Source organism: Neovison vison, chromosome 2 (genome assembly GCF_020171115.1).
Source record: "Neovison vison isolate M4711 chromosome 2, ASM_NN_V1, whole genome shotgun sequence".
NCBI lineage: Eukaryota > Metazoa > Chordata > Mammalia > Carnivora > Mustelidae > Neogale > Neogale vison.
This window is the reverse complement of record NC_058092.1, coordinates 95,280,690-95,352,778: the sequence shown is the minus strand read 5'-3', so window position 1 is coordinate 95,352,778 and position 72,089 is coordinate 95,280,690. Positions and strand designations below refer to the sequence as shown.

Below are 72,089 nucleotides of genomic sequence, written 5' to 3'. Positions count from 1 at the left end.
CTTTCCATCTTCGTTGTCTCTTCCCTGGGTCCTTTGTGGTAAAAATAATTAACACTCATGAGTAGGAGACAAGTAAAACTAGCTCTCCTCATTCAGACGGGTCCAGTCCTCTGCACATGCCTGCAGTACCCTTTTTGGGGAAATGGCTTTTCTAGTATCCTCTTCACAGAAGCCAAAAAGCCTTCAGGCTGGACATTCTCAGGCCTCACTATGCAAAGTACAGTCCATGGGTCCCTCACCTAGGAAAGGGAGTGGAGAAAATCCTGACGTGATTGTCATCAACTACCCAGTTTAGTCAACAAAGTTTTATTGCAACACAAACACACCCATTGGTTACTACTGACTGGGCTGGTCTTGCCCTAGCTACCACTGTTGAGGCTACCTGGTCCACAGAGCTGAAAATATTTGCTGTTTGGCCTTTGACAGTCCCATAGTCTTTAATGGACTCTTCCCACAGACCCTTCCTCTTTACACTTTCTAGGCCTTCCCGTTCAGAGCCTTGGCTGGGGCCTGGGGCCTGGGGCCTGGCTGTGGGAATGCCACCGTTTCTGTGGAGCCAGCCATACTGGACATTGAGATCCCAATGGGAACAGGTGGTAAAAGCAGCCACAGTGAGGGCTGTAGGGGAGACGGGGATAGGGAGACAGTGGGGTGCCTCTCTTCTCAGCTCTAAGCATCTCATGTTCCCAATTTGTAGACCAGGAAGGGAAAAAAACTAAGTTAAAGAGCTGGCTTTATATTTATTCTTTTTTTTTTTTTTTAAGATTTATTTATTTATTTGAAAGAGAGAGAGAGAGGGAGCCTGAGCAGGGGGAAGGGCAGAGGGAGAGAGAGAGAATCTCAAGCAGACTCCCAGCCCAGTGGCCCAGCACAGAGCCCATCTTGATACCAGGATCCTGCCATCATGACTGAAGCCAAAATCAAGAGTTGGACCCTTAATGGACTGAGACACCCAGGTACCTGTGCATGCACTCTTTTTTTTTTCTTTATAAACATACAATGTATTATTAGGCCCAGGGGTACAGGTCTGTGAATCGCCAGGTTTACACACTTCACAGCGCTCACTATAACACATACCTTCCCCAATGTCCATAACCCCTCCACCCTCTCCCTATTCTTTTTTTTTAAAGTGGTTTTATTGTTTTATTTATTTATTTATTTTATTTTTATGATTACATTCAATTAGCCGGCATTGTTGTCTGTTGATGTCATGTTCAATGATTCATTAGTTGCATATAACACCCAGTGCTCATCACCAAACGTGCCCTCCTTAATACCCATCACCCAGTTAGCCTATCCCCCCACCTTCCCTCCCTTCCTTAACCCCTTTGGTTCCCAGAGCCCAGGGTCTCTCATGGTTGTCTCCTCCTCTGATTTCTTCCCGTTCAGTTTTCCCTCCCTTCCCCTGTGGTCCTCTGTGCTATTCCTTATGTTCTGCATATGAGTGAAACCATATGATAATTGTGTTTCTCTGCCTGACTGACTTCACTCAGCATAATCCCCTCCAGTTCCAACCATGTTGATGCAAATGGTGGGTATTCATTCTTCCCAATGGCTGAGGAATATTCCGTTGTATACAGGGAACCGTAAATGCTTTCTTTATTTGATTCTGGGACTGTTAATTACCCTCTCCAAGGATTTGATCTGAACAGTGGGAAGAATAACATCTACCCTGTGGGATGGTTCTGAGTTAAATACGGAGGCATGGAAAACATACCTCGGTACCTGGCTCACAGTAAATCCTCATCCAAAAGAAGAGAGACTTCTTTTGTCCTGGGGATTCCATGTCCACTTTTCCCCAGTGCTTCCCTTGGCATCTAGTCTCCCTCGAAGAACAGGATGGCTGAATGTATTTATCCCAGAACCCTTATCCTCTCTTCCCAGTTTGACCCTTAGGTCATTCAAAAAGTGGGAAGCAAGGAATGTTTGCAGAGCAGCAAGTGGTTGATAGATAGTAGTGATAGTATAGAATATATTATTATAGATTATATATATACTATTATATATTATATACTATTATAGTAGAGTAATAGTAAGGGCAATCATTCACTGAGGGCTATTATGAATCCTCATGGCCTCCCCAACAGTTAAAACACTGAGGAGGCTGGAACTCTGCCAAGTAAGGAACTTGCCCCCAAATCCCACAGCTGAACTTTGATTTGAATCCAGCCTGACTCCCAAGCCCACTCATTTTCTTATGTTTTGATGCATCCTAAGATGGGGATATAAGCTAGAGAGGGGCTTGAAGAAGATGGGGTAAGCACGGCAGAAAGGGAAAATGGTTGGACCCTAGCCTATGAATCTAGCCTTGATCTCAGAACTGACTGACCCTTGCCCCGTGGGGTGGCGGTTTCCCATAGGAGCGTCCCTCAGATCTCCTGCTGTACCAATCCCAGCCTCTCCCTGGCAGTCCTGTAGCCTGAGCCAGGTTTCTCTCAAAGTCCCTGATTCTCCCTGGGCCTCTGAGGGACTGGCCAGACCAGTTCCCATCCTGGAAAATCCAGGGACTGATGCCAAGGACCCAGTCCTGTCCCTCCCCATCCAAACACCCACACCTTGCAGTGTTGCTCCCAACGGGGAACTACAAGGCAGAAAAGGGAGCAAGAGCAGGATGTAAAGGGTAGATCTCACATTTCTGAACAACCTCTCCGGCCCCCAGGGGAGCTTCTGAGCCTCAGCTCAGCTAACTGGCATGTATCTGCCTTGGGAGGAAAATGGGAGGAAAGGGGCCAAACTCTTGCTGGGAGTCATAACTCTCCATTTAAAAGCTCTCAAACACATTTTATATAAAGATCCACAGAAGAACTATTTTGAAGCTTAGTCTCGATCTCCTTTCAAAGGCTGTTTTGGGCACAGAAGTTGAAGCTACCCTGAAAGGCCAGTGATGTCATGAAGGGTCTCCTCTAGGGGGTGTCACAGCAGCTGAATAAAATATTTGGGAAGAATGGTTTGAGGTGAGCATGGAGATTGCGGTAAAATTAACCATCTCTCCCTGCCCCCCATCCCCCCATTCCTTCAACCTATGCAAAATGCTGGGGAGATGAAGGCACAACTTCTCCCTCCCTATATTTGTGGGTCAGGCTGGAAAGAGGAGAAAGAGGCAGGAGGTGTCCAGAGAATGATCAAAGAAAGAATTGGAAGAAACTTATGAAGTACTGTCTTGTCAGTGATTCAGGCTCTGGAGTTTGAGAGACAGGAGTTCCAATCCTGGCTGTGCCACCTAGGAACTGTGTGCTGTAAGCTTCCTGTTCTGCCTTCTCAGAAATGGATGAGCTGTCTTCTGAAGTACCTTGAGGGTTAGCTGAGATAAGACACTTAGAAGAGCACGTGCTGGCAGTGAGGATTTGGTGTGATGACCAGAGATGGTAAGTCTACTCTAGACCTGATACCATATACAGTATATAGACAGAGCACTGAAGGAGAAGGCCCTGCATGAGGGTCCTAGCTGGTTTGCTAGGAAGACATAAAGAGTTGGTCTTGAGGTGTTAGCCCCTGGGGGGTGGGGGGTGGTGCTCAGAACTGTCGCACTGACAAAACTCAGAGAGGTCTGAGACTTTGCTTGATCTCCCCGTCCCCAGCAAAACTTACTTTGGGGGCACCTGGGTGGCTCAGTGGATTAAGCCACTGCCTTCGGCTCAGGTCATGATCCCAGGGTCCTGGGATCGAGTCCCTCATCAGGCTCTCTGCTTAGTGGGGAGCCTGCTTCCTCCTCTCTCTCTCTCTGCCTGCCTCTCTGCCTACTTGTAATCTCTCTCTGTCAAATAAATAAATTCTTAAAAAAAAAAAAAACTTACTTTGATGACCGCTGATTACATGTAAGTCCAAATTGAAGCTAATGGGTTAGGCCCCAAGGGCCACTTATGCATAAACTCCTTGGTATTTGTTTTATTTGGGGGGTGGAAATAAAAGGTTGGTCAATTATTAAAGAAACATAAGGTAGGGAAATATAAGTTAGGAGGAAGAAGTGAAGAAAGTATTTGGAAGCAAAGAGCATTCCCTCACTGATAGGTACCCAGTAGGCAGTAGTGTTGATAGGACCAGAGCCCAAAAGAAGGTAGACCCAGATGTGCCAAATCAGGAGCCTCATTAAAGGTTCCTAAAGTGGAGGCCTCATTAAAGGTAATAAAGATGAGGAATAGTGATATGGCCCTGCAAGAGGATTGGCAAAATCGGACAAGACTCCCTCCCCATGTCTACACATCAGTTTCTCCTTCTTGACCTGGTAAATGCCCCCATTTCATTGTGTTTCTTATCCAATGTTCTAACCAGTGGCTTTGAAGTTACTTTGTAAATATGGTTCAGATCTCATTAGGCAGCAAATCCTTCTCTCTGCCCACTGAGCGAGCATTGGGTTGACATTTCTCTGTGCTGTCAGAACGCTTGTCCACCCTCCTCACCCCTGAGCTCAGAGCAGCAGCATCTGCCTGCAGCGAACACAGACCTGGCCTCCACAGACTCGGGCCTGCAGGGCTGCCCTATGTGGGACAGAGAGAAAGGAACCTGCTAGGTTCCTTTTAGGGTTTCCTACCCCATTAATGAACACCACTGGCAGGCTAGAGACTGGCAGGTAGTTTAAAAGAAGAATAACAACAGGAAAAACTATCCCTACCTTGGGTTTAAATAGCATTTTCTCTTCTGCGCATTTCTTATCTAGGTTGTCTTCATTTCTCATCTGCTTACTAGGACTGCCATAACAAAGCCCCACAAACTGGGTGGCTTGATAGCAGAAATGTATTCTCTCACAGTTCCGGAGGCTAGAAATCTGAAATGGAGCTGTCAGCAGGGCCGGGCTCCCTGTGAGAGTGTGGGTAGCACCTTCCCTTGCTTCTTCCTGGTTTCTGATGGCGTCCAGCCATCCGTGGATTTCCCCGGCTTGTAGCTTCACTGCCTCCGCCTCTCGCACAGTCATCACATGGCCTCCGTCCTTGGGTCCATCTCTCTGTGTTTTTTCTTATAAAATCACCAGTTGTTGGACTTAAGGCTCACCCCAATCTTTAGGACCTCATCTTAACTAGTCGTACCTCCAAAAGCCCTATTTCCAAATAAGGTCAGATTCTGAAGTTCTAGATGGACATATTTTGGGGGGGACGCTCCAATGTTGGATTAGAGTACTGCTCCCAGACAACTTGCCTTTCACTATCCTCTTTTAGGCAGTTATTCCGCGGTGATCATTAGAGTGTACTAACCACTCACCTCCCTGCCCCACACCTTTGCCTCCAGCTGCTCAGCGGTGGAAACTTCCTCCCCATTCTTGCAGGTCCTATTCAAACACACTACAGATTTCATCTTTTAAGTTAGGTTCCCCTCAAAGCAGACTCTGAAATGAAGATTTGACCACGAGTAGTTTATTTGGAAAACCAGCCCAGGAAGTTCCTGTATGAGAATGGGGAACAGGAAGGATAGGAAGTCAACATTGCAGTTAATTGGGAAACTGTGGGCAACTAGGACTCACTTCCTCTGGGAACTTCTGGAAGACTGTGTAGCGCAACCTCGGAATTGTTCCACCAGAGGGGTGAAGAGGTTGAGATATCTATGTTGTGACTTCCATCTTTCGGTAACTGAAGACTACTCCGGGGACCACTGGCTCACCACATTTTCACCCCAGCTTGTGCCCAGGCTGAGTATGCTCCCAAGATTGGAGAATGCCCAAAGGCAGAGAGAGAGTCCCAAGTGCTCCCTGACGGGAGCCAGTGGCTTGTTCCAGAAGCAGGCCTATTGGGGGAATGTGGACAGGGTCACTGACAGTATCTGCTCCAACTTGGGGAAACACCTTTTTCTTCCTAGAGCTTTCTAGGTTCCTACTTCATAATAGGTGCTTAACAAATGTTTGTTGGATTGAACTGGCCCAGGTCATTTGAGTAAAGGGATAAAGAATCAAGACCATTCACTCAGTTACTAAGCAACAATTTATTAAGCATTTACCACATTCCATGTACTGTGCTAGACCTTGAGGATGCCAGCCTTGTGTGATTCTGAGCTTGGGACAGAATTATTACCCTTCACAATCAGCCAGTCCTGGCCTTCATCCATTACAATCAACCAACAACGCTGAGGTCTTCCAGAAGAACTGACCTTGGCTGCATCAGCAAACACAAGCTCTGTGTGTCTCTGATGGTAAACATTCCTTGTAGCACCTGGGGATAAAGCTATCCTCCTATGCTCCCTCATTAAACTCTTGTTCTTTCCAGTTCTCAGACTCAGAGAGCAGAAAAGTCCCATCTGGACTGGGTCATCTGGACCAGCTGTGCCAAACAAGTCTCAAACATTTGCTGGCCTCTGTCCCAGATTTCTACCAGTTTAGGAAGTGAACTTGGTGAATCTTATCCTCACTCCTGGGTAGACACAAAGGAAAAAGTTGTTACTTTGGATATTACGATCTTATCCTTCTGTCTTCCCTCTACCCCAAATCATCCCAGACCAATGGGATTTCATGCTCTTTTTAATGAACTACATCCCATTCCAAAAACTCTCCCCCTTACCGCCCTCCCTTCCTCGAGAACAAATTATTCTTTTAGAGTCTCTACTACGGTTTCTTTCTGCTGTCATTTTAGAGTGCGCCAGGCCCACAAACAATTCCAGAAACACCGGTTCTCCCCACAGCAGAGCAGACGAATGAGCAACATTCCCCAAGGGCAGGCTTGTCAGAGACCAGAACCGACTCGGACAGCGGATCCTGCCTCATGTCAAACCTTGCTCTGTCTCTGCATACTGAGGCGCTCTCTGGCTCCCTGCCTTCCTGGGTACCTTGATGCGTGCTTTTAATATTCATCTCCTTCTCCCTCTCTTGATGTGAATTAAAAGAGCAACTTGCCAGGCAAACAAGAGGAAAATAACAGATTGCTGCTGCTCATTAAAGCTCCAGCTCAATAGAGTCTGATAAGAGCTGTGAGATTGGCTCTTCTTCCAGCCGAGGGTGGGGTGTGCAGGGGGTGGGGGTGGGGCACAGTAATTCCAGTCCCTCTGATCTGCTCTGAGCTCAGGGGATTCTGTGGATGGAAATGCGAGCTGCTTCCTGAAGCCTTCCTGTCTGGTGGAACCCCAGAGTCTAGGCTTGTCTCTTTCATTTTCCTGACATAGAATCTTAGGGAATCCACTTTACCTTTCTGGGTCTCCTGTTGTTTCTTCGCTTAGAAATGGAGAAGAAGAAAAATGTTTTAAAGACGAATAGCCTCCTAGAAGTGGTAAGGCTAAATAAATGAATAAATCTGAAAGCATTTGGGGGAGAATTCTCTTCTGTGTTCTGTCTCTTTTCCATCAGCATTCAAACCTACTTAAACAACTTTCGTCTTAAAGAAATAAAGCCCTCCTCTAACCAGAGGCCCCACATTTTTTTCCTCCCCTTTAAAGTCAAATGTCATGAAATGGTGGGTAGGAGAAGAATCCATGAAACAAGATGGGATAGGGAGGGAGACAAACCATAAGTGACTCTTAACCTCACGAAACAAACTGTGGGTTGCTGGGGGGAGGGGGGTTGGGAGAAGGGGGGTAGGGTTATGGACATTGGGGAGGGTATGTGCTTTTGGGTAAATTGGAAGGGGAGGTGAACCATGAGAGACTATGGACTCTGAAAAACAATCTGAGGGGTTTGAAGTGGCGGGGGGGTGGGAGGTTGGGGTACCAGGTGGTGGGTATTATAGAGGGCACAGCTTGCATGGAGCACTGGGTGTGGTGAAAAAATAATGAATACTGTTTTTCTGAAAATAAATAAATTGGGGAAAAAAATGTCATGAAATGTTGTCTGAATCTAGCTTGGTTTCCTCACCTCCCTCCCCCACCCCAGGGCACCCTACAATCGGGCTTCCTCGCACACTCTGCAGAGACCCTTCTTGCTAGGACCACCACCAACCCTGTTTGGGGATAACCTCTGCATGTAGTCCGTCTACACTCCAGCTCACCTCGGTCTCCAGAGCTTGAGACCCATGGACCCAGCCGCACACTGGATGCCTCCTGCGTCCCTCAAACTCAGCATCATTTTCTCCCACTCCACGTTTTCCTTTCCTGTTCTGACTCTGGAGAACTGCAGTACTGTAACCTCTGTTCCCCAGCCAGAGGCCCCGGCATGGTTCTGGATTTCCCCCTCCCTGACTCCTTATCAGTGCCCCAGGACCCGCCGTTTTGCCTCCACTCTGTCACTTTCAGTTTTTCCTTTCTTCCATTATCTTTCTTTTGACTCTATTTGATATTTAACGTCGTTCTAAGAACATTGTTTTTAATAATTTTTTAAAAAGATTTTACTTATTTATTTGACAGAGAGAGACACAGTGAGAGGGGGAACACAAGCAGGGGGAGTGGGAGAGGGAGAACCAGGCTCCCCACCAAGCAGGGAGCCCGATGTGGGGCTCAATCCCAGGACCCTGGGATCATGACCTGAGCCGAAGGCAGACACGTAAAGACTGAGCCACCCAGACGCCCCTCTAAGAACATTTTAAAACGTTAACTCTTAGTATGGATTTTCCATTCTTTTTTATATTGTATAATGTCAGTTTTATTTATTTATTTTTAAAAGATTTTGTTTATTTATTTGTCAGAGAGAGACACACACACACACAGCAAGAGAAGGAACACAAGCAGTGGGTAGTGGGAGAGGGAAAAGCTTGATGCCAGGCTCAAGCCCATGACCCTGGGATCATGACCTGAGCCAAAGGCAGATGCTTAACAACTGAGCCACCCAGGCACCCCTATAATGTCAGTTTTGGTTTTTTTTTTTTTTTTAAGATTTTATTTATTTGACAGACAGAGAGCACAAGTAGACAGAGAGGCAGGCAGAGAGAGAGGAGAAAGCAGGCTCCCTGCGGAGCAGAGAGCCCGACGCGGGGCTTGATCCCAGAACCCTAGGATCATGACCTGAGCCGAAGGCAGAGGCTTTAACCCACTGAGCCACCCAGGCGCCCCTATAATGTCAGTTTTAAATGAAACTGTAAGCGCACTTACTTCATATGTAGAATACCTGAAACGACACCATTTGTATCTCCTGGCTCTTCATGCATCTGTATTTCATTTCTACCAGAACAGTAGGAATATTGCACAAAACATTAGGAATACTGCACAAAAGGAAATTAACAGTTGCATTTCACTTCTTGATAACGTGCAGTTTCTATCCGTGCTCTGCCTTCAGCTCACCATGGAGCAAGAAGGGAAAAGGAACTTTGGGTTGTCCCATCCTTTTGTTTCCTTCTGTGTCGTCATTTTCAGTGGTTGGTTAACACAGGGAAACAATGGGAGTAAGAAAGCATATGATAGGCTTCCTTGGTGATTTGTGTTTCTTAGAACACCACTGCTGTCTTTTCACACTGGAAGCAAGTTCTGGTTCAGTTAGTCAATCACATAGGCTACACGCTCGTCTTCTACTCTCTTTGAGTGCCCTGGAACTCCCCCATATTGTGGTTCCATGGGAATTCTGTGCTCATGGGACATCAGAAATGCTAAATGTGAATGGATAGGCTAGGAGCCGAGGCAGACGTTCCCACTGCATACATCTTGGCTCACAAACATACTCCAATGTCCATTAGCTTTTCAAGATGGTGCAAGAGTATTACACCAGGCACAGGCTGTCTGATGGCACAGCTCCGCAGGACAGGGGCAGGCTGTGTGCCCACGAAGCTGGCCCTGCTCTCAGTGGCCACGCTGGGACAGATACACAAAGCCAGCTCAGGACACCTACCTGGGTCCCAGACTGTTCCCTCCTTGCTCCTGGGCATTCCCTCTTCCTCGAGCATATTCTGGTTCTCAGCCTCTGGCTCTTTATCTTCAGTTTTTAGTCTATGTTTCTAGCCTTTGTTTCAGGGCTCATTCTAATACTGAAAGATCCCCCCAGGGCTCCAAGCACCCCGGAATGGACCCCTTCTCAGGAGGAGACCCCCGGACCCAAAAACCGAGCCGAGTCCACTGGTCAGATGCAAACAGCACGAGGTTTATTGAGTAGACACAGGTACCTGCGGGCGGTCAAGTCTTAGGAGGACTCGCGCACCAGCCCTTTGTTCAGGGCCTTTTTATGGGGTTTGGGGAAGCGAAAGCATACGTACAGAAGCAGAAGCATGGTTACAAAGTTTTCATTGGCTGGTTTGAATGTAAAGGCATACTTGGTGTTTGTAGATTGGCTAGTTCAAATGTAAAGGCATACTTGGCGCGCGGGAATACCCCTGATTGGTTCGCTCAGCATCCTTCATTTACATAGTGGGAAGTTACTTTCATTGGTCGTTAACAAAAGGGAAACAGACAGTATTGGCTAGATTTCAATCCTTCATTAGCATGTAGACTGACCATCGGCATTGGCCAGACCACAATCCCTTATTAGCATGTAGACTGACCATCGGCATTGGTCAGACTACAATCCCTTATTTGCATGTAGACTGACCTTTCAACATTCCTTGTAGTATCTTATCACTTTTTACAACATGGGAGGATTGTTTAAGGGAGTGGAAGAAGGGGGTGTTGGCTAAGCAAAGAGAAGGGGGAAGGAGGGGGAAAGGGAGGGAGAAAACCCTTTTCAATACCCCTTTCTAGGAAGCCAGCTCCCTGATTGACTCCTGGGCCCTGATTTGAGCATTTCCTTCAACGTCAGATGATGCTTCCTTCCACATCTGCCCACAGGACTGGTCCGCTGTGCCAGCCTCCCCCTCCCCTCAGCACCACCACCTCCCGGTTGGGGCAAGGAGTTGAGATATCAGTGTGCAGTACTCAGAACACACCCACACACCCTCTTTGATGACCTTTCCATCCCTGTCCCTTTACTAAAACAGCACGCTTAAAGACCGTGTTGCAAATTCAGCAATTGTTAACGTCCCATTTCCTTGATGGCTTTGGGGCAACTGCTCATCTTGGCTACTCTTTTTCCTCCTCAAATCCCTCTTTGGCTTCCATTGCACTGAACTATTCTTGCTGTCCCTTTTCCGGAAGCACATTTTTGTAGTTTTATCTTCTCTCTTTTGCTCCCAGCTATAGGTTTCCCTCAAGACTCGGGCCTTAGCCATCAGTTCTTGCCCACTTTCTTAATGCCCACCTTCTCTTAGCCTCTGGCTGGGAGCCCCCAGGCCTGCATCTTCCAGTCTGACTCCCTCCCAAAGCCCACCCTCAAGCCCCTTTCCCTCTGTGGCTCTCAGTTCCCCGATCTGTGAGCTGAGAGTTTTGGAATGAATGGTCTTGTGCTATACCCCCAACTTAAACAGTGTTTTCTCTTACCAACCGACTCCCTCCCCCACCCCCCACAAATTACCTTAATTCCACTGAAAACTCCTCAAACGAGGAACACCAACATGCATGTTGGTTCATTTGTGTGATTCTCACTAACTAAGAAAATGAAGGGAGGGTTTTTTTTTTTTTTTACATTAGGATCTAGGACCACCACCTTTTATTTTGGGTCCATGGTGAGTTTTTTGCTCCTTTAGCAATTTAGAATAAAGAACACCAAATAGTGGGAGGGAATCTCAAGTCAACAATACATCCCACGGGGCGCCTGGGCCCCGCCTTTGGCTCAGGTCATGATCTCGGGGTCCTGGGATTGAGCCCCGCGTTGGGCTCTCTGCTTAGCGGGGAGCCTGCTTCCCCCTCCACCCCCCGCCTGCCTCTCTGCCTACTTGTGATTTCTCTCTCTGTCAAATAACTAAATAAAATCTTGGAAAAAAAAATACATCCCAGTATGTGGCTCAATCTATTTTAACACATTTAGTCAATAAGACTATGTCTATACGGTTGACCCTTGAACAACATGAGTTTGAACTGCATGGGTCAACTTCCATATGGATTTTTTCAGTATATACAGCACAGTACTATAAATGTATTTTCTTTTCCTTACGATTTTCTTTTTTTTTTTTTAAAGATTTTATTTATTTATTTGTCAGAGAGAGAGAGAGAGAGAGAGAGAGAAGAGCACACACAGGGGGAGCGGCCAGCAGAGGGCGAAGCAGGCTCCCCACTGAGTAAGGAGCCCGATGCAGGACTCCATCTGAGGACCCTGGGATCATGACCTGAGCCAAACGCAGTTGTCCAACTGACTGAGCCACCCAGACATCCCTTCCTTATGATTTTCTCAAGAACATTTTCTTTTCTCTAGCTTACTTTATTGTAAAAATACAGTATAGAATACATGTCACACACAAAATATGTGTTAATTGGATGTTTGCGTTTGAGGCTGATGTTTGGGTAAGTTTCCACTTGCTGACTGCTTGCCAACCAGCCCAGGTAGCCGAGATAGCAGAGGCGTGCGATTGGATTGCAAGGTAGGGGACGTGATTCTGGGGGGAGAGCATCAGTTTGTCATGCCCCTCGTACTCTGTCTGTTTTCAGGTCCCTCCTCTGCCTGGGAGTTCCCCAAATGAGCAGCATCTCTTTCTCTTCCTTCCTTTCATCCCTCACCAACACCCAGGCAGCCCATTAATAGACCACTCATTGATGGAGAAGACAAGCCTGTGCTATTTAACCCGGTACCTAATTAATAGGATCCCTGAGGTAACATGAAATCCCCTGTTCTTGACCCACATGCCTCTCTCCCAAAAGGCTGCATGGCAGTGTGGAAAGACTGCAGGCTGCTGCTCAGGGCAGTGGTTCTAAACCAAACCCTCACTGGATGGCTCCCCTCAAATCTGTTTCTGCTTAGTGATGTGCCAAGGCACAGTTTAGGAGAGAAGGTCCAGTGAGGAAGGAGTCCATGCCCCAAAGTTCTACAGAGGGAACTTGAAAAGGGAGTCAGTATTCTAGGCCGTAGGAGAGTTCAAAGACCAAACACAGAGGAGGTAACCTCAGCCAGAAGTTAGCATATAAGAAGCTCCTTTCAAGGCCTGAGCAAGGGGAGGCCATGATGTCACCTTCTCGCAGGGGCAGGACCACCCTCTGGGAGCAGGAACTAAGGCAGGGGCTGCCTGCAGAGGCTGGAGTCACAGAAGCGATACACAGTCTCCTTGAGATGCTGCTCAGAACAGCAGCCAGGGTGAAGCACTTGGCCTTCCAGAATCTCTTGGGCTCCAATCTCCTACCAGTGCCTCTTGTTCATTCCGAAGTCAGAGGTCGAGGGAGCCTGGGAAATGGCATTTTCAGGGGTTGGCCCCTGTGATACAGAGCAGAGGAAGGGCATTGAAAGACAAGTTTCAACAACTAGTATGAGGGGTTGTTTGACCACCCCACTATCTCCGCCAACCCCCACACACCCCAATGAACAGTCTAATATTTTTTTTTAAAATGCTTTCTGTGCAGTTTGATCAATCTACTAGTGTGTTCTCCCAGTTAAAGTGTTACCCTTAGTGTTATGCCCGAGTTTTTGCGTCCAAGAGATCACCAAGGAGCCAAGCACCAATGCAATCACACGAGGGTTTATTTGACAAGCTTAAGCCTGGGCCCAAGTATACCCGAGACAGCGGAGTAGGGACTTGGACCCCGAACCAGATTACAGTCAGAGTTCTTAAAGGCAGAGTAGGGGTGGACTCAGCGGTGGGTGAGGACAAAGGGGGTTATGGATGATGTAAGTCTCTAAGGAATTCTGGAAGGGAGGTCTCCAGGACCTTGAGGGGCTAGCTGTTGTCTGAGGAGAAGGTTACTCATTACCAATAATAAAAATCTTCCTGTGAGACCCTTTAGATGTATATCAGTGGGTCATATACTTGGGAAAGATTCTCGACACTATCTTGGAGGTTTAGAGATAAAGTTTCCTAAAGGAATTGTTAAAGTAGACTTACAGGATTCTGGTCAGACCTGTTGGGGTAGGGGGTTGGTCAGGCTAGGATTGTACTTAGCAAAATCTCAGGGTGAGGGCAGTTAATTCCCCAGGGGAGAGCCACTCTGTTTCAAGAGCTTGTCAATAGGTGAGGAATTTTAATGATTTCGTTCTCCCTCTGTTTCCCACATCAGTTAAACTTGAGGTGGGATGGCCTTAATTTTTTCAGCCTCCACATTTCCCCCTGAAGAATTCTGACCCTTAAATCTTTAAGGTTGTTGAAGGTGGAAGGTCTCATCTTCTGTAACTTCTTCCTGCTGAGTAGGGGCGTAGAGTTGTCCCTACCTACTCGGGTCAACATTGATCAGTTGGGGAATGTGTAGGGGAGTTACGAAAGACGGAGGCAGCTGAATCCAGGGGGTCAAAATCAATCATTAAAGGAGAGAGGGACTGTTTAAAGTGCTAACCTGAGTAGGTCAGAACCCAATAAATATTTGTGATAATCTGGAACATCAAGATGGCTGCACTTATGTCAGGGCTAGACTTGGGGTGGGTACAGCCCTGTTTTTCTTGGCCCCCACACTTAGCTTCTCCACAGAAATTCTGGAGCGGTCACCTTCCCTGCTACCTCCTGGCTTCGAGAGACAGCCTCAGGACTGTGATCTCGCCTCTGCCCCAGACCCCTTCTGGCTCAGCCACCACAGCCTGGCTCCGACAAAGAACTCCATCCCTTCAGAACTTGGCTGCCGGGTGCCTGGGTGGCTCAGTTGTTAAGTGTCTGCCTTTGGCTCAGGTCATGATCCCTGGATTCCGGGATCAGTCCCGCATGGGGCTCCCTGCTCAATGGGGAGTCTGCTTCTCTGTTCCTCCCCTGCCTTGTGTGCTTTCTCTGGCTCACTCTCTCTGTCTCTCTAAGTAAATAAATAAAATGTTAAGAGGAAAAAACAAACAAACAAACAACTCAGTTGCCATGTGGACCTGGGCTTGGCCAGTCAATTGCTTTTCATTTGACCCTTGTAGGTCACAGGACTGGGAGGTTTTCAATTATGAGCAGGCTGAGGAGGGCGAGGTTTGGGCAGCCACCAGGAAGTGACAAGCATAGCCCCAGTCTTTCCAGGCTGGGGCACGTCCCAGGTGCAGTGATGAATGTGCTCAGCCTCCTTTGCTTGGCACCAACCTGTCAGTCTTTGATAAAGAGCTCACCAAACATTGTGCTAATATGAACAAGGATAAACGGGATAGGATTTCAGCTCCCTTTGCAACACGCTTCCTGGGAGTCATCTGAACAGGCAAGGTGAGAAGACAGGCCCTGAAGGACAGCAGTGCCCTATGTGTCCTTCCTGCTCTATCCAAGGACGTTTCCAGCTCATCCACTCTGTTTCCTGAAAGTAATCATCTCTGGTCACCACAGCAAAAGGCACTCCTCAGGGAAGCAATGACAGGGAGCAGGCTGGTGAACTGACTCGTCTCAAGCCCAGAGCAGACACCAGGGGGTGCCATGAATGGACACAGGCTGCGGTGGCCTTGAAAGCCATTTGGGGGAAGTTGGGTGTGTGTGTTTCTGAGACCAGAGCAGCCACCAGGTGCTTTGAAGGGCGGAAAGGGGGGAGGGGAGTGGGGAGGCACATGATAAATGTAGTTACTTCCTGAAGAGAAATCCAGCGGCCCCATGCTCCTGGTCGGACTGTAGGGGCTGGAGATGGAGACTGCAGAGGAAGACATTTTGGAAATCCAGCCCCGTGGTGAGGGAGCATGGCTAGGGTAGGGACAGCAGGTGTGGGAAGAAAACACTGGGCGACAGATGTCTAGGAACCATTGTAGTTTCAAAGATACCAGAGAAGTTTCAAGGTCCATAACTTTATTGACTCACAGGAGAGAATCTGTTTCATTCTTTACATCGGGTGCCGGACCTCCTGGGTGTAGATTGGCAGTGATATCCAAGTAGACGTTCACACCAAGGGTTGAAACTTCAGTTAAGAGGACAGAAATAAAGAAGAAGATTTACCTGTCTTAGAGGGGATGACTGACACTCTGAGCTTCTTAATGAAGGCATAATAGGAAAAAAAATTAGCTTGGTCTGGTCCTCAGCAAGAACAGGAGATTGATTGTTCTTTGGTTCCTAAGCTGATAAATTCATTTATAAAAAGCCTCTTGAGATAATTTATTTTTAACCCTCTAATCTCTCCCATTTTGCTCCCATAGCAAATGATACAGACATGAGCTGTACCATTACTTAGGATTAACATGCTTGCTTAAGGGGGAGGGCTTGGCAGACTAAGATGCTCTTTTGGGGCTTCCCAGGATTGAAAAGGGACTTCTTGATGCAGTCTGCCTATGTGGCCAGGTAAATGAAGGCAGGGCAGAGTCAGCTTCCTGAGAAGACTCAAAGGAGAACGGATGCCCATGACTGTGACTTGATCTCGTTTCATTCCTTCTTGGATCTGCCGTCCAGATCCAATCGGTCACCAGGCAACACCCTGTTTTCTCCCCTTCCCCGGCTGAAAACTCTCCCTCTGAGTAATCAGAAATTTCAAGAACAAGAAGGCAAGGATTTTAATCTTACGGGAAAAGAAGAAACCAAACAGATTAAACCCCAAATCCCTCTAGAGGGAACAGCGTGTTAAGGAGCTCAAACAGCACTTGAGACTCAAGGAAACCCTTGTGCTCAATTCTTAGAAAGGATCCGTTCAAAAGAATTGGTTTGATATTTCTCTTCTGGGTGGTTTGTGGACTCATCGCCGAGTGGGTTAAGTGCATAGGAATGGGCAGTCTTGCTAGGATTTTGTGCGAGAAAGGAGGCCAGCCGTAAGCTCTCTGGAGGCACCCCTGCACGGCTTGGCTTCTTTCAGAGTTCTGAAACACTTTGATCCTTTCCCTTTTTCTAATGGACAAACTCTTACTTGTCATTCAGGATCCATCCCTCCCTGGACCAGAACGCTCCAGTTCAAATCAAGCTCCTCTAGCTTATGAGTCTGACTCCCCAGCCAGACTCCGAGCCCTTAGAAGAAACTAACTACATCCCATCCTTCTTTGAATCCCTTGGAGCCGGCACAGTGCCTGGCACCTAGAGGGTTCTCAATAAACACCAAGGGACTGAGTAACTAGGAAGCTAAGAACCTCAACTCTGGTATCAAGCTGCCTGGATTTGAATCCTGATCCTACTATGTATTGACTGTGTGATCGTGTGCCAGTTTCATAATCTCTCTGTGCCTCAATTTCTTCATCCGTAAGCTGGGATAGTAATAGCACTTTCTCCCAGGGTGGATGAGAAGGTGAAATGAGTTCATGGATGTATAATGTCAAGAGTGCTGACTGGCTCGGACACGGTGCTCAGTAAAAGTTAGCTATTCTTACTTTTAGCACTTGCACTGGTATCTCAGATGGATTAATAGCTGTCTTTTCTCAAAGAGATGCACATTAAACATAATAGATTTGTTAATAATTTCTCCACAGCGCCGTGGTTTGTGGGGAATTTGCCATTCAATGAATTAATGATCATACAAACAAATTATAATTCTGGATTTCCTCCAGTAATTTGGCCCAGACAGAAGATGAACTCTGGAGAGCCAAATTGGCTCATTTATCTGTGCGCTAGGAAGGCCCAGCAGTAAAGGGAATCGTTCACCAAGAAGCTCCGTCAGCAAGCGAATTTGTTTTCAAGCATCAGTGATGGGGCTGTTTTTCAACCTCAGCTTCAGGTGATGTGATATTTTGTCTCGGGATGATGAAGAGAAGAAGGTAGAAGGTAGTGTGGGAAGTGGCAGAGAGGGAAGATCATGGGAGGTACAGGAAGCGAGCCCCGGGTAGAACTGAGAGGTGAGCCGCCAGGTGGAGTTCATGGTCAGGTTCCCATGGCCGGCAGCCTTCAGTTGTGGGAGTTTGGAGCGAAGGTTGCAAGGCAAGCTCAGTTATCCCAGAACCGGATAACCCGACTCGTGCTCCATGCCAGGCTGCCAGCTGTGCACATTCACACGAGTATCTCGAGGTCAGGGACCAAGACTCTAAGTTCTCTGTCGTCTTCTATTGAAATAATGCTAACAGCTCATTTATGGAATATTTAGGACATGCCAAACTTACGATAAGCCCTGAGAATCAATTGCCTCATTTTCTTGTCACCGAAAACTAGGAGGCAGATTCCAAGCCCTGGTTTACAAAGGAGGCAACTGAATCAGACTTGCCCTTGGAACACAGCTAATTAGACTTTCAAATCAGAGAATGTGACCCTCGGACGTGTGTGTTTATACACCACACTTGCTGCTTTGTACAGAGTATACTATGTGAGCATCAGCCGCTTAAAAATTGCTTTGTTGGGTGAATAAATGAATGAATGAATGAGGTTGCTGTAAGACAGAATCAAGGATTCATCCCTAGAATCTCTTCTCACTGGGCTCTGGACCCCATGAATCAAGACCTAGAGTAACATGTCTCTGCCTTTTCTGGACCTTCTTTTAGATGATTAAAACTGTACTTTTACTTAGTGTGTCCTTGAACGGTGGACGCACCCTGCATCCACCCCTGGCTGGGTTCACTAGCACGAGGGTAGTGACCCCAGAAATCCAGGTAACGCCTACAGCCTGTCACGGGAAGTTAAAAAGGACATGAGTTTAGACTTGCAAATCCATGTAGCAGGGCGCAGTCCTTCACATCACAAGCTCCTGAATCTTCCCTCTCGTTTCTCCTTTGCCACAATTTTTGAGAGAGCCACAGAACCCTTCACATTTCTCCTTCACTTGCTGGGAACAAGAACAATGACTTTCAAGTCATTTCAAGTTCATCTTCAAAGATATAATAGCCGACATAGTCTGAGAGGGCCAAGTAGAAAGTAGGTCATTAGGACCCAGAAGCCCTGGCTAGAATTGGCTAGTCTGACAGATAACCTGACAACTGCAAAAGCCATAGGATTCTTGATGAAAAATGAAGACTCATCCCAGCTCCCCTGCCTCCAGCATCGTTAGCAGCTGTGCCAGGGATGTCCTGCTCCCCTCCCCCAGCCGCCAGCGAACAAGCATTCAGTCTACCCACCATGTTGGGGAGGGGCAGGCAAGACCTGTCTCCCACAAGGGAAATTCACTGGCTGGAGAATCACAGCCTTGTATCAGCCTCGTCTTCCAGGGCTCTACAGATTGGTTCCTGATTACATTCTAGCAGTTGGACACAATCTCTCTCCTCAGCACTGAAAATGATTTGGGGGGAAATAAACAATAGGATTTGCCATGTTAATATTCTCTGCAGCCTGCAGGGTGTGGAATGCATACTAAGCACTGACAAAAGCTCATCCACCCAGAATCAGGAGGTGAACTTGGACTCTAAAGGGTAAGAAGGAGCTGGTCATGAAAAGAGAAGCCCCTCAGCTAATAGCCACCTACCTAACCTCCTTCCTGAAGCTAGCGGGAGAGAAGGAACTGGTCCTCCCAGCTGGGAGCCCTAAGCTCCAGACTGGGGTATGAGTCAACAGCTCAGGGCCACAGAGGAAGTGTTTCCAGGTGACTGAAAAGCTTAGTAGCATTAAGACTGGCTATTTATTAGATACCTACTATGAATCAGGCACTGTGTTAAATCCTTCACAAATATTATTTAATTTTAAATTTTTATGAATGACAAAAGAAACCCACGCTCATTATTTTTAAAGTAATAAAGATGAGCAAAATGAAAAAATAAATACCCTGTAATCCTATCTCCCAAAGATAATCACGGTTGACATTTTGGCATGTATACCAGACAACAATTCTATGAGGTATAGGTATTATTTTGCATTTTGTAATTGAGAAATTCAGGCCTAGAGGGGTCAAATATCCAGAGAAAAGCCAGTGCACTGATAGAGGCAAGATTCAAACACTGGTTCCTCCACTGGATAAATCTTTACTGAGAACAAAAACACTGTTCTGAGAGATGGGATTGCAGGTCTATAAGGAGTAAGACAAAGTTTTCGATGCCATGAAGCCTCAGTCTAGTGTTGGACACAATCAACTGGACACAACTGAGAGCAAATCACACACAAATAAGTGCTGAAAATGGCAAGTACTACAAAGAAAATAAAAATAAGGCACTTTCAATTAAAAACAAATAATATTCCAAACATTTACATTAATTTTATGTATGTGTATATAATTTTATCATAAAATATTTCTAAATACTTAAATGCAATTAAATCAGGTGGGTAGCATTTCTCATTTTTTTTTTATTTTTCTAAAAATTTTATTTTATTTACTTGACAGACAGAGATCACAAGTAGGCAGAGAGGCAGGCAGAGCGAGAGGGGGAAGCGGGCTCCCTGCTGAGCAGAGAGCCCGACCGGGGGCGGGGGGGGGGGGGGCTCAATCCCAGGACCCTGAGATCATGACCTGAGCCAAAGGCAGAGGCTTAACCCACTGAGCCACCCAGGCACCCCCCAAATTTTTTAAATTTAAACTCAGTTAGTTAACATAATGTATTATTAGTTTCAGAGGTAGAGGCCAGTGATTCATCAGTCTTATATAACACCCAGTGTTCATCACATCATGTGTCCTCCTTAATGCCCATGACCCCATCCTCCCACCCCCTTCCACTCCAGCAGCCTTTAGTTTGTTTCCTATGATTGAGAGTCTTTTATGGTTTGTCTCCTTCTCCGATTTCATCTTATTTTATATTTTCCTTCCTTTCCCTATAATCCGCTATCTTGTTTCTCAAATTCCACATATGAGTGAGATCATATGATCAAGTCAGGAGCTGGAGTCCATGGCACAGGTTATCACAAGGGTACAGAACATAATAATGCCTGTCACTTAATGAGCAGACAGTGTGTTCCGGGTTCCATTCTAAGTTCTCACCGTATGCTAACTCATCTGACCCTCAAGACAATCCGATGAGGAGGATGTTATCAATAATCGCATTTTACAGACCAGTCAAGTCAGACCTATTCAAGGCCACGGGAGTGATAAGTGGCAGAGCCAAGCCTTCAACCCAACCAGGCGGACCCGGAGACCATGGCTGTTAGCCACCTCACTGACCTGCTTTTGAAAGATGTCTGCTAATCCCACCAACAGCCTAGGGAGCTGCCAGATGGCACAGGAGTCTGCACCCAGCAACAGCAGCAAGGGCCTTCCATTATTTCCTAACAAGAGTGGTTTTTGCATTAGAAAAAAAAAAAAAAAAAGGACAGACGGCCCTTCTTCCAGGGCTGGATTTCACATAAATCCCATTGGTGCAAGCACAACTCACCCCATCATTTCCACATCCAGTTTCAGGAAGGAACAGGGGGAGTACTGGAGGCTGGGGCTCACACCTAGGCAACAAGACAGCTGGCCAACCTGGATTTAAAAACCAAAACCGAGAAAGCTTCCAAACTGACCCATGATCATGGGTGATAAAAATTACCACCTAACACATCACTTTGAGCTAAAGAGCTGAACTCATCCGAGAGAGGCAGCATATCCGCCTCTCTGATGGAGATGACGTTTCTGTCTATCAACAGATAAGGATTGCCGTGAGAGTAAAAATCTCAGAGTCTAGTAAGAAATACCTTTGAGAAACATGTGTTTTGGAATAAGTGTGCTTAGCAACAACTCTCTTCCTGTTTACATTTTGCCTTAGTTGCTAATGAAGTTATCCATATTCGTGAGGTATTAGATTTCTAGTCATTAAATAACACATATTAAATGTGTATGTGTTGTGATTTGGCAGCAATACAAGGACATTTAATATTTAATTCTTTATTTTTTTCAGCGTAACAGTATTCATTGTTTTTGCACCACACCCAGTGCTCCATGCAATCCGTGCCCTCTCCAATACCCACCACCTGGTTCCCCCAACCTCCCACCCCCCACCCCTTCAAAAGCTTCAGATTGTTTTTCAGAGTCCATAGTCTCTCATGGTTCACCTCCCCTTCCAATTTCCCTCAACTCCCTTTTCTTTTTTAAAGATTTTATTTATTTACTTGACAGACAGAGATCACAAGTAGGCAGAGAGGCAGGGAAGTGGGGGAAGCAGGCTCCCTGCTGAGCAGAGAGCCGGATGCAAATGCCGGGCTTGATCCCAGGACCCTGGGATCATGACCTGAGCCGAAGGAAGAGGCTTTAACTTAATGGAGCCACCCGGGTGCCCCATATTTAATTCTTACCGCCTAGAAACTAATACCCTAACCATGACAATCAACCATATACATTCATCTATACAACTCAAGAGATTTTGATTCAGGCTATAAATGATTAAAAAAAAAAAAATGCCAAGGAGGGACTTACCTCGCCTGTTTGGGCCAGTCAGGCCAAGCTTCTCAGAAGAAATGGCATTCCATTCGGACCTTACAGGGTGCCTGGGAATTACAAAATAGTGAGGGAAGAGAGAGACTTCCACGTTGCAAAAACACAAGTGATGTTCGCAGGTTGATGGCAGAATGACCTGAGCAGAGTAAGAAGTGGGTAGTTAGGGGCTAAATTGTGCTCCTTCAAAACTTCTATGCTGAAGCCCTAACCCCTAAGACCTCACAATGTGACTGCATCTGGAAATAGGGCTTTCAAAGAGATGCTTAAGTTAAAATGAGGCCATGACTGCAGACCCTAATCCAATCTGACTAGTGTCTTTATAGAAAAGAGAAATGTGGACATACAAAGAGGCACCAGGAATGTGCAGGCACAGAGGGAAAACTGTGCGAGCATGCAGGAGAAGGTGGCCGTCTGCCAAGCCAAGGAAGGGGCCCTCAGGAGAAACCCAGCCCAGCCTGCTCCCACTTGGATCATAGACTTCTAGCCTCCAGAGCTGTGAGCAAGTCAACTACTGTTTCAGCTGCTCCGTCGGTGGCATTTTGCTGTGGCAGGCCGAGCAAACGAATACACGGACACAAGGGGCCTGGGGGGACGCTGAATTCGCCCGTCTGGGTAAGACTGAGGGCCGCTGGGCCTGCTCCTCACCCCTACTAGATAGATGTCCTACTCAGGCATGCTGCTGAATACAAGATGGCAAGTCAGGACATGGGAGTGGATCAAATTAATAAGAAGCTGGAAATGATTCAGCTGACTGCCCAGACCCTAGCACGTGGGAGTGGCTCTGTAAATGATTATTGAGGTAATGAATAAAGGCAAGAAGTAGGCTCCTGTCAAAATTGCAGATGGCAAATGATACCAGATTCACTCTCTTATCCCTTTACCTTCCTTTAATTTTGTCTCACGTCTTATTCTCACTTCACTTTAGTAAATGTGTATTTTGTGTGTGAGTTTGTCTTTCCCTGCTAGATGACACTCTTCACGAGGGTGAGCCTGGACCTCGCTTTCTTCCCGCGGCTCTTAGGACCATGAGCAGCGCATGGGGGCCCTTCAGTAAATGTAGGTTGAGGGAACGAGGTGGAATTATTGGGACAAATCATCTCATTCGTTCTTCAGAATTTCACCAGGTAGACCAAGAAGGACTTAGCAGAGGGTCCATTTTATAGAACTAAGTTTCGAAGGATTCAGTAAAATGGGCCTCAAGCCTCTTCTAAGAATTTATCTAATCCTCTTGACTACACCGTGCTGTCTCCCTAACAGCTCTACTGAGTTATTATTTAATAATCCCACTGTGAATCAATTAAAGAAATAGCTTAATAAAGAATGTCTCCATATCACCTGCCGAATTGCTACGGAGAACATTGTATACTAATGGTTGGAGTCCTTTATGTTGGGAACCTAAGGGAACTGAGAGCCAAGAACAATTCTGGGTCTCCTGAAAATTGCTGTTTCCTCTTATCAGACAGAACCTTATAAATTATGGGATTTCACTTCTTGTCTTAGCTGTCAGGAAGTACAGAAATGGGATTAGTGCTTAATTATAGTAATAATCTAATATCTGGTCCAATTATAATCTTCTGCTCCTATACGTGATTCCTGATCTTTGTTTTTATTTTAACTAATCATGTATATGGAGGCATGGTTTTGATTATTGACTGTAGAAAATCCTTTTTAAAAGTAGCTATGGGGGGGCACTTGAGCGGGGCACAGTCAGTTAAGTGTCCAACTCTTGGTTTCAGTTCAGGTCATGGTGTCAGGGTAATGGGATCAAGCCCCACATTAGGCTCCTTGCTAAGTAAGGAGTCTGCTGAGGATTTTCTCTCTCTCCCCCTTTCCCTCTTCCTTTTCCCCCTCTAAAATAAGTAGATAAATCTTTTTCTTTAAGATTTTATTTATTTATTTGGCAGAGAGAGAGAGGGAACACAAGCAGGGGGAGTGGGAGAGGGAGAAGCAGGCTTCCTGCCGAACAGGGAGCCCAGTGCGGGACTCGATCCCAGGACCCTGGGATCATGACCTGAGCCAAAGGCAGACACTTAATGACTGAGCCACCCAGGCACCCCTAAATAGATAAATCCTAGGGGGGGGGAAAGCTCTGATGGGAAATATAAGAAATAAGCAGTGAGCAGGACAAATCAAATGCTTGCCATTTGCCAAGACCCGTTTTTGCCCTTTACATGTATTAACTCATTTCATCACCAACACCCCAAATGTTTACACTGCCAGAGAAGCCAAATGCTATAATATGGTGTCATGAAAATAATATTTTGCTTTATGAAAGAACAAGACATGTGCCTTCTCCTCACTGCCCTGGGCTACCACCCTGGTGCAGGACTTCCATTCCTCTCACCTCCATTATTGCAGTACTTCCTTCTAATTAGACTCCCTGTTTCCACCCTTGCCCCCTTCTATCTATTTCTTAAGGAGTGGTTAGGAGTATCCTTCTAACAAGAGTCACTCTCTGCCCTAAACCCTCCAATGATGTCCCCAACTCACTCAGAGTCAATGTCAAGGACCAGCCTGGGGTATGCAAGGCCCTCCAGGATCTGGTCTGTGAGGTGTCTGGCCTTCTCCCCTAGTGCTCTTCCCCTCCCTCACTCTGCCCCAGGGCCACACTGGTCTGGTTTGCACTTCCTTCAATATTCAAGGTGTTTTTTCTTCTCGGGGTCTTCGCATTTACTATTCTCGAAGCCTGGAGCGCTCTTTCTTCAAATATCTTCATGGCTTGTTCCCTCATCAGCTTCAGGGGTCAAATGTCCCCTTCTCGGGAAGGCCTTCCCTGCACACCTGCTAGCCCCTCCCTCAACCTTCTGGTTTTATTTTTCTCCTGCCCATTTTTTTTTTTAAGATTTTATTTATTTATTTGACAGACAGAGATTACAAGTAGCAGAGAGGCAGGCAGAGAGAGAGGGGAAAGCAGGCTCCCTGCCTAGCAGAGAGCCCGATGCGGGGCTCGATCCCAGGACCCTGGGATCATGACCTGAGCTGAAGGCAGAGGCTTTAACCCACTGAGCCACCCAGGCGCCCCATCTCCTGCCCATTTTTAACTGACAAACTCTTTGTTTTCGCTTATTTATAGCTTATATTGGCTATTTCTTACAGTGTAGTCTCTCCAAAAGCAGGCATTTTTGTCCATCTTGTCCTTTGCCACATCCCAATCAACTAGACCAATGTTTGATGTATTGATGTGTAATAGGTGCCCGGTAAGTACTTTCTGAAATGATGATTTGGCGTGGGAGGAGGGAGCATGTTTTGCTGCAAACATACCATATTCTCCAAATCAACAAAACACACACAACTCACATATTCACTGTGATTATTAAACTGTTTTTCCAAATTCTTCCTTCCTTCCATCCACATAACTCTATCAGGTAAATTGAGTTAACATTTGACCGGTTGCACATGATAGAATGTGATTGTCCATGCGATTTAGGTAAGTGAATTTTTCAGATGTATGGGGCGTCAGAGCTGGTCAGGCCTAGGCTCTAACACTGCTACTACGCAGAGCTCCTTTCTCCCCAACAGCCCTTCTTGAGTGGAGATCTGAGATCTTTTCCTTTTTGCTTTTCCAATTCCCTGTGCTATAATTTTTGTCCCTGTTGACTTACTTATCCCATAATTAAAATGAAATCTTTTTCATTTATCCACATCTATGAGAACTTTTGTTTTGCACCTAGGGAAGGTGGAAGAATTGGGTTTGGAGGAATGGGAACGAGGGCCAGAGGAGGGGAAAGAAGGGGACCGTGATAAAGGCAGGGACCATGTCTGTGTTCCTGACTGTACCCCCAACTCTGGAAGGGCCAGGCACAGACAGGCAATCAGTAAGGACTGGTTTGTTGAACTGCTCATGCAGCCCCTTGGTCTGAGTCTGAATACACAGAGCTGGAAGGATGATGGCCTAAAGTCAGATTTGGGGGGAGCTTTTTGAGATGCTGAGCAACAGATTCCCCCACATCTGCCTAGAGGCCTGGCATCTTTGGAAGCCATTTCGTGGTCATGCTTCTTCACAGGGATCCTGCACAAGTGGAAAGCACCTCACAGTCTGTGGGTTGAGAACACACATGAAACACCCACTTGGAAAGTCCTGGAAATAACCGGGGTGCTTTGAAGGAAACAGACCAGGTAGCCCGTCAGCATCCAAGAGCTGGTGAGGCTGGTTTGAGTTTATATGGCATCTCAGAATTCAGATTTGGAAAGAGCTCTAGATCCATCTCTACCAGCTATTGCACCCATTTTCATGCAAGAACAAAGTGCATGAATTCAGCATCATTTAGTCCCTTGTTTCTCTCGGGTATACGTATTCAAATTTATCCAGGTTGTTCTAAATCCATCTCACCCCCCACCCCATCCCTAGCAAACTGAGAATTGTCTTGTTTCGAACTTTCTGGCTCTTTCTGGAGGTGAGAGCTTTTGTTGCTCTCTACTTAGTGTGTGCCTCAGCTGCTGACACTCCTGCTAAGTATCTTGTTGCAGTTTTAATTGCTAGTCTTGGTATGGGGCGGCTCTTCTTCCCCTTAAGAAGAAAAAAAGCATTCATTTAATTTCTAACCCAATTAAACCATGAGCTCATGAGCTCATGCTCTGTGGGCCAGAGCGATGGGCTCTGGAGTCATGAGCAGAATAGAAATTGCCAGCATTAACGTGATTCCCTCTTCCCCCATCCAGGGGTGACTAACGCGGAGTGAGATTATGTTTGTGCTCCAGTAACTTTTTTCAATTAATTAATCAGCAGGTACAAGTCCAAAAAACAAGCTTCTGAAAATGTTGAGGGCTTGTTGGCATTCTTGGGAATGCCGGGGCAATCACTTGGGCTCAGAGGAAATCTTATGTATAGCCTAGCAATTCCAGTGCTGACCCTTCCCAATTCCCTGACTTTGGAGGGGTTTCACTCAGCTTCAGAGTTACACAGATAATGAATTAGCCTCAAGTCAGCAGATCCGAGTAGAAAGTTATGCCTGCTCTGCTCCTGGTAGAAATAGAAGGAGAGTTCTCAGTTAGTCTCAGGTTTGGGCCACAAAATGGCAAGGGGGTACTGAGGTACCTATGAGTGGTGGAGGAGACCTGAGCCGGGAGCCAAGAGATGGGGACTACTGAGGTGCTTGCCAGCTGTAAGTACTTGAGTCAGTCTCTCGATTCTATGGTCTTCAGTTTCCTTTTCTGTGAAACAAAATGGCTGTGCCAGAGGACCTCCAAGATCCCAGTGGCCTTGACTCTCTGAGTGTGAATATCAGTGAATGCTACTTAGGCACTTGCTGGTGTTCCCACCTTTCTCTTTCTCCCCTACTGCCTTCTATCTTGCTGGGCAAGAACATTAGGAAAATGGTTCCTCAAGCTCATCACCAAGGCAGCTTATCTTGAGTCCAAGAGATCTGAGAACCCGCCAGGGCTCTGACCAAGATTAGCAATAGGGAAACAGACATGCAAAATGGTACACGAAAGAAAGCTGGGTGGTCTGGGGAGTGAGGCAAGAGCAGTGCAGACAGATTTGGTAGATTTGGTGGAAGGGGTGACAATGATAAGAAAGAAAGAGAAAACAATAACCCAGCCTCCAACAGGAGGGCAAAATAGGCTAGTATGCCCAAATTTTTCCAGCCACAAGAATCAGAGCCCAGAAGATATACCAATGGACTAAAGAGAGAGAATGATCCCTGAAAGGAGCTGTTTAATGCTGCAAACCTGTGACCAGATCCTTGTATAATGTGAGGGCTCGTTGTGTCTTCCCCCCAACTGATTGTAGGGGTTTCCTGAATCTCTCTCTCTGTCTCTCTCTCTCTCTCTCTCCCTTCCTTCCCCTCACCCTGCCTCTCATACGCATTCACAAATTACGGATCAAGTGTGTTTTTGAACCCACTGCTTGCCATTTTTAGAGTGAATAGTGTGGGGAGGCTATGCGAACAGAGAAGAAAAAAAAAAAGGTGAGGGAATATTGTTTAATGGTGACTCTCCCCCATGTCTTTGGGTATCAGGACTAAAAAAGCAAGGCAATGGTAGAACATATTGTAGAAATTCAATAGCTATTTGAATAATGAAAGAGGGAATTCATGAATGAATTAATTTAATTAATAAGGGAATTAAAAACTCATCTCTTTGTGGGGATTTGTTCTGTCCTATGGTAGAGCAAGTACCCTATTCTCTAGCAGCATATTTTACTATTTTTCCCCCCTGAGACATCTCTAAATTCATTTCTCTGTGAATAAATCAAGTAAGTGCATCTCAGACATTTACACCATCTACTTAGGGCCTCCTAAGGAAAAAGAAGGCTTGGAAAAGTACTGTCTAAAGGCCATTTCACTCTGCGTTGCCACCAGCCAGCCTGAAATGCTGAGAAACAAATGTTCTCAATCATTCTGTATAGTCTGGTAGGCTCATTTTCTCACAGCTGTGTGAGATAAAAACAAGTAGCTGATTTTTTCCTGAGTAAACCAAATTCCAACTGCAGAGCCTATACCAGAAAAGAACCCACTTAAATGCACATATTTTTGCTTAGGGTTCTTTGACACACACAAGTGAAAGACAATATTCTGTATTTTGTCTTGCCTTCTCTACTGGTAACCAAGACAAACGGCTATGTGTGTGTGAGTAAATGACTCCCATATAAGAACTATGACTGTATTGCTGACTAGGGTTCTTTGAGTAAGTCAAGAAATGCAAAAATCAAAGTTCTCCTAACCATATTAACTTCTCTTTTTGCATAAACATTTCCCACTCTGAGCCTCATTGCTGCAGGTTCCCATATTTCATTTCTTGGATGTCTAAGGATGACTCCATTTGAGAACAGAGTGTCTTGAAACATTATAGAAATGGTAGTTGTGCCCACTTGCAAGTGCAGATTTTAGATTTTATTTATTTATTTTAGAGGGAGCATGAGCAGAGGGGGAGGTGCAGGGGAGGAGGAGCAAAGGGGAGGCAGGGAATCTCCAGCAGACCCCATACTAAGTGTGGAGCCCAACATGACGCTAGATCTGAGGAACCTGCAATCGTGACCTGAGCTGAAGCCAAGAGTCAGACATTTAACCGACAGAGGCACACAGCTGTCCCTGAATGTGCAGAATTTAGAAGGTCAAAAGCAAATAGGCCAATGTCCAAGCTGCCCTTCACTGTAGATGATACCAGGTCAGAGGGATTGGACATAGGTGTCCCAAATGGAAAAAAACAATGGGTGTCTATTCCCAGACCTTTCCCCTAATGCCTCTGGGGATCTTGAGCTGGTGTACAGAGTGTACACTTAGAGAACCAGACAATAAAGGACACAAAATCATCTGTGGGAAGGTAGTAAGATGGATTTCTGGAATTGTAACACTCTGTAAATTCCCTTGGAGTCGAGGGAGTGAGTCTCAAGAGTCGTGCTCATTTGCTAACTGCTTTGTAAGTGGCAGTCCATGTAGCTGCAGGGCTTTTGTTCTGCAAGAAGAATGAGCCAATTTGGGCCAGAGCTAAATTGTTCCGGATGATTGAGAATATACGCTGTCCACCATCAGACACCTTCTTTCTCTGCCTCTCTCCATGGGGCATTCATCCTCTCCTCTAAATAAATGATGAGCAAATACTCAACAACTAAAGGTTTGAAGAATAGCCCCATTATTAGCCTGCAGTCTGGTTGGCCCCATGCATGCCTTGAGGCAGGGAGTTTTCTAGGTTTATTATCTTTCCCTACCTCCCACTCAGCACCTTCCACCACAATGGGTCCCTGCGGTTCTGGGTGTTCACCTCCCCTCTTTTTGGTTTGGTAATCTTGATCCAGTCAATCTACAGTCACATTTGAAAACTCCATAAGATGCCAAAGCATGGCTCCATGACTCTGTGCTCAAAGATTTGGCTCCAAGGTTTCCATCCCCCAAAATACTCTAGGTCGATCCCTAAACACCGTATACCATTTGAACAGGGCAATCAGACAGTAGGGCTCAGAGCGGAGAATGAAAGACTGGAAGTCAGTAGACCTGATTTCTAGTTCTAGTTAAGCTATAAACTAGCTAAGTGGCCTTAGTCACCATGTCAGAGTAGTGCTCACCATAGACCATGGGCTCCTCTAACTTCCACAGCCCCCCTCGCAGTCAGGTTAGTATCATGTGACTAGCATTCACCAATGAAATGTGAATTGAAGTGGCCTATGTCACTTGCAGGCTGAGGTAGTTCAGAACGAGTGTGCAAACTCAGTCTCTCTCTGCCATGACCTTGGAGACCTCATGTTCTAGATGGCATGACTACAAGATGGAGGAAGACCACTGAGTCTTGTCTACCTGCGACATGAAAACTAAGCTTTTATTGTGTTATGTCACTGATATATTGCAGTTGGTCTGTTCCAGCCAGCAGTAGTAATTACTACAGACAGTCTTTCTATGACCCAGCTTCCTCATCCAACCCCAATACAGCGAACCACCTCAAAAGAAGATGAAGTGAAATCCCAGAGTTGAACTTGCTTAAAAATAATAAGTTACTTTGAGTATCTTGTATTATACTTTGAGAATTGTGTAATATCATTCCCTAAGTCATTTTGTCCTCTTCTAGGTGCAGGAGCCACACAGTTCGAATGGCATTTGTTTAATGCAAGGTGGGCTACCCTGTGGAGAAGTCTCCAGGGCTACATGATGGGGCTACAAGGAAGTCTTCTTTCTTGGTGAGCCCAACAGCTTCCACAGGGTGCCTAACTGTTGTGGGACACAATAGACATTTGCCAACTAATCAATGGGGCTACCAGAGTTAAAAATAGGATCTCCTCCCTTAAGGCATGGTTAGACTTAGAATTGATTTTCTATGACGGTTGCCAAAAAGCTGATCAACAGATTCAGAAGAGTCCTGGGGGAGAGTTTCCTAGGCCAATGATGGAGGGTGATCTTTACAAAGTGCTCTAAAGTGGTTATTTGGAAATAGCATCATGGGATTTAGGGTCAGACAAATTTTGAGAGGTCAAGTTCATGAATATATATGGTAAGTGGAGTGCTTACAGTGATGGAGGACTCATCTTCCCAACAGAAACTCCATTCAATTAGTGCAGTTATTTTTTTTAAAAAAAGTCTTTCCTATATTTGACTTAAATAGTTCTCTTGTCTTTTCCATCTACTGTTTAGGTGTTTGATATTTAGAACAGTGCAAATAAGCCAACCTTCTTTTCCGTATGACAGTTTTTCAAATACTTGAAGACAATCATTGACTCCCTTTTTAGACTTCCATTTTGCATGTTAAAGCCACTCGACTGCTCTAAGTCGTTAGGTCACATTTTACTTTATTTCCTTAATTTACTTATGCACTATCTCCTTCCCAAAAAGAGTTAGGGTGGCAAACAAAAAATGAGGCAAATACACTAATCCAAAGAGTTAACACAGTTGCTGGTTTTGGATATAAAACATGGCTCTGAGTTTCCTGGTGGGCAAGACAAAAAGGGAAATAGGATGAGTTTGCATGGTTCTCAGTATCAGAGCAAGAAAAACATACAAAAAGCTGATCTAGAATCTTCACTATTCTCATCATCTTTCTCTAAAAGCATTCTAGCTCACGTTGTCTTCCCTGAACTGCATAAACAGAAATTAACATAACCTTTTGAATACAGTTTTCTTAGAATAGGCTTATGAAAAAGGAAATTGGTCTTAAATAAAAAGCAGTTTCCTGAGTATTTTTTTTGTGGACCAAAAATGGGAAAGATGTTCTAGATGCACTATCTCTAATGCTCACAACAACCCAGAAAAGTAGGTATAAATGCTGCTGTTTCACAAATGAGTAAAGGAAGAAATTAAGTAACTTACCCAAAGTCACACAATTATTACAGATCCACATCTCTCTGGACCCAAAGTTTATATTCTTTTCATGAGTCAACAAGCTCTCAAGTGAAAGAAGTATATCATTTCTGAAGGTGCCTCACTGAAAACTACAGGCATGCTGAGTCAGAGGGAGAACATGGTTGAATGTTTTGGATCTGACATTTTCTTAAAAACCAACACTAGTAACTGTTTTCATCTTCTTCCGGCATCTTAAAGAATCACAGAAACACATGTGAGTTGGGGGAGGCTTTGTTTTGTAACTGCAGCAGTTACTCATTTTTGGGGAAACACTCAAGGCAAACTGGATTTGGATCCTCTTAGCTTTGTCAAACACAGGTGCTTCTGCACTGATTTTCAAGTCTGGGTTGGCAAGGTCATGTTCAATATGGAGGTTCACATCTCTAGAATGCATGAAAAATATACAACAGGAGAATGGGGGAATTTTCTGCCTATTGACCAAAGACCCTCCTTTTAAAAAGATTTTATTTATTTGACAGAGAGAGATGGAGAGAATAAGCAGACAGAGTGGCAGGCAGAGGGAGAGGGAGAAGAAGGCTGCCCACTGAGCAAGAAGCCTGATGCGGGACTCGATCCCAAGACCCTGGGATCATGACCTGAGCCAAAGGTAGCCGCTTAGCTAACTAAGCCACCCAGGTGCCCCACCATCAAACCTTCCCTCTCTATTCCCACCGCCACTGCCTCAGACCAGACCCTACCATCCTTCTCCTTTAGTGGGCAATAGCTTCTCAACAGCTACCTACTGCCAGCCTCTCCCCCATGCTAGTTCGTCTTTCACAAAGTCCCCAGAGTTTTGTCCTGAAAAATATCATATCACTTTCCTGCTTATGAACCTCTGTCAATTTCCATTGCCTGAAAGATCAAATTAAATCTCTGCACCATAGTCCATGACACTCTTTACTATCAGATAGGGCTTTGGCACTCCAGCCCCTTTTCCCTTCCTTTCTTCCTTATACACCAAGCCCTAGCCAAGCCAAGCTTCTCAACATTCTCCACTATGCCTTTTCTCAACCTCGTGTCTCTGTGTCAGCTGCTTGCTCTGCCTGGAAATGATCTCCCTTTCCTTCTACACCTGGAAAATGTCCACTCATTCTTAAAGACCAACCTGAAAAGTCGCTTCCTCTATGAAGCCTTCCCTGACTTTCCCAGTGAAAATGAAATGTTCCCTCCTATGGGCTCTCATAGTCTCATCTCTATTAAATCACTTATAATTTGTTTCACATTTCTTTCTTTCCCCACCCGACTCTTTAGGCAATAACTATATATTATTAAAGTCCATATCCTCAAAGTCTGGCCCAGAGAAAGTCCTCAATAAACATTTATTGGATGAATGTTCTCATCACAGTGGCTTAATTGTGTACACAGGAGTAGGAGTTGAGAGCTGTAAACACTAAAACTGAAATTAGGATTATCTCCTTGAATGGCATTAAGGTAGATCAAGCAGTAATGGATAATCGTCTCCATTTATAGGAATAACACAACCCCCAAATCTGTATTTAAAGACCACCTGTAATCGCTTCTCAGTCTTTTGGCTAAGATCAAGTGTAAAGACATACCTGTAAGATAGGTATGGTTCCCTGATACAACCTCAGACAGACTCACCTGGACTGTGACTTTTATAATAATGTTTATTTGATTCCTCTTAAAATAAAATCAATATATATTCTTAAGATAAATTTTAAAAATATATAGATAGTAAAATGTAGTAAATGTAAAATACAAATATGTAGATAAGTAAAAAAAAAATCATTTATAATCCAAGCATCCAGGGAAAATGATGTTAACATTTTAGTGTATCTTCTTTCACATACAAAAGAATTTGTACCTACTGTTTATAAGTATGGATTTTCACTTAGTATATTATCAATATTTTTATGTACTTAAATATTATTCTAAACCATGACTACATATCATTTCATTGTATGTGTGCATCTGTTAACAGTGAGTTTATTTACCTCCATTGGACATCAAGTTTGCTTCCAATTTTTCAGTATCATTTATAGTGCCAAGAAACATCCTTGTAGCTACTTAACATTTGGTGCTAAGAGGTCCTCCAGAAAGATTATGAATAATTTCCTGGTAACAAGCCAAGTAGAAAACCGTGTTTCTCTAAAACTCTTGCTAACTATGGGCATTTGGGTTGGATTTTAACTAGAAAAGGGCAAAGCATATCAAGTATATTGTATCTTTTATATCTAAGACCTAAAATAGAGATCAGCCCCAGACTGAGGTTCCCAAATTGGCTGCCCAACAGTATCATCTGAGCGAGAGGTTTGTTTTTGTTTTTGTTTTTTTTTAATTTGAGTTTCTGAAGGACCTAGGCGGTGTAGTCAGTTAAGCATCAGACTCTTGGTTTCAGTTCAGGTCATGATCTCGGGCTTATAGGGTCAAGCCCCTCATTGGGCTCCATGTTCAATTTGGAGTGTGCTTGAGGTTTGCTTCCCCTCTCCTGCCCTGCCCCCCCACATGTGCATGTGCCTGCTCTCCCTCTCTCTCTCCAAAAAAATAAATAAATGAATAAATAAATCTTTAAAAAAATATATGAGTTTCTAAGACCCATCTTTGGAGTCTTTCATTTGGGAGTTCTATATTGGGTCCTAGGAATCTCTATTTCTTAGAGCTCTGTCCACAGCTAACTCTGATGTAAGCCAAAGGTTGAGAACCATGGGTCAAGGCTATCTACTAAGGTCTAGATGAGAACCAGGTGGCACTCTCCAGATGATGGCCTTCGTTTCTCATTCTCAAATGGCTATACAAGCAACATCAAGAGAATGCAGTGGTAAATAATTCCAGCGGATATTTTTCCAGATTGGTCAAAATCAGATGTGAGCCTCGAAAGCAGCTGTGTAGGTACACCAAGATTGGGGGAATGTGGTCTAGATGATGGAAATGCTTGTTGGAAAAGGAGACAATCCTACCTCCCAAGGACCTTTCCTTCTCTCTGTTTTTCCTGCCCCTGTCCTGGTCTTCTGTGGAGGCTGAGAACTCTGCCATTACTGTAGTTTCCAACTGCCTCTCTAATGGCTGGAGCCACGGCACCATCTCTGAGGGTGGGAATTGGCTGGAGAACCTCCAGACCCAGCCAAAGCCAGCTGCACACTGCAGGGCCTGGGGAAAGCCCAGTCAAGGCCCAGTGCCCAGGCACTCCAAGCCAAGATGCTCATGGCTCCGAGATAAAGACAGAGAGAAATCTGGAATGAATCCCTAGATGATGTCCTGATCAGGAAAGGGGTCCCTAGATCCTTCAGAAGGTGAAGCGTTCGGAGGGAAAAGGAGGTGTTGGTAAGCAATTCAGCAAGCAGGGAGAAGTCCTGAACATCACTTTAGACCCACAGAGCAGAGCTATGTTTAATCTGCTTCGATACTCTAATTCACAGAGCAATCACATGGTCTGGAAAAGGCTATTGCAGACAATTCCACCAGCCACCATTAGGTCATGTGTAGTGCCTTGCAAGGTCTTCCTTGACCTTAAGATAGAATACATTCCACTGGGCAGGCAGGGAATCCTGGGAGCCTAACCCAGCACATACCCATATGCCGAAGAAGCCAGAGCCTCCAAAGACTTGGGATGAGGGTGAGGGGGGGAAATCAACCCATTGTCTTGCACACTAGCTTGTCCCAAGGACCAAATTGGACCTGAAAGTGATCTACTATCAGGAATCTCAGGCTCACCCTTGCCTTAGACCTCACTCCTAAAGATTTTAGGAGTCCTAGCAGCTGAGGAGGTTCTGAGGATAAGGGATGGGCCCCTGGAAGGTCCAGCACAGGCTCATGAGGGATGCATGCTAAGCTCAAGGCAGGAGCCATGCCTGCAGGGAGCGTAGTGGTGCTCCCCCTTGCTGCCAGTCCCCCACTGCCATCCCTCCCACTGAGGCACATCTGTGGTTATCAGAAGCTGCCTCTTGTTATACTCCTGGATTCCTCCTTTGTCCATACATTAGCCCCAGGAAGCCTGGGAAGGCAGGGGATTAGAGCAGAGTCCAAGGAGGGTGAAAGGTGGAGAACCAGCGCTGGGCTGTAGAGAGATTTACTTTTACAAGGGAGAAAAAAAATCGTCAGTGAGATCTCTACTCCAGGAGGCAAAACCGAGGAGATTGATGAGCTCTGTTGGTGACTAAGGACAGCTGTAAACATACTTAGAAAACCCAGATAATTTGGAGTTTGTTTTTCTGTTTCAAAAAGAAAAAATTATATATATACATTATACACACACACACACACACACACACACACACACATAAACACATAAATATATATATATATTTGGACGTTTTTTTTTTTTCTCTTTCTGGCCGTAGCATTAGCTGGCTTCCTCCACAATAAGCCCCCAAATAGAATAGATGCGTGAGAGGTGGGAGCATTGAGGACAGCCCAAAACCAAAATTAGAACCAAGTCCTGGGAGGGAGGCAGCAGAATCCTAGATTTTTCACAAAATCTGCTCTCCAAATCTGGCTTCCAGAGCACTGCTCTTTTGCTAAATCAGCAACAGTTGCCTCTCAGAACCTCAGCAGTATCTCACACTTGTCAATTGTGAGTTCCTTGGCAATGAGTCAACCTGGTGTGATGCTAGAATTGGCCCCATCTCCCAGCCCCTGTCAGCTGTCCTCCCGAGACCTCTCCGATTTCTCCTTTACCTCTCTTCTCCGCTGTGTGTCACATTCTTAAGAGGCCACCAGCCTTGATGACAAGGGAAAAGGCAGGCAAGACAAACTTCGCTCTTATTATCCAGCTAGGGAGTCTATGGAACACATCATCTTTGGGAAAGAACAGAACTAACCAGCTCAAGTGGGCCATCAGTACAGAGCAATCCTCCTGGGTGCTCCAATCTTTTTTCTGGGCTTCATGATTTTCCTTACCTGGTTTGCTGGGGGAATTTGTTATCTCCTCTCTTCAGATAAGCCCTAATTGTCAAATCACTTTTCGTGTTCTTCTGATGGCATCCTTCTCAGCAGCCAGCACCATTTGCGTGGCAGTGACCTCAGATGGGATGAAAAGTTTTCCCAATCAGTTCCTGCCAGTTGGGAGGCTCTTCAACCCAGGCAGAACAGGGTATAGGTGAAATTGTGCAGCTCAGCAAATCCAGGGACTCAGGAGTCCGGTGTGCTGCTATGGAAGTGAGGACTGTATACACGCATGGGTAATGGACATAGTACCGCGTGGACACTTATTAGGGAATTAGAGTGCCCCAGGGCTGAAAGGTTGATACACCACTATCTCTGTCCAGCAGCTGGTTCATTCTCTCCAGTGAGAGGTGATTTTACTTCTAGCAAGAATGGGCAAATACTTTTAGAGCATGTCAGTTTAGATATTAAGAGGCATTGTGCTAGGGACTTTCAAGGTCCCTTAGTTCATTCAGTCCTTATAGTCACCGTATAAACTGGTTGTTATCATCCTCTTATAACAGATGAGGAAATTAAAGGCTTGGAGAGATTTAGGACCCCAGGAGCTAAGATTCAAACCCTTGTCTCTGGACTTATAGTCCTGAGCATTTCCTACTGTCCAAGAGTTCCTCCAGACTTCTACCTGCGCATACACTGAGTAGGCTTCAGACTATAAAAGCTTGGAAATGGAATACCTTATTCTGTCACAGTAGGCAAAGCTGAGAATATAAAATTCTATTTTTGTTCTAAGCAATTTGTATCAGCAGTAAAATGAGAGTATATTATGGGTATTAGCAACCAAGGTTGTGGATACTTTTATTTACAGTTTACAATATTTTTTAAAAGATTTTATGAAAGAAGATGGTTTTTAAATTGCCTAGTGAACGTGGACTTATAAAAAAAAAAAAAAAAGAACACCAAAAACCAACACACACAGTATGTAATTACAAGTGATAATGCTAAAATAATGCCCTAGCCCATAATCTCCAGTGTGTATTTAAGGATGGATTTATAGTGCTGTAGTAGAAAGAGGGCCTGAGAACATTTTAGAACTTAGCTGTAAGGAAATGTACTAGAACACATACAAATGGGCTTCTCAGTCCAGACTCTGTACCTTTTCATAAAAAATAACAGAATGGCGTTGGTTATTTCCAGAGTAGAAATGTCAAAAACATATGTGCAGAAAAATAAGTGTGGTGCTCCGGCTGAGAGGCCGGAACAACCATGGAAACTTAGAAACATCAAAGAGAAGCCCATTGTTTCTAAAACTGGGGTGTCTTACCATGTCCTTTTCTACGCCTGGGGACTGAGACTGCACAGCTTTGGGGTTAATTCAGAAAATCAGACATTTATTATATCTTTAGGAAAGTTTTGTGCCACAAATAGAATACTATAATTACACTTGGCTAACAGGAACCATGTATAAAAATGATTTAAGAGCTCCAGAAAACAGTATTAATATTATTAGTAATAATCTTTTTTAAAGAGCATATATGTACCTATATATATACATAAAAACATATATTTAAATATAGTATGTAGAGACATGTAAATGTGTTATATTTAAGTATATACATGTGCATATATACAGTAGATAGATAGATACTCATAGATATAAAACTGTATTGTATTATGCGCTTTGATGTTTCAAGCATATTATCGCTAATCTTTTACATTTTAAACAGCTAGCTGAGGATTTTGATCAAACCAACATCTTCCAAAGGGAGCTCTAAAAGGTAGGTCAGTTTCTCCATTCATAAGATAGAACTTCAACGTTTCTCAAAAAGCGAGTATCCCGATAAAGCATCATCACAGCTTTTAAGTGGGGGTGGGGGGGTGTAAATCCTAAAATGTATCAGTATTTTTTGCTGATTATTCAAATTTCAGGAAACATAACAAAGATCACATTTTAATCAACCAATAATTTAAGTATGATCTTAGTTTTTCCTTTTGTAACAATACACTTCTTCTCACATTCTATTTTGTATAGAATTTGTTATGCTAAGTTCTTGGCAATGTGTAATGGGCATATAAATCGGTCCTCATGCAGCTAGCCAAAATTATTTCTGACAGCCTTTATATCAGGCAGAACTCTCCAATAGTCTTGTTTTTGGAGCCAGAGGCAACATTTAGGAGAATAAATCCGATAAATAGAGCAATTTACAGTGATCCAACATATTTATTATGATGTTGCTATTCTTGGCAGTTATCATGTTAATACATTTAAGCTGTACAGATTTATATTAGTAAGAACTGGAAATATTTAATCAGGATTTTTTAATCTCTTGAGCATCTTTTAAAACATCATGTAGAAATTTAATAGCGATGAGCTTGGAAAGCACTATCAGCAATGAGGATTATTAGAATATTAATTGAAGTTCCATTCCTTCAGCTTAATGCAGTTTCTAGGAGGAAAAAAAAAATGACTGAGGTCAGACCACAAAAAGAAGAGAAATCACTACTTGGTAATATTATTTCATAAGCCAGATAAGGACAGGCTAAAAGACACGTTTATCTCCTGCCAGAGACAGCCTCTTTGGCCTGCTCACATCCTAATCTAAATTCTGTTCTTAACTGTATAGAAGGTTTCCCATTAAGAGCCAGGCGATTTCACATACACTAGTTGATGATGGAGTTGGGGACAAAATTGGCTACGTAATACACTTGTGTGCTGCTAGTCTCTGGTTGATAAAAGGCAGCAGCCGACAGGAGTTAGCGGTCATGCATCATTGTCCTTCATGTTTCCTCTATGTCTACTTGTCCCCTAAGCAGGAGTGGCAGCCAATGTTTTTTCTATCCAGTGTCACAAGTCCAGAAACCTCAGAATATTACATCCACAATGGGCAGCACACCAGGGACAGTATTGCAAATCAATTAGATATATTTCATATTTGAAATTAAGTTACCTGATTTCCAACATGTCTTCTGTCCTCAAAGAATGATGCATTTATCTTTCTGGTCATTTGGCAGAAACTGGGCTGATGGGGGTTGAAGACTGTTTTCTGACTCTAAAGAATTAATCTGTCTTAGCAACTGGAACTGCTTTATATTCCAGCCCTGGAGCAGAAGGGCCCTGCTTTCCTCTGTTCGGTATTATACAGGAGTATTATGGATTTTGTTGCATTTATGCAAATTCCATACTGTGCATAAGGGGCATCTAAATTAGTAAACATCTTCCTGAAGCTGCTATGAGGCCTTGGGGGAAGGGTGGGTGGGGATAAAGCTGTAGCGAAAATGATTAAAAATATATATCAGCCTTTCTCGGTATTATCGTCATATTGAAATGTATGGCTTGAAATCCATTACCTTATTCTCCTGAGGGTTCTATGTGGGTGTAAAAGAGACATTAGCCTGGCATATCACAGTCTGTCTTAGCAACTGGACAAATTAATAAGCCAGTTAAGATGGGAGGAGATTACATAAGTGGTTGCAGATGACCGGGCCTGCATTTAGGCAGCAAAAAATGATGTTAAAATTTATCAGTGAGTCCCTTTGGTCCATATAGGAAATGAATAATTCTTCTAGGAATATCTGTAGAGGTCTACTATGCAGAAAGCATCCTACTGGATACTGAGAAAGGTAATGATAAAGAAGACATAGCTTCCACTCCTGTCATCTAAATAGATAAAACCAATCTATTTTGGAGTTTCCTAAACATGTTACTTTACTGAACCAAGAAATTATTCATCAGGTAAACTAAGAAAAACTGGCATGCTGAGTATATGACGTTTCTTGGCCTTGCCATCAATTTTCTGTGACCATGTCTATTATCTTTAGAAACTTGAAAGACCCCATTTACAATATATTTTGCATGATATATAGTTAAGTTTTTTTTTTTTTTTTAAATCTCCAAAGTCTATCTGGATACAGTCACAACTGTATTAAAAGTAACAACTGATCCAAAAAGGAATCTTCCAGTATTCTAATCGGCCTCAGCTTTTCCTCTGACTCAGGCCCACAGCATTAGACAAAGTAAGAGCTATTTGCTTTCTCATTATCTGGGGTTGATAATGTAGCTGGACCGTTTACAAAGCACTGAAGTACTTGGATGCACTTGTAACCCTCTCAGATTCCATGGTTGAATGTGAACATCTGGAAAATTCTTTTTAGTTGGCACCTTTGATTCTATTCTTCATGCTGAGGGGGGGCCAGAGCTCTTGTGCCTCAGAGTTTGGGGCAATTGAGTTTCAGCCCATTTGTTTAGAAATCAAGCTTACAGTAGGGTGTCATGAGTACTCAGTGTGCATCATCTATGCAGTCAGGGTTTTCTGGGCACAAAAAGGCACTTATATCCATTAGTAATAGGTATTACCACAGCACATCCACTTCCTACATCTCTCAAATATTGATATTTGGAAATTAAATCTCTGTTTTCAGATTTTGCAGTTTTATTTTCCTTGTTGCAAGAAAGCAATGTTCCGTGGGCCTGTCTCTGAAGCCTGTTGCCCTATAAGGGTCTGGCCTTTAAGGGCAGGTCCTCAATACAGCTGCAGAGGAAGGGGGCTCAGCCACATCCGTGGCATGAAGAGCTGTGCCCAGCCATATTCACAGTGGGGCTGACGTAGCAGTGGAAATCCAAGCAGCTTGACCTTGGCTAGGCGATGGGGCGGTGGCTTTGGGGAGGGGGGCCCTTGGAGAGAAGGAGTCAGGCAGCAGTTGGTGACACAAGTAGCAGGGCTGGTCTCTCAAGGAGAAGCTTGGTTGGAACTGATAGGGAAGGAGTTCAGTTGTAACAAAAGGAAAATGAGGCAGAGCTCCAGTCTTAAGAACTGGGTGGATAGAACAGCAGGTGGGGCAGACAGCAATTTGGTAGACATGCAGACACTTCAGGGCTCAAACAGCTTATCAGAATTAGGGTTTGTGACCTACTCCAGGTCCCACGAAACTGGTATTGTTGAGGCGGCTGCCCCAATGGGAAAGAGTTAAAAAATCATGTAGCATAGATTTTGTCAAGTGTAGGCTCTTCAGTGTGGTGGTTAAAAGCAGAGGTTAGCATGTTCTCCCCAGCGCGGTGGAGATGGGGGGGGGGGGGTGTCACCAAAAGGGCAGGATCTCAAACTCCATCTAGGCCTCTCTCTGCCCCAGGATTTAGGGTCCAAAGGAGAGGAGTTCAAGATAGGAAATCCCACTTTAGGGGTGCCTGGGTGGCTCAGGCTTAAGCGTCTGCCTTCGGCTCAGGTCATGATCCCAGGGTCCTGGAATCGAGCCCCGCATCAGGCTCTCTGCTTAGCAGGAAGCCTGCTTCTCCCTCTACCACTCCCCCTGCTTGTGTTCCCTCTCTCACTGTTTCTCTGTGAAATAAATAAATAAAAACTTTAAAAAGAAAAAGAAATCCTGCTTTATGGGCTGACTGATAGGTCAGGAAGCTGCACAAAATTTGTAGGCGTGAAGAGTCTGAAAGGAAAGAAAGGGAACCGGAGATCTAGGCAGAGAAATCAGCAATACAAAAAGGAACCCCGCAGGTGCTGTAGATCCAGATAGGACGGAGGGTGGGTCCACGGAGGTGGGTGAGGAGCAGTGTACGTGTCCTGTTCACGCCCAGTGTCGGGTGGATGGTGAGTATTGGTATGACGGAAAGGAAAGGAGAGGAGAGAGGAACAAAATGAATGAGCTAATGGGGGGAGGGGGAGAAGTCCATTGAACTTGGCTGGAAATTAGTAACAATTAATTCTGTTCTGACTCTGTCACTAACCAAACGCCAGACTTTAGATGAAAGTTATTTATATCTTGAAGCCATCGTCATTCTGTCAGTAAAGTGAACGTGCTCGGTTAGATTCTCTTTTTTTAAAAGTTCACCTAAAGGAATATATTTTGAGTGACTACTGAGTGCCACGCACTGAGTTTTGAAGAAACAGAGGGTAGTACTAGTAACCAGGAAATACCACAGTTCTGATTCTAAAGGAAGCCCTTTGTTCTCTGACTAGTTTGGTAAGACCATAGCAGGTCTTACCAAACTAGTGCTCTTGGACCACGTTTAGTTAAAACCAGAGGTGAGAGGCCTGTCCTATTTTGGGATACAACAGGTGAAAGACTTGTATCACATGTGACTTTTTGCAATCAGAAGTATGAACAGTTTTGAACATCTTATGCACTTCCCCCTTAGGCATTTGTGTGGCGTGGAAAGTATGACTGAACAAACAGCTGAGCACCTACTGTATGCAAGATCAGTAATTGAGTACTTTTCATGTATAGAATCTCGCTTAATTCTCCTAGCAAGTGGTTCAGATATTATTTTTTACATTTTCCAGGTGAGAAACTGAGACAGAGGTGACGTGGGTTCATTAAGGGTACTTTAATTCCAAATCGTCTGAATCCCAGACTAGAACATTTTCTGCTACAGTATAGCACATCTGGGGCCTGGGTGGCTCAGTTTGTTAGGTAGATAGTTCAGGTCATGATCTCAGGGTCCTGGGATCGAGCCCCACATGGGGCTCCCTGCTGGGCAGGGAGCCTGCTTCTTCCTCTCCTCCCCATTTGTGCTCTCTCTTGTTCTCTCTCTCTCTCTCCCTCAAATAAATGAATAAAAGCTTAAAAAAATTAACTGGTTCTGAATAACGTAATTGATAAATATGGTCAAATAGTAGGCTTTTTCTAAAAGCTAATCTTTGATATAAAAGCATTTGGCAGAAAGTTCTGTTGATGTGCATGTTGAGGATGGTATCCTACAGGTGGATTTCTAAATTCAAATGGACCACGATGGGGTGGGAAATCAGGATAATTTATCTATCTATATTCTATTCACTTCTATTCTGTTCTATCCTATTCTATTCTGTATTCTTAATTTACATTTATATGAACTGATATATGTTTAACATATATTTGAATAAACTGATATATAGTATATCTGATTATATACCAGTTCATCTAAAGGACTATATAAGCAATGTACTTCAGCTGAAATTATTTTAGCATTTCCAGCTGTGCATATCAACCTATGTAAATCAGTCCTGAGGCATTCTAGGACTTCAATAGGCAGGTAAGGATATAAAAGGAAGCTGGAAATGATGACATTGAAGCTAGGGGACTAAATTCAGCTTTAGGACAAGTCCCAGAAGTGGTCAACTTCTACAATAATAAAGTTCTAGGGGAAAGGATGAAATCTGAGTGCAAGCTGGGAAGGCCTCATTATTCTGGGGCCCAAACTAGAGGAAGATGCAGGGACACAGGATGGGTGATGGCAATCCTGATAATCAGGTGGTGGGAGAAGCTATGTCGCTCCAAGAGGTCCTTACGGCATAAGTAAGAACTTCAGCCTATGACAGGTTGCAGCTTTGGCAGAGCCTGCTAAGGGCTAAAAAGAGAGAGGGAATCTAAACAAGTTGGATTTTAGGGTAGGGCTTCAGTCTTTTTTTTTTAAAATATTTTATCTTATTATATTTCATGTTACTACACTTGTAGTATTATCATTATATATTATATTTAATATTCTTTTTTAAATTTTATTTTATTTTTCCAGTGTTTCAAGATTCATTGTTTATGTACCATACCCAGTGCTCCATGTAATACATGGCCTCCTTAATACCCACTACCAGCCTCACCAAACAGTCTTAAACTGGAAAGAACAGTAGCAAGCTAAGTTAGAGGCTTGGTTGTCATATAAAACATAGCAAGGGTCCAGAAAGAGGCTGAAACTTTATAGGCAATGGGGGGCCCAACCCAGGTGCCCAGGGCTTACGACAAGATAGATTCTGGACCCCCCACAATGAGTGAGGGTAAGGATGAGACTTCCTAATATATCTGAATAAGTTTGCTTAGAATTGGCTCAAGAACTGAGTTGTCCTGAATGGAGGCTATAAATAAAGATTTTCAGTACTTGCAGCTGTGTTTGGGTCGGCAAGGGACTGACACATCACAACATGGTTTAGTTTTATTTGCATCCATTTTATAACCCGAGTAATGTATCTGTTGCATTTTATCTTTGGTATGATGAAATCCCCAAAGAACTGCATTCATGTTCTTTTGTCATTATTACTACTCGGTATTAATTGGATCATTGTGGGCCTTTATATACTTTCATTAACATTATTACCATTATAATGAAAACCCAATAAAATTGTAATGCTATTCTATAGACATGTTGAGTTGCTATGTCAAGATCGTTGAAAAACCTAGTGACAAAGTAATAACACTGTAACATTTTGTCTGTAGATTAATAAAATATATATTTTGGTTTTCACCAGACTGCGATACAAAAAACCTCAATTGGAATTTACCCTTGGCCTTATAGTATTTCAATAGATTCCCACAAATGTCTACTAAGGTTTTATAGTTTCATGTTAATTTATGTTCAACAGTTCGTATTCATTTCAATGCAGTCATGTGACTAAAATGAATTCCTTTTATCTCTCAAAATTAATTTTATTGTGGTTCATCCATAGCCTCACAACAAGTGCCCCACAGAAGGAACATGAGGAAGCAGAAGGAACTTTCTAGAAATTTTAAAATATTCTTCATCAGATCAACTTAGAAGGAAAACACTGTGAAAGTATTATTTGTACTGTACATCTTGCACAGAAAGTTTCTGTGCTTGGTAGTGTTGATCTAAAACCATCCAATGGTTTCCACAGATGTTAAGTTTCCCATCTGCAAATAAATAATTGGTACATACCAGGGGGCTCCACTGCTCATTCTGTCATTAATTGCACATCTCATCTATGATTAGAGGTAGGATTGTGCCTGATTTTTCAATAAATTAACCAGAACCAGAAAAGGCCACACAGGTATTCCAGTGTCTCTACTCTCTCACACAAAAGCTCAAAAAAAAAAAAAAACAAAAAGCCAAAAAACCCCACAAGACTTATTTAAATGCTTGACCTAACATAATACTTTCATCTTTTTGGCTGCCATCCTTGCTGACAGAATTCCAATCTTTACCAAACAGATTTTTTTTTTCCTTGAAATCACCCTGCCATATGAGAACACGGACTGGACTACTGGTTCATTCTGAGAACCATCTTAACCCCAGGCAGCACCTATATCTGCATCTATTCTGGAATAAATTTAAGAAGAAATTCAAGAAAGAATTTTGAAATTTAGATATTCAAGAAATCCCATGGATAACCTTTGTGTTGAGGTCCAGGACCAACACCATCACTGTGGTCTATCCATCAGTTTTTAGTGAGCCACAAATTCATGCTTCATAATTGGTTTTCTTCAAAAATCACTTCTCATTGACCAGCACGATATTGGAGACTGGAAATACACAGATGAATGAGACAAGCCCTCTGACACTCGCAAAAGTAGTCTAAGGATGGACTTGAGAATGTGGACTTCTTCATTGGAATCTTGTTTCTGCCATGTCCTAATCTTATGTGCTTGCAGGAGTGACTTTTCCCACCCTCCAGTGTTTCTCCAGGTGTGAAGTAGTATAGTAGTAACATTACCTACCTACAGGTTGGTAGGTATGTTGGAAGTTACTGCATGTAAAGTACTTACCACAGTCCTGACTGAGCACAGCGTGTTCACTGCTCAATATGTTAGCTCTTAGTATTAAGTAGTTCACACTCTCATAAGGAAACAGATCGTATCATTCACACTAAATATAGTACAGTAAAGCCCTCTTATGGAGCTCTGAACAAAATGCTATAGGACTCTTGATGGGGGGGCAGGAAGTCATGAAATCATTTACAATCAGTTTTATTGAGTTTTCTTTGCAGTGGTAATCATGGCTGACAGTCATGGAGTGGGGGCAGGTCTCAGAAGAGGTGACATCTAAGCTAGGCCTTGAAGATTGAATTCTCCAGTGGGAAGAAAGTAGAAGGGGTGTCCAGTGAGCTAGAGCAATGAGCAGAGGCATAACAGTCTGCAAATGCATGGCCTGGGAACCAGTAAGTGGTGTGGAAGAACACAGAAGCTGCTGCCAGAAGGTCAAGGCAGCACCAGAGTTCAACCATCATGGCGGCACCAGAGAGCAATGTGATCAAATCGATGTTTTATAGAAATAACTCAGCTACTTCCTCTATAACTCAGCTACTTCCTAGAGGATCCAATACATAAAAGAGAGACTGAATGCAGGGAGCCTGTTATGACACGGTCATGGCAGACTGAACTGGGACAGAGGCAGCAAGAATGAAGTGGTGAGGACAGAACTGAGAGGGACTTGAAGGGAGAGCAAAAGGCACTTGGTGACTGACTGGATGTGGGGGGCAAAAGAGTGATTCAGGGATGACTTCGTATTCTAGCATGAAATAGGAGAAACAGGAAGAGAAGCAATGTTGGAGAGAAAGATAATGAGTTCAGTGCTATAAATATTAAGTTTGGGGTCTCTTGAGGAAGAATATCCCAGTAGGCAGTTGAGAGTAAAATTCCGGAGTGTAGGAGAGACCCATTCAGGAGGGTGGGGGGAAGGGTAAGTAGAGAAAGAGGAAGTGACACTTTAAAAAACAACTTATGCCTATCTGCACAGCCTAGCTGGTTCTAGGAGACAGAACCTGAACTGGACAAAGACCTCTCCAGAATAACCCCTCTACACCAGCAAACTGGTTCACTCACCGTACCTTAATATGCCATGTATGTTCACGCCACACCTTCCCTTTCCACCATTCGCCACATACTGATTAGGCATCTCTTATGTGCCAAGTATTAGTCTAGATTTTAGTGACATACAAGTAAAAAAGTCAAACCCTGCCATCGGGGAGTTTATGTTTTAATGCAGGAGATAGTAAGCTAGTAACCAAATAAATAGAAAATGTAATTTCAAGTAAATAAACACAATAAGGAAAAATAAAGGAGGTCAGAGGTTAGAAAGTTACCAAGGGGGAGAAAAAGAGGAATTCTCTTTTCTTGAAATCACTTGAAATCAAGTGGTTGCAGTCTGGGAAGTTATCTCTGATGATGGGACATTTTAAACAGAGACCTAGGGGCACCTGGAGGCTCAGTCATTAAGCATCTGCCATTGGCTTATGTCATGATCCCAGGGTCCTGGGATCGAGCCCCAGATCCGGCTCCCTGCTCAGCTGGAAGTCTGCTTCTCCTTCTCCCACTCCCTCTGGTTGTGTTCCCTCTCATGTTGTGTCCTTCTCTGTCAAATAAATAAATAAAATCTTAAAGCAAAACAAAACAAAAAAACAGAGACCTAAAGTGATGGAGAAAGTCACGTGAGACTCTGGAGAAAGTGTGTTTCAGGCAGAGGGAAGAACAAGCACAGAGGTAGGAACCAGTTTAGTATGATTGAGAAATAGCAGGTAGCAGTTTGGCTAGAATAGACCAAAGAGTCATGGGGCATCTTGTGACATTTCTGGAACTATTCCCTGATTTGTTAACTAAGGTGTGGTAAAGATTTTCACAGACTTGTATGCTGTCTTCCCAGCTCCATGCAAGTTTATTGACGGGTAAGTCTACATTCAGACTCCATACTCCCACAGCACCTAAAGCAATACCTTGCACATAGTAGGTGGTTTTTTTTTCACTCATTTATCTATCATTATAAATAGTGGTAACTTCTAGACCTGCCTTGTCCCACTCTCAAACACTTCTGGACCTATTCCAGGAGCTGCAAAGCATCTGGCAAGTTATTGGTGGGCTACTGCTAAGTCTGCTGGGATCAGTAAGAAACTCAAGTGATGTCCAGAGCAACACAGAATGCCCAAACCAAGATTTACCCTTGCTGTTTGCAAAGCTGATGGTTTGACTTACGCTCTAATAGTGAAGACTGGAAATACGAATAAAATCTGCACATACTCAGAAAAGCTGTTGGCTTTGCCACAGTTCTATGCTTAAACATTATAATAATATTATTATTATCCCACAGGGGTGTCATGAGGATTAATGAGATATTTTCAAATTACTTTGAGCTACTCCACTGGGGGTACTAAATAAATGGTATGTGTTCCTCCTGAAGTACCATTTTTGACATTGATTTGTTGTGATGGGTTCTGCTGTCCAACAGGGCTGGAATTTGCCCACCAACTCATTTCTTATAAACAATAGACTAGCTGTCAGAAGGCAATGATTTTCAGTTAAAATAAATATGAATTGAAGTGAACTAGTCAGCAATCAGAAGCAAATGGGCTGCTGTTAGAAATCTAATATTTATTAAGCACTCACAGTGATCAACATAAGAGTTTCACAGTGTGATACAATAGAGTAAACATTGGATTTGGAAATGGTCCAAGATTTTAGGCCCAGCTCTGCCACTAACCAGCTGTGTGGGCTTGAAAAAATTGCTAAACTTCTCTGGGCCTCAAATCTAAAGTGAAGGCTGTCCTTAGAAGCTCATAATCAGTCTTCCAGACAAGGCAAATACATGAAAGGAATGGAAAGAGTCATTTCTGAAGGAAAGATACTTCACAGGACCATCCATCACAGGACCATCCTCTGTTCTGCTCTTCCTTGCCATTGATTAATATTAATTCCAGTACTAATTCCTGCAAATGGAGAAATAAATCACTTTCTAGGTCAGTCACAGAAGTGCACGAAACATTTGGTCTTTAAAAATAGGGTCTTTGCCTTTCTATGCGCCAACCTTGCAGCCAGCCGACGGTCTTATTCTTAGCTTTAAATATATGAATGATGGATTATATGAATATAATATATTCATAATAAATATATGAATAATGCTACCCTAATCATCAGCTCAAAAACAGTGTTGTTTTGTGAGAGTGTTTTACATCGTTGTCTACTTTTTCCATCTGCAGTGCCTGGCACCGACCTAGAGGCGAAGTAAAAGATAAAAGGACATTAAAGAACGTTAAGTGCTTGTTGTACCCACGAAAGGGCAAGGTGGAATAACCGAGTAAAGAGTAACGTACATACTGTGAACTGCTTCCTCTCACTCTATCCCAGGAATCCCAGTGGTTCTAGGTTCAGAAATGAGAAATGCCTGAAGCTCCAGAGCAGATAGAAATGCAAAGATTCCCTTGTTGGGGAACTCAATTCGACAAACATACAGAGTTCCTACTACTTCTCAGGAGCTTTGGTACTTTCCAGAATATAAATTGGGTAAGACCTGGACTCTGCCCTAGAAAGCCTTGGTTGCCAGTGCTGAGGGGAAAATGGGACCACAAATCGCAGTTACTTTGCCTGTTGAACTGTCAGCTAAGGGAGGATGGGTGAGGAGGGCGTGGCCCAGACAACAGTTTCTCTTTTGTGAATGATTTGAATGATACAGGAGGAAATGCATTATAAAGTCTAGGGTAGGCTCTAAATTGGAGTTGCTAAAATGTCTGGACACAGAAATCGGGGTCAAAATGACCACAATTTGAAGAAACCGCTTAGAATCCAAGGGGATAATATTATCTCTAGGCCCAGGTCATGCAAGAGAGATACAAGTCGCCGGCTGAATGTTCTCTCGATTTCACAACTGGAACGTGGCAAACCTTACCACAAAGCTAGCCGTGGAACGTTCAGGGTCTGGGTGCCAGTCGCTCTCCAGTCCCTCCCACGACAGACTTGGGATAAGATGTGCATTTCCCTTCTCCTTTCCTTCTCCTGTTCCCACCGACGGGAAACCTCGCTCTTCTGAAAAGACCAGGCTGCCCTCGCCCATCCCAACCAGAAACTGGGTCCTTGATTCTCCCTCCCCACCACTCCCGTCGCGCCCTGAATCTCCGCCACCAACGTTAGTGAGAACTCGCTACAGAAGCAAAGTCCCTGAATGCCTTTCATGACCCATCTTCTTCAGACCCCGGGTGCCAAAGTCGTCGGAACCCATTACTGCGTTGGGCTTCTCCTGCGCACGGGAGCTTTAGTGCTCAGAGCGCTCCCGCCCCGGCGGTCGCCCAGCCTCAAGGAACTCAGGGTCCCTTCCCCAGGACGCCCACTCGGCCAGTCGCTCCCTCCTTCGACCAAGCTCCCTGCCCAGCGCGCATCCCCATCCTCTCTCCTCGCCCGCCCCGGCCCCCGCTGAGACTTCCTCCCCGGGCGGGCCCGGGTGGCGCGTGTAGGGCGAGGCGGCCGCCGCTCGCCGGGCGGCGGGGTGGCCCAGGCCCGGCCAGAAGCCCCGGGGCCGGGACGCAGCATCGCGGGCCGGGGGGGAGGGGCTGACCAGCGGTGGCGGGGGTCCGGGTCCGGATTCCACGAGGGCCGTCTCGGCCGGGCGGGGGCTCGCGGGGGACACCGAAGTGCAAAGTGAGGGCGCCTGGGCGGCCCAGAAGGGCGCGGCGGCGGAAGGAGGGGGTCGGGGGGTCGGGAGGCGGGGGCCCGGGCCTCGCGGTCCCCGTGAGCCGCCGGGCGGTAGAGCCGGGCGCGCGCCCGCGCGGTGGGCGGGCATCCTGAGGGGCCGCGGAGGGGCGGTGGACGCGCGCTCCGCGGGGGTGGGGCTGGGCAGCGCGGGGGCGGGCGAGGAGGCGTAGCCCCTGAGGAGCCCCCAGGACCGCGCCAGATCCGCTCCGAGCCTCGCGGCGGCAGCGGCGCCGGCGGCGGCGGCAGCAACAGGCTGCGGGCCGGGCTCGGGGAGGGGGGGCGGAGGCGGCAGAGGGGCGGGGAGCGCGAGGAGGAGCGACGCGGTCCGCGCCGCCGCCTCTTCCCGCCGCATGGACGAGCACCTCAGCCTGCTGCGCTCGCCGCCGCCGCCCTCCGCCCGCCACCGCGCCCACCCTCCCCAGCGCCCCGCGAGCGGCGGCGGCGCCCACAACCTGGTGAACCCCGGCTACGCCGAGCCCGCCGCAGGCCCAGCGCTGCCGCCCGACATGACGGTGGTGCCCGGGGACCACCTGCTGGAGCCGGAGGCGGCCGACGGCGGCGGGGGCCCGCCTCAGGGCGGCTGTGGCGGCGGCGGCGTCTGCGACCGCGACCGCTACGAGCCGCTGCCGCCCGCGCTGCCGGCCGCCGGGGAGCAGGACTGCTGCGGGGAGCGCGTGGTCATCAACATCTCCGGGCTGCGCTTCGAGACGCAGCTCAAGACCCTCTGCCAGTTCCCGGAGACGCTGCTGGGCGACCCCAAGCGGCGCATGAGGTACTTCGACCCGCTCCGCAACGAGTACTTCTTCGACCGCAACCGGCCCAGCTTCGACGCCATCCTCTACTACTACCAGTCGGGCGGCCGCATCCGCCGGCCGGTCAACGTGCCCATCGACATCTTCTCCGAGGAGATCCGTTTCTACCAGCTGGGCGAGGAGGCCATGGAGAAGTTCCGCGAGGACGAGGGCTTCCTGCGGGAGGAAGAGCGCCCGCTGCCCCGCCGCGACTTCCAGCGCCAGGTGTGGCTGCTCTTCGAGTACCCGGAGAGCTCCGGGCCGGCGCGGGGCATCGCCATCGTGTCCGTGCTCGTCATCCTCATCTCCATTGTCATCTTCTGCCTGGAGACGCTGCCCGAGTTCCGCGACGAGAAGGACTACCCCGCCGCGTCGTCGCAGGAGCCGTTCGAGGCGGCCAGCAACAGCACGTCGGGGGCCCCAGCCGGAGCCTCCAGCTTCTCGGATCCCTTCTTCGTAGTGGAGACCCTGTGCATCATCTGGTTCTCCTTTGAGCTGCTCGTGCGGTTCTTCGCTTGCCCTAGCAAAGCCACCTTCTCGCGAAATATCATGAACCTGATAGACATCGTGGCCATCATCCCTTATTTCATCACTCTGGGCACCGAGCTGGCTGAGCGACAGGGCAATGGACAGCAGGCCATGTCCCTGGCCATCCTGAGGGTCATCCGGCTGGTGCGGGTCTTCCGCATCTTCAAGCTCTCCCGGCACTCCAAGGGGCTGCAGATCCTGGGCCAGACGCTGAAGGCTTCCATGCGGGAGCTGGGGCTGCTCATCTTCTTCCTCTTCATTGGGGTCATCCTCTTCTCCAGCGCGGTCTACTTTGCTGAGGCAGACGACCCCACTTCTGGTTTTAGCAGTATCCCGGATGCCTTCTGGTGGGCAGTGGTAACCATGACAACCGTAGGTTATGGGGATATGCACCCGGTGACCATAGGGGGCAAGATTGTGGGATCGCTCTGTGCCATCGCTGGTGTCTTGACCATTGCTTTGCCAGTCCCTGTGATTGTTTCCAACTTCAATTACTTCTACCACCGGGAGACAGAAGGGGAAGAGCAAGCTCAGTACATGCACGTGGGAAGTTGCCAGCACCTCTCCTCTTCGGCCGAGGAGCTCCGAAAAGCAAGGAGTAACTCGACTCTGAGTAAGTCGGAGTATATGGTGATTGAAGAGGGGGGCATGAACCATAGCGCGTTCCCCCAGACCCCTTTCAAAACGGGCAATTCCACGGCCACCTGCACCACGAACAATAATCCCAACTCTTGTGTCAACATCAAAAAGATATTTACTGATGTTTAATATATGCTACAAGTGACATGCTGTGCTCAGTATTGTGTGGAACGTGCCCCCTTGGTCTGTGTATGCCCTTGTTTTATACATTTCCAGACCATTCATCAAGGAAAGGACGTGAAGAAGTGAAAGCACACTTCATTTTCCCTCTCCCTACTGCTTCATACTGAAACAGGTGTCAGTTTTGCAAGTGGGCTGCATTCTCTCAGCTCTCCATTTTTTTTCTCTCCCCCTTCTGTAATATCGCAAAGAACAAACTTACTGTAAACTTCATTTCTAGTACACACCCTCTTTAAAAAAAAAAAAAAAAAAAGTACATCCTGGGAGGAAATGAAACTAAAGAACAGTTAGAAAAACTGCCTAACCTCAGAACTGAAAAGACAGTTGTTTCTTTACTAAGTAAAGAAGGCACATACTTAAAGGATGCTTCTGTTTGCTGTACCCATTAACATTATTGAATATTTAGTTCAGTTGCCTTCGCTGTGGATACGTGTATGAGAAGTCTAATTAGAACAATGACTTGTAAACCCACTGTAAGTTTATTTGTTTTTTTGACTGGAATTTCTATTCAGAACCCCTCCGGGAATTTTAAACATTTCTACCATTTTGAACAAAGGGAAATGCCCAAGGTGTCCTGATCTCACTAAATCAGTTGAACTCTTTGGGGCTTGTTAAGCATTTGGAAAGGGGGGCAGACAGGCAGATTCCTCTGAAGTTCTGTGTGTGTGTTCCTGGCAACATCTATCAAAGTGTAGAAACAGATGTTTTCAGTGCTGCTGAGAGAAACAAACAAACAGAATTCCTAATGCGTCTGCGAGATAAGCTTCTGCAGTATCACAAGAAGATTAAAGTGGCAGACACTCCTTCCAGCGGAAGTTACTAATTCGGACCTGACTGATGCAGTTCCCATAGCAACCCCTGTTTCCTGGGAAACCCGAAAAAGGTTGTCATGGCATCTCTTGCTCTCTAGCCCCACCCCCTAGCCCCTGCGGTTTCCACAGTAACCTTTCCAGATGGTTCTTCCTTACAAGATTTCATAAGGAAAACCACTGTTTGAATAAACCGCACAAATAAGGTTATGTCTGAGAATCTGAGGTGGTGAAATGATTTTTTTTACTACAGAAAGTCACTGATATCATCTCATAATGACTGAATCGGGAAGGAAAATACCACCTTTGGAATGTTAGAAATACACTCCAGTGAGGCACGATTTGAATTAAATGCCAAAAATTAGGCAATAACTTCAAAGGATACTGTTTTCTTCCTCCAAGAAGTTTCAAGCCAACCAGTGAAATCTAAAAGCAAATGTAAAAGTGTTCTGTACGTAAGCAAATGAAAGATTCAGTCCATGTACCTGAATCTTTACTACAAGGAACCTTCAGACTTCCTTTTAAAAAAAGTTCCAGATCCCACAAACAGCACTTGAAAAGCTAAATAAACTTTAAAAATATGAAGGACGCCTGTTTTTTAACTGAGGGAATTGCAGACAATCAATAAAAAGGAGGGACGGGAAGTAACCACATCCTGGGAAAATTCCTGCAAGTTTCAGCCATATACCAGGGGTTGCCAGAAGACAAACAGAATCAGGTGAGCACGTTTGGGGGTACTGAGAGCTCTAGCTCTCCCTCTTTGGACTCAGAACTAGGAAAATGCTGTTCTTGTCTAGATTGGCAATACTTGCAAAACCAATGGTTTTATATTAATTACATGCAGGTGCCTTTTAAAGATCACTTACAACATCTTTTCCTTTTGATTTCCATGTTGTTTACTGACCTTTGGTTTCTATTGTTTAATGACAAAAGGGTGGGTGTGTGGGGGGAGTCATTGCTCTTTAGAATAACCTTCACCAAAATGGAACTGAAAATGATTCCATTCCTTTTACTAACCCTCTTGGCTTCTGAACAACCTGTTTCCCCTTTAAGAAAAGAAAAAAAAAAAAAAAAGGATAAAAGGCAGAACCTACTGCTATTAGATTATTGGCCCAATTTTAATTTACATAATTACTAGTATGCAGTAGTACAGTCATTTTAAACAAAAATGGTTAAACTTACAAGGGTAACCCTGTATTTTAATGAAATCATTTTATTTTATATACATTATAGGTATTATACTATGTTTTTCACAGTTATACATTGTGCACAGATTTTTTTTATTTTTATAGGGTATAACTATTCGGTCCTAAAGGAAGTGAGAGTAACCCTAATTCTAAATCTCATAAAGTTTTTTCAGGTAATCAGAAGCCTACCTATTTTATTATTTGTGTAGTTAATACAGTTTAAAAGAATGTTGAAGACTTCTAGTGAGGGGAGAGGAAAGAAAAGACAAAAAAGTAATAGAGTCAGGAGATCTGTATACCTGGTCATGGGGTCCCTGCTTTTATCTGTATGTGCATCAAAATAGGACTCCTTTATCTGTAGTCCTTTGCTACTTGTTTGAGTTACTTTTACCATTGATCTACCTTTTGATGAAATTCTTGGTATTCTTAATGACCATTCTTTTTGTAACCCATTTTGGTGGTAATATGTTAGACACACTATAGTAATAATGTTAAGAATAATTTTTATATATGTTCCTAAAAGATCTTGATGGAAAGATGAACAAAGTACAGTGACACTTTTATTCACTTTTATTTAGAAGATATAGAAACCCTGCTTAGTTCTATAAGTAAATTATGGTTGTACCATAATTTTTAGAATTGTATGGTTATTAATAGTAATATGAAGAAGACTTTTTTTTTTTAATCCAGAGAAATACAGCTTTTTGAGTCATCACTTTGAGGTGGTATAATTGCCTCCTTTGCCAAATTATAAGCTCTGTAAAGGTTGTAGGTTCTGTATTTTGACAAATACAGAATTTGGACACTAGCGCCTAGCACATGTAGCACTTTGTATGTATTCAGTAATACTTGACGAGTGAATGGCAATAATCTTACATTAATGTTATTTTCAGGTTTTTTAGCTCTGCAGTCATACTGCCAGGGTTTGAATCCAGACTCTTCTCCATGAGTAAATTACTTACCCTCTCTGTGCCTCAGTTTCCTTATTGGTACAATGAGAATAATAAATAGTATCTCATAAAGTTTTGGTGAATGTTGAATGTTGCTACAGTATACCACTTAGAAAAAATACTTGCATGCTATGCAGCAGAGATTTTGCCAAGAGATTACATTATTATTGTGATCCTTACAAGCATAGTGTAATTAACATGGAGCTTTGTGAATGATACAAAATACATAAGTAATCAGTGTCTTCCTATTTACTGTCTGTGTAACTATAATAATTACCATGTAATTAGCGTGTCCTGGACACGTCTCAACTCTGCAAGGTAAGTGGTATTCACCTACTTCAGGAGGGTAATAAATAGATAGTTTTGGTTAAGTGATTTCCCAGAGACTTCACAGCTAGCAAGAAACCCAGCTCTGATTTAAAGCCAGGTCATTCTGGCCCCCAAACTCATGTTCCTTTAATTGCATGACTTGAAAGAGATTGAAACAATAAATCTCTTATGCTTTAAGGTTTGACTTCAGCCCATGTTACTAAATAATGAATTCCTGTGCTCGCTTCGGCAGCACATATACTAAATAATGAATTCCTGTAGTGAATATATTTCCAGAAACCTACCTTAGGCAGTATATTGAGAATTAACCCTTTCTTAATCATCAGGGATTTTTTTTTTAAGATTTATTTATTCATTTATTTGACAGATCAAGATCACAAGCAGGCAGAGAGGCAGGCAGAGACAGAGGAGGAAGCAGAGCAGAGAGCCCAATGTGGGGCTCGAACCCAGGACCCTGGGATCATGACCTGAGCCGAAGGCAGAGGCTTTAACCCACTGAGCCACCCAGGTGCCCCAATCATCAGGGATTTTTAACCATAGGGATTAAATATAAGGTATTTAAGTTGAGCAAGAAATCAACTTTCCTACTAATAAAAGATTATTTTCCTATATGATTGATTTTTCTGCATTTAATATTATACCCAGAAAGCATAAGCATAGTAGTGATACCTGCTAGGACAATAGATATTTTTCAGTTTTAAGATTAATATCCGAAGTGTTTAATCTAGAGTAGATGATAGTATTATGCAAATTGTTATTTTTCCATTTCTTTATACTTTGCTTAGGTTACCCAATATCCATGCCAGCAAATAGTATAAATATTTTGACTCCCCCTTATTAAGAAAGGAGAAATTACTTAGAACAAAAGGATTGAAAGCAGAAGGAGATTGCCACCTCATTGAAATTTGCAACATTATTGCCTTACCCAGTCACTCCATGGATCTTGAAGAGCTCTGTGCTCAAAAACACATAGGAATATACTTCTGTCCTTTATAATGGCTGTAGCCCCTTCTCTAAGGTCCTAAATCATTCAGAAAACTAAAATACATAGTGATTTGGGCTTACAGCAAAATGCAAATGAGCCTAAGTTTACACATATCAAAGATTTCACTGTTGAGCTCAACTGTACATCTTGGATGTTGAAAGGTATACATATGTCTGTGGGTACAAAAGATTCATGGGAGGAGGTGTGACTGGTGCTTGCATGTCTATCAAAACCCTGGGGAAAATGTATTTACCCTAGAGCTGGTGAATCCAGAGATAAAAGTAATGTTGTTATTTATTTCTTTCATGATGCTTTTAAACTGATATTATACCAAATTTTAATACCCACCAACTATGGTGACATAATCACAAACAGCTACTCATAAGAGTCAGCATTATATCAGTGATTTCTAAATTTTGAGACAAAATTTCTGGGATTGAAATTTTAAATGCAGAATATGAAGAAATTTAAAGTTACGGTTTGTTGACATAAAATTTGTTATTTACCTCTTTGGCATAAAACGTACTCAAGCAACTGCTCTGGTCAAAGTATATAAATTCAGTGTATCTAATACCAATAGTTTTTTCCTTTAAGAACCATAACTATAATTTAATGACTTCCATATATTTAAAATTTCAACATTTTCTCTAGCAGTTCCAAGTCCTTCCCACCTCTCAGCTGTAAATAGAAGTGATAACCCCTCCCACTAAGAAATGCAAAGAAGCACAAGTGCCCCCTCTCCCCCCAATCTGAAGACTTATGGAAACACTGAGATAGAGGTGAGGAACGGAAGAATGGGGCAGAGGATATTTAGGGCTTGTGTTTTAGGGTGGGGCTTATCCTTCTGTCTTTTATTTTACCTTTTAAATGAGAATAAGACTATTATTTCCATGCTACTAATTTCCGTATTTCATTTGGCAGTATTTTAATAGTCATTTGTTTTCTATAACTTGCAGGGAATGGTTGAAAACCTTTGAGAGAGGGCAGATCAGAGGAGGCAGGAGGAAGGGAGGGAAGCCATGCAGAGCCCAAACCCTGTGCTATCATGACTCAGCTCCTAACCTCCTGCCAGAAAATGGCCATTGCTAGAAAGTATATGATAATAATATTCTTTATATGCTCACATTCACCTTGCAAATTTAATTTAAGTGATTCAGACAGGTTAGAAAGTTTTCAAATATTTGTCTTTGTTTTCAGTGATGCTGTAAACTAATTCTGTCTTTGGAATTATAAAGAAAAAAGCATTTTACGAAGAAACATTTTTGTGGTTCTTCACCCCCCCCCTTTTGTACTGAATGTGTTTTTCCTTGCATTTCAAATTTTGCACCATTAACTATCAAATACATTAAAGAGGAGATCTGGAAAATCGGCTCCATCATTTTCGTGGAAGCCATTTTATTACTGTTGCAATCTAAATAGTGCAGAATAGGAGCTCTAGACTGAAAAGTAATTCCTGGGATTCTGGTTGTTAGTAAATAGCATTAAATGAGCAAAAAATGATGTCTTCTTGTATCTGAAGAACATTAAGAATAAATTTGTGCATATAGGGCTCTGACTTTGCAGATACAGGGATCATACCCCAGCCTGGTGCTAAAGAGTGGAGAGAATCTTTTTCTTTTCCAGTGAGCCCCCAACATAACCCCCACCCCTTTCATCAGAGCACAAAGGCTCTTGGAAATCTTTATTGAGATTCCCACTAACTTTTTAGAATGAAAGCTAACATTGCACTTACGTGTTATATGTCAATCATCACTTCTGTTTCACTGGTTTTTTTTGTTAAAGTTTATTTTAAACTCCTGTTCTTTATGGAAATTCTCTGAATCCTAAGGTTCTTATTTTTATACATTTAAACATGTTCATTAAATTAAAACATATGACTTAATTTGGAAGAGAAACCAATGAGGGTAATTTGTTACACATAAACACACACAAACCCCTCACCTGTTATTTTCTATCCTAAGATATATTTACTTTCTTTCTACAGACATAAACAGTCTAAAATTGGTGAATTTCCACAGTATGGGTTTTCATTCATATGTGGTGCATAGACATTTACAAAGCATTTTTATTTTTTCATAACCTTGCTTAAAATGCAGACTTATTGCCTAGTGTTATCAATGTATTTATTAATGTAATAGATTTATAAAGTAGTAAATACATCCAATCTATCACTGAGCTTACTCATTTCACCTCCTAAATATCCCTGAAAATAATCTACTTTTCAGCATCACTGCCATCACCACTTTAATCTATGCTACTGTCATCTCTATCCAAAATAGGTGTGAAAGTCTCTTCGAATGGCCTCGCTACATTTACTATGGCCGATTTGACCCATTCTCTACCTGATAACCAAAAGCATCATTTTGAGACTCAAACCTAATTGCATCACCTGCCCCTGCTTTAAATTCTTTTAAGGTCTTTACCTTGTTTTTTGGATAGAGATGCAAATGCTTAACACAGCCTTCATGGCCCTACATGGTCTGTCTAGGCCCTGATCTTCTAGTTAGGGGTTAAGCTACCCTTCACCCTTAATCTGTGGGGGATCCTTGTAGATGTTCCCCCTGTCAGCCCCCTCTTCACTTTGTTACCTTATACTTTACTTCAGTATTCCCTCCAGGATATCTCTCATGACTGGTTTTATCAGTTCCCTGTTATGCTACATTTCATCAAATTTAAGGAGCCTACCATTATAAGGAAAACTGTTATTCTATGTGCCACTGAAAAAAGAAAAGCTGCCCATTTTAAGGGATAGTACCAGGGATTTTAAGGTACATCCCAATTTCATAGATGCTTAAGTCTGAAAAAGTATGTCTTAGAATGAACTGAATATAGTATGTGCTCTTGACATAGCTGTCATTTTATATTTGTTTGTGTTATATGATTAATGTCTGTCTCTTCGATGAGAGTAGGGACTCTATCACTCTTTGTTCATCCTTGAATGCCTTTCCATTTTCTCCTAAATCTGCTCCAAATGGACTTTCACCCCATCGCTTCACCAAGTGTGTACTTTTCAAGGTCACTGGTGACCTCTTATAGCTCACCCCAGTGGTCATTTCATTTGACCCATCAGAAGCATTTGGTGCTTTGAAATACTTCCTCCCCTCCTGGGAAGAAGTTCTTCATTTGACTTCAGGGCATGACACTCTGTATTTTCTTACTACCTCCCTGGCTCCTCCTTCTCAATCTCTTCTACTGGGTCTTTCTCATCTCCCCTGAGTCTTAATGTTCGAGAGCCCCATGGGCTACAGCTTAGTCCTTAGACCTCTTTTCTTTCTGCATTAGGTCTTATTCTCATAGCATTAGACTATCTATATGTAAATTTCTCTCTCCTACCTGGACTTCTCCCCTGAACTTCAGGTTGAATTTCCAACTACCTACTTGACATCTCTACTTAGATATCAGATGGGTATCTTGAGCTTAATATGTCTGAAACTGAGCTTCCCTCTCCTCTCCAACCCTTGCCACCAAACCTATGTCTCTTGCCCCTTTCCCACTTTCTATCACTATAACTTCAATTTTCTGGTTGCTCTAGCTAAAATCCTTGGACTTTTCCTAGATTCCTCTCTTTCTGTCATACCCCTTATCCAGGCTATTGTCAAATCCTGTTGGCTACCCTTTCAAAGTGTTTCCAGTCTTAGTTCTGCAAACACCAGTTCTAAGCTATTGTTATCTCTCACCTGGATTATTAGAGTACCCTCCTGACTGGTTCCACCAACTTCCATCCCTTCCCCTGCTTGAGTCTATTCTGAACATAACGGCCAGAGAAAACCATTTAAAGCATTTGTCAGGTTATGTCACTTATTCGCAGCAAAACCCCTGTTTGGCACTCCATTTCACACAGGCTGCACACTAAAGGCCTCACATGGCCTGCAAGGCCCTACCTACTCAACCTCACCTTACCTTCTGACCTCCTTTCTGATTCTTCTCCCGTGTGACCCTATACAGCCGCTGGCCAGCTTCCTTGCTCTTCCTCAAAGAGACGAAGCGTGCACTACCTCAGGGCTTTGCATGTGCTGTCCCATCTGCCTGGAATGCTCTAACATCTGCTACCTGCATGGCTCGCCCCATCACCTTCTTAGGTGTCACCATCTCACTGAAGCCTTCCCTCACTACTCTGTTTAAACAAGCAGCCCGCACAGCACTCTCCTTTATCCTGTCTCTGCTTTGTTTCTCCTCTAACATGAGATATTTTCCTTACTTTGTTTATTGTCCATCTTCCCTTCCCTTCCATGAGAATAAAGAATTTTTGTCTATTCATTGCTATTAAATCCCTCAAGACCTGGAGTAAAGTTGGTGCTATATAACTCTTTATTCAGGGAAGGGATGAGAGGAAGGAAATTCCGATTTGGATGTTTTTAAGCTATAAGCAAAATTTTCTTGTCATGTATCTATGCTTCATTCTATCGCTGTGAGGCTTATACTCATCATCATTGTTGTTATGGGTAAAATAACCTGGTTCGCTGGAGAAGGTTTCCATTTGGTAAAACATGCTGCAGCAGGTTTTTCCCCACAAAGTGCTATCCAATTACGGGGGTGGAATTCCTTAACATAAATAATTTTAAAATAACATTATATATCACTCCTAATCACCATGGCTACCTGGAGTTGGAATGCTTCACAGAAACTGTTTCCTACCTAGCAGCTAATAAGCACTATTTGTAAATGATACTCAATATATACTTGTTGACTGATTGGCTTACATAGTACAGCAAAAATCAGAACAAATAAGTGATATCTCTGGGAATTTACCTAACTAGCAGACATTCTAAGGAACTTTGCTGTAAGTACAGTCTTGGTTTTAGTTAATGGTGAGTCCTAAAATATCCATGGGATTTTCATTACTATGGACACTAATTGAATAAGGCATTAGATACTTCATCAGTGAATCACCTTAAAGAATTATATTGCTATAGATACGGCCTTACCCAATAAAATAATTTCTTTCACAAACTAACTTAATTTTTTAAAAGACTTTATTTATTTGAGAGAGAGCACAAGCAGGGTGGAAGGGCAGAGGGAGAGGGAGAAGCAGGCCCCCCGCTGAGCAGGGAACCCAAAGCAGGGCTCAATCCCAGGACACTGAGATAATGACCTGAGCTGAAGGCAGCTACTTAACCAACTGAGCCACCCAGGCACCCCTAAAATAACTTAATTTTTTATGTAATCATCAAGATATATGGGAAGATCACAAAAAATGGTAATTTTTTTAAAGTGACTTTTTCATGTATTAAAGAAGAGGGGGACATTGAACCCATAAGCAGTAAGAGCAGATTCTCAGAATGACTTTTATAATGGCAAAACTTAGGTCACTTCTAAATAAAATAGGTGAGGGGCACCTATTTTGCTATCAGGAACATATGTTGGTATATATTGGTATAGGGAAGTTTCCAGAAGCTTTGCCAAACTGACATGTGTAGTATGGGAACTACTGAGACTAAACTGAAGTATTGATATAAAAGAAGACTGCAGATACTGCTATGATTTTAGGTAATATCATAATAGATGCACTTTAGGTAATACCGTAACAGTGCAGCAGAAAATGCAGGTACTCCACTTATGAACAGAAAGGAACCTTTTCTACACCCCTTCTGAATTTTCTCCTTTCTCTGGATTTCTCAGGCACAACAGACCAGACCTTGACTGGGTGTTACTTCTGTACATCTTAAGTGGAACAATTTCCTTACGAAATATGCCACCAAATTAAAAAAAAAAAAAAAACTGAAGCATGTGCTTGAGATTACATATATAGACCAACAGAAGTTAGAAACTCTTTTTGCCTTCCATCACTTTATACAGTTAAGCCCACATAGGACAGAGATCATTTCTCTTCTGAGGACAAGTTGTCAGGTCTTTTTAAAGGAATGTCACAAAACAGAGAACTGAAATTAATAATTTTCATTTCTTATTTTTTCATGTTTTTTTCCTGATTTGGAATGAAGAATCATTACATTGTTTATTTTTGTTATTTAACCCAATATGGGTTTTACTGGATTTTCTGTTATAAACTGGAGTATTCAAGGTATTAGAAATTATAACAGGCAGCCTCATATGCCATTACATTTTATATTTACCTCATGTATGACTATAGGACAAAAAAACTTCAGTTATTCACCAATAGATTACCTCTATAAGAAATTATAATAAAAAGCATGTTAAACAAGAGAGACTCTATGCTGGATTTCAAAATGTAGTGGATGACTAAAAACCACAGACAGAATAATATCTCCAGGTAAAAACTGTGTTTGAATTGCCTTATACCTATATTCTAAAAATCATTTACAACATTTTAACTTATTTCAAAAGATCAGTTTATTTTATCAGACTGTAATGTGAATTAAGGATATTTATTATTAATAGATCTAAATACTGCTCAAAGTAGCAGTGATTACAACTCAAGCTCATTTTTCCATGACTTTCTAGATTTTTGACAAAGCTCATATCTTAGCACATTACCAACTTTAATTATTGAGTGAATTTAAACTTTTTGGGGGGGGCAAGAGTATATAATTTCCAAGAGGCCAATCAGGAAAGTGTACATAATTGAATGAGAAATTTTTCTAGTCCTTTGGCTAATGCATTACCATTTTGTTGGCAGAAATGATAGAGGTTGTTGGTGTGCAGCCAACTCTAAGTTGCTTAATAGATGTCGAAGTACAGGCACATCAAAACAAAGTTCCCATAAAACTCCATGTTGTGGAATGATTGTAACCCCTTCCATCACCAAATATGAAGTTAAGTAAGCTGGGTGTCTGTACCTCTTTTGTTTAGGCCTTGGTGGAGGTGCCACTTACTTCTTCACAAGCTTCATAATTACAGAACTTTGACCGTTCTTGTGCTCTTTTCTTGCTTCATATGTTAGAAAATTTATTTGGTCAAATATCTTCAATTATAGGTCTCACCATTTTCTATTACACTTCCCCCTCTGTTTTTGTAGAGTTGATTTCCATACTTAAGTCAGTGTCCATTCTTCTAAGCCCTTCAGCTCTTTCCTAACCGCTAATATAAACATGATTACCATTCAAATGTCACTTTGATTTCTTGTTTTGTTTAACTGCAACTCCTTCCACACCCACAGTCCATTAAGATGCTGAGCTCTACCATACTTATTTAATAGTACCAAGAGCCTTGAGGCAGGGACTGACACACGAGGTTTAAAAAAAGGCTCAGCTTCGTATAGAAGAAGGATGTAATAGTAGCAAGAGAAGGACAGCTTAATAAAACCATCTCAAGATAACCAAAGCTACAGCAGCTAGGCACCTAGGAAATGAAATGGGTGCCAGATCATTCATGTTACTTGTAATTTCTAGTAATCAGTAGTCATTACTAGCTACTCGACCACTGTAACTTTCAAATTCTCATAATGAAAATTCAGAACGGAGGCGCCTGGGTGGCTCAGTGGGTTAAGCCGCCGCCTTCGGCTCAGGTCATGATCTCAGGGTCCTGGGATCGAGCCCCGCATCGGGCTCTCTGCTCAGCAGGGAGCCTGCTTCCTCCTCTCTCTCTGCCTGCCTCTCTGCCTACTTGTGATCTCTCTCTGTCAAATAAATAATAAAATCTTAAAAAAAAAGAAAATTCAGAACGTTGTGATGCGAAAGTATACCCCTGATGTATTAGTGTTAAGAAGTTGTATCTTTCATAAAGGACGATCAAGTATCCTCCAGGCCAATAAGGAAAACTTTTTACTAGATGATTGCCCAGCACACAGTAGGTATACAACATTAGGTTTAGTAAGTGGATGATTCTTCTACAGAAAGCACATTCAAGTTCCAGATCACCACCAGTAGGCATTTACCACTGAATTTCAGATACCTGCCAAAACCAGAACTATGTAAGAATCAGTTTTCTCTATGTATTATGATAGATAGTATTCACATCTTGAAACCTGGAACTGAGTTTAGCATTTTCTATTTGTGTATTTAGAAGTCTCCTTTCTACTACTGTTAGTAAATATCTAGAATACATGAATCTGATTTTTACATATCCCCTTATTCACTCAGTGGATATTTACTGAGTACTTGCTATGTGTCAGGCACGGTGCACAGTGAAAGGGATGTATTCATTCATTCAATGTACAGATTGTCTACTCTGTCCAGCTACCATTCTAGACTCTAGACATAGTAGTGAACAAGATAGTCATAGTTGGCAGAGGAAAGCACCAAGCCTTAAACTTCTATTTCTTGGTTCTCCACAGACCCTGGTTAAGCAGTTACTGTCTTAATTTGTGATTTCTTGAAGTGGTGCATAACTATGCAGAGTTTATATTTTAAAGGACCAACTGATTTAATGTTATTTGTGTAATGACAAGATAAATTACAGGCATGATGATTAGAACACAGTTTTCACCATATTCATTTTGAGACTGTTTCTCCCTCTCTCTCAATCTCTATCTCTCTTTGCCCCCTCCTTCCCTCCCGCCTCCCCCCCACCCGTTCCCCGCCCACCACTCCTTCCCTCTCCACTTCTCCATAACACTCATAACACTTATCTGAGCATAGGATTTCTGTTCACTTTAAGAGTTCTCATCTTAGGTCACCACAGTGGGATGTACTGCCAGGAAAGAAACCAATCCTTGGAAATACATTGAGAAAATTAACACACATATTTATCTAAAAGACAATATGCACTCAGAATGTTTCGGATGGTTCTAAAAGTGAAGATAAAATTTTATGTTCAAAAAGCAAACAATGACATTGCTTTGGACTACATTTGGAAATGGGTATTAATAAGGACAAAAAGTTCATACTTTAAAAGTTCATACTCAGAAACTTTTTCTAATTTATAAAACTAAGCTTTGATATGTGGTTGATAAGCTCAGAAAATTAAATTGGTTGAACTTTCAGGGTACCAGTAAAAAAAAAAAACAAAAAAAAAACCCAAAGTTATGAAAAGTATAGTGACTAGAATATTTTATATTGACATGAAGTCTACAATTTTTTAAAATGCTAAATATATAGTAAATTACTGTGCTCTGCCCAACAGATACCTGAGGAGTCCCACATAGAGAACTGTAGAGCTGCACTGGCCAGTAGGATTCTCATTTTTAGATTGCCTCCATCAAGAATGCAGTGTTGCTGATGAGCGGTGTGATCTGTCTGCCCGCACAAGTTTTGTTTTAGCTGACATTAAACCTGTCTCTGATAAATGCTTTATATAAAGGAAACAGCTCTAAAGCTCGAGGATTCTCTTCAACTTGTATGCAGTATTAAAGATAGTGATAAGGAGATAAAGAAGAACATCAAAAAATATGAAGGGATCATTTCAGCCCTTTGACATCTTGATGAAATCAGATCACTCAAAATCTAATCAGTACTGCCGATAGAGAAAACCTAAATGTCTGTTTATAACAAGCCAACTGGTACTGTTTTCCTCTTTCAGTTAATCACTGGACTGTGTTGAATCCTGAGATACAGCAATGTTATCTTCTGTGTTCTGGGTGATGTGAAACCTTATTTGTGAAGGTGTGTTTTGTACCAAAGGCTCTCCTACATAGATTGGCCCATTTTACACGTAAATAAGTGAAGTCTACACTGTGCCCAGATGAATGGTATTAAACAGACTGGCCTAAAAGAAATGTGCCTTGCTTGATTAAACATCCTTTTATTTTTTGATTCAAAATGATAGATTTGCAATTAGTCTCATAGGTAGCTTTTAGCTTGAACATAAATTTAAAGATACATTAGTACTTATATGTTTAAGTTATCTATTTTAACTGAAATTTTAATATTTAGTTATAGTTTTCAGCAGTTCATGTATAATATACTCATTCAAGTTAGTTTTCATGTGATGTTTGGTGTGGTGAGACAAAGCACATTCTTAAAGATAGAATATTTCATCTAATGTTTATAGAATTTCCTTCAGATTATATCTGTAAAAGGTTTCTTGACTCATTTTCTATTTTTGTATTTTATTCCTTTAGAAATGGAACTTTTTCAATAAAAAAAGCAAAGTTTTAGTTGGAAAAGAGATTTAGGAGGTCATGAAGATGATTTCCCATTTGGGGATATTTCACTTCTGTGCCATTATTAATGTATTTACTGTGACATTTCAGCAGAATGGTAGCTATTTGTATATTATTTAATAAGCCTTATGGAAAGTCAAACTGTGAACATTTGGTATACTGAAGACTTTTTTTCATTTTCATATTTTATTTTTGAAACATACCTGAACAAACGCATAAATAACCAATTTCCTGTTATTCAAGTGCATAACGAAGCTAAGTTATAATAAGAGGGCTTGTAGAATTTCCATTACTATCGAAGTATTCCAGTAGCAAAGCCAAGATTATAATACTTTCTGATGCCATGTAGAAGGAAATACGGTGATGAATTACATTGTTAATACATAAGAATAGGTAACTGAAACAGTCTTATAGCTATTAGCAGCAACAGATGGGTAGGAGATAGAATCCAGGTAACTTTCTTTGAGGCAATGTCTACAATGAATTCTGTAAAATCTGCTGGTATTTTTTCAGTGGTCAAAATTTTGAGACCAGATCTCTCTATTAAAAAGTGAAGTAAAAGAGTGGTAAGTATCTCAGATTTGAGCTATTTGAACCTCCCATCTGGGTGATTTGTGATTCAAGTGAAAACATAGCCAAAGCCACCACCATGTTTTTGTTCTGTGTTAGCCCACATACGAGAGACACTGGCCCAGGGAATTGTTAATCCATTCTAGCCACCTAATACTCATAACTGATGATCCCAGACTGATCAACAGTAAAGTAATTCACATCAGCTATTGGCATGATTGAAACAAACCAATTAACTGTCTTATAGAGGTCTTTGACATTCAGATGTTTCAGTAAGGATCAGTAGGCATTACAAATATAGACATAAGTACCACCTTCAGGAAACACCAATGACACAGCTTTAAGCATTATGTATACTTCATATCATGTCTGCATTATTATTATTACAGGCCACAGTTTCAAACAAAGACAAAGCCTGGACTTTGCAATAAAAGCACAGAATGGCACCATATGAGTAGACTATCATATCCAATATGGTTCACCTGAATGTGTAGCAAAAAATATAGCATTGGTCTAGATATCATGAGACCAGAGTACTTACCCACTTTCTACCTGTGGGATGCTAGATAAGTCACTCACCTTTGCTAGGTTACAGTTTTCCTGAATTGCAAGGTGGGTATGATGGGTTAAATAATCCCCAAAGCCCTTTCCCAGCCTCCAAATCCTCATTTATATACATTTGAAAAGGCTTTGAAGAATACTTAAAGTACTCAGATTTTCTTATGCATCTCAGAAGGAAAGACTACATTGAAGTAAGATTTAAACCTTGAAAGTGTCATAAATACACCATTCTTCAAATTGAGTGTGAGAAGAGGAAATAGGATTTTTTTTTCCTCCTCTGAGAATTGTCACTGGCCTCTAATGGGATCATGAAAAAGTAGAAAGACCACTCTGCAGAATGGAAACAGATTAATGAAATTTCTGGAAAGGAGGGGAGATTATTTGTTGAATTTAATTAGATGTCAATGTGATTTGAAATTGTATATGAAATACTAAAAACAGTGCCAGAGCTTTACTACACACTCAACATTATAACCCCAGAGCAGAAGCATGGGGAAAGGTTAGAGGGAAGGGAATGTTTACCTTATGATTGATTTTTTTTTTTTTTTTTTTTTTTTTTTTTGCACAAGAGGCAGTTTGGTAGAGTTTAAGCAGGTGCCTGTGCCTTAGTGCTCACTCTGCTGATAACTCAGGTGTCCTAGGGAAAGTACCTTTGACATCTCTGATCCCCAGTTTCTTTATCTGTACAGTGAAGACTTTAGTAATTTGTCTGTTTTTCTACATCTTTGAAAATTCTGTAACATTTTCAGAATGTCCTGATGCACATATACGTGGACATGTTGCTCCTCTCCTGGCACTAAGATGCCACAGATCCCTGCTCACATGACCGAACAGACTGCAAATCCAGCTGTTCCTATTTCTAATGGACCCTCAGCAAGACATAAAAAAAAGTAACTTTTAATTTTGACCGTGGCTTACCTATTATGACTTACCATTTCATTTTTGAATGTTGAGTTAATTGAAACAAAATTTCTGTTCCAGTGAAACTTCTGTTTAAATTTTTGTAGCTTAATAAACACTTAGCAAACCAGAATTAAGTATATTAGGCTTGCCAATGAACTGTAGCCAATTGCAAGGTGCATTTTTGTCGCATTAAGAAGGTAATGCTGTTTTAGTCCCAGAATCAATGGCTATAATTTGAAATAACATTCACAAAAATTTGTAAATTTTCATGAATACAAAAGAGGCCTGATAGAGCCATATTGTAATTAATTTTGCTCAGGAGTGAGAAACAAAATTCAGGGATAACCCAAACACTTCTGTTTGGCTTTTGTGGACAGTTGGGAAAAGAACGGTTATAGCTTTTGTACAACATAGATAAGAGGTAACTATACCCATTGAAAAACAAGAGTATATTCTGGTTGCTGGTTTTATGGTAGAAAGAGATAAGGATAGAAAGATGCTAAAATATGGACACTAGGGAAATTGTTAAAATGTTAGTCCATTTGAGTAATACAGAAATATTTTGTCATAATGAGATTATTTGTCCAGAGGTTTTAGTCTTATATCCTTCCATTCAGAAAAGGGGGCAGTTTTTAAAGGCCTCTATCATAATAGGAAATGTATATTTTAACTAGCCGAGCAGTTCATTAAAACATTTAATCTGATGATTTTTGGTTTTGTGAATTCAGTTTAGGTGTAATTGAGTCTCTTATATATTCGTGTTAGTGATAATTGTGAAAAGTAGTTCTATCTATTTTTTTAAAGTTGTTGAAATTTGCTCAATGGTGATTCTAGCAAATTGTGTTAATATTGTATCTTGCAACAGTTTGTGAACTGACCATACAGAAACAAACCACAATAGTATCTCTTCCAGTAAATTGTATCCATGATGTGATCTCTTAATACTGGGTTTGGGGTGGGAAGGTTAAGTATTTAGTTTATTTATAACTAATTGTCAAAGTGTTTTTCCTATATGCCATAAAATTGTATGATTATAAACCAAATAGTAATATACTCTTCTTTTTTTTCAGTATAGGCCATTTTTGGAACTACCCCATGATATGGTATAATTTCAGTTATAAGTTCCTACAAGGGAAAGCAAACAGTGTATGTAGTATCTCTCTGCCTTATGTTAATGTAATAATAACAGTAGTATGTTTTTGAAATCTTAGATAGTAATTATGCAGATATCCAAATACAGTTTTTTTCATAGCAGTGTCTTACATTTGTTTATTATGTCAGACTTTGTAAAGATCCTCCATTCTTATTCAATCTTTAAATATGCATATAAAGTGATAATACAATCTGAAGTTTAAACAACAGATAGAAAGATCAAGTGACTTGCCCAAGATCATATGGCCAACAAATGGCTCCAAATCTCATTTTTTTTACCCTGTTCTCCTTCTGTCATATTCTTTTGCCCCCATAACTGCCATATCTTTAAAATTTTAATTTAAATCTATTCTAAATGATATGTTGGGAAATTTCAGGTTTGGAGGACAAGGTATTTTTTGCTCTTGTCAGCCCTTCTTAGATACTTCCAGAAGACAGGGTGAGAGCCAAACATTTTCCATCTAGAACATATTAAGTCCACACACCCTGACCACAGACACCAAAGCCATGTGATATCAAATGCTAGACTGAAAAGTTATCTTCATCACCTACCCTAATGACGGAACAGTTGAAAGAAGCAATAACCCAAAAAACAGCAGACATTCTGATTCAGGGAAAACATACTATCAGACCGACCAGTGGCTCCGACTCTCAGCTTGTTTTTGCCCATCCCATGTGTTCTGTAATGAGCAGAGGACAGGTGCGGGGGAGCGGGCAGAAAAACTGTCCTTATTTTAAATAAACTCCTTATTTCTTAAAACTATTAAAAAATTGGTTATCAAATATTAGATAACTCTGTTAGTACCATTTAGCCATAGTTCAAATATGCGGTAAAGTTCATCCACATATTTAAAAATTAGGTAATTTCCCAAATAAAATTAAAATATGACTGCTCAGTTTGAATGTGGAGAAGGTTCATGTGTTAAGTCGTGACAGAATACCACACTTTAATTCTTTTTTTCAAACAACAGAGAGGCACTGTTACTGCTTTCCCTTGTAAATCAACAGTCTGTGATATGTTCTGTACCCTTACTAATTAGCAATGCAGTGTTACTGTGCATAATTAAGTGGAGCATATGCTATATGATGTCGGAATTTACAATTTTCTCACCTTAAATTTAGTTCTCTTTATCAAACAGCTAAGTCAAACAAGTATTATTTCGTATGGAATGAAATAATAGTCATTCTCAAATAATGGCATAATAAATAATGGAATTCTGAATAAAATGTAAAATCAAACACTTTTTTCTATATTCTTTCGATATTGAATTATGTTAGTTTATCACTTATTAATGTAAAGCTTAAGTAAGTTCTTATGCCGTGTTCTCTAATGTTCTTGTCATAATAAATTTGAGCCTTCTGTTAAGTAAATGCAGTAAATATCTGTGAGTTGATTATGTGATATTTTTATCTGATCCATTTTAAAAACTTGTCATTGGCTTTAAAGTGTTTTCATTGCAAATATTATGTGCAGAATTCAATAAAATAAAAAAAATCCCATCACTCATATGAATTAGTCCCAAACTCTTTCTTTTCTCTCTCTGTCTGCCTATCTGCCTTTTCCCGTTTTACTTTTGCAAAAGAGGAAACATCAAAATGGGGACTATTGTCAGTAGAGTAACCATCACCAATTTCTGCGGACTGTTCTTTGTCTTCCCACGTGAGTCTTGAGAGGGCTTCTGGGCATTACACCTACCGAGTCTTGGGGATGCCAACATTGCCTGGGTTTCTTCCCTCGCTCCCTATCATATACATTGATGAGGGCCCAGAGGAATCTCACGGAAGAAAAAAAGTATTTGTAATAAGCCTGTACCTTCATACTTTGTGTCTGTTATATGAGAAAATTGAGGCAAAGCAATTGTAGGAAGGTAGATCTAGCAGTGCCCCTGCTCTCAGACAGC

General features: G+C 42.9%; 1 protein-coding gene across 4 annotated transcripts; it reads left to right on the top strand.

Moving 5' to 3' along the window:
- The first annotated feature begins 50,995 nt into the window (after nt 1–50,995).
- KCNA3 (potassium voltage-gated channel subfamily A member 3) lies at nt 50,996–71,697 on the top strand. Of its 4 annotated transcripts, none has more exons than XM_044238889.1 (2): nt 50,996–54,310; nt 66,420–71,697. In XM_044238889.1, the coding sequence occupies exon 1, from the start codon at nt 50,996–50,998 to the stop codon at nt 52,730–52,732; it is 1,737 nt and encodes a 578-aa protein (XP_044094824.1). In that variant the 3' UTR covers nt 52,733–54,310; nt 66,420–71,697. The 4 variants fall into 4 exon arrangements, with proteins under 4 accessions (XP_044094824.1, XP_044094821.1, XP_044094822.1 ...); XM_044238886.1 differs by having other exon boundaries at nt 66,024–71,697; XM_044238887.1 differs by lacking the exon at nt 66,420–71,697 and adding an exon at nt 57,699–57,824.
- The last annotated feature ends 392 nt before the right edge of the window (nt 71,698–72,089 follow it).

Excerpts from the sequence above, each read along its gene's own strand:
- KCNA3 (XM_044238889.1), top strand. The coding sequence starts at position 50,996 with ATGGACGAGCACCTCAGCCTGCTGCGCTCGCCGCCGCCGCCCTCCGCC.